This window comes from Lolium perenne, chromosome 3, assembly GCF_019359855.2.
Source record: "Lolium perenne isolate Kyuss_39 chromosome 3, Kyuss_2.0, whole genome shotgun sequence".
NCBI classification, from domain to species: Eukaryota; Viridiplantae; Streptophyta; class Magnoliopsida; order Poales; family Poaceae; genus Lolium; species Lolium perenne.
This window is the reverse complement of record NC_067246.2, coordinates 152,021,572-152,093,660: the sequence shown is the minus strand read 5'-3', so window position 1 is coordinate 152,093,660 and position 72,089 is coordinate 152,021,572. Positions and strand designations below refer to the sequence as shown.

Genomic DNA, 72,089 nt, shown 5'->3' with positions numbered 1-72,089 from the left:
CTTCGGCTCGAAGGGGATTAAAAGGGGAGGGGTGGTGGTGCGGTGGTGGGAAGGGGAGGACCACGGGGAGGATCACGTTCGGTGCGTGACCATGAGGAGGAAGACGACAGCCTACCTTTTCGATGGGGAGGATGGGACAAAGAGAGGGAGAGAGGGTGGGCCAACAGGGAAGGGAAGTTGGGCCAGAGAGAGAAGGAAGGATAGGATTAGAGGTTACAATTTTCTTAAATGAAAAAGAAAGAGGATGGTTTTATTGAACTATATGAGAATGAAAGAAAATATCTAGGGTTTATAAAATGATTTTATTTGTAAAAACATGGATGATATGATGCATATGCCATGATGATGCATTAAAGAAATATGACAAACAAAACTAATAGGGGTATTTCTCTGGGTCGCTACAATCGACACAACTAACAAGGAACCTCGCTCCGAGGTTCCACCTCAAGGTACGGGGGATAGAGAGGTGAACTATCGGATCTTCTAGCAATGTGTCGATCTCCTCGACACCACTAACAAGAATTATTGCTCCAGGTTGATCGGGTCGACACCACTAACAAGAAGTCGTTGTTCCGATGTCGATGATGCGCTTTCGTCGATACGTCCGAAGATCGGACCTAATAGGTGAGGGCAAAGATCGTCCAACCCACGTCGAAACCTAAGACTCAGAGAACTCGGATAAGAGAGAAGACTCAAAACTCGCATAGATAAGAGGAGAAATAATATAGATAAGAAGAAAAATGCATAGCTAATTAGATCTATCCAACGAATTTTAGGAAAATAGTTTGGACGCTCTAAACCTAACGACCATTGGCAAGGTTATCCTACAGGCAACTGGACCATGGGGTATCGACAACCTGAGGCTCTGATACCAACTTGTGACGCCCCAAAACCGGTACTATGCGGATTTAAGCGTTCTCGCAAAATTCGCACAATATCGATTTTAGGAGACCGCACCACCAAGCGCCTCGTACACGCCAAAGCATGCACGCGGTGCTAGTGGAATCAATCACAAGTAGTAATCATTACAACAAGTCACAAAAGAGCCCACAAGATGACTTATATTACAACAAGGACTCCAACGAGCCTACAATACAAAGATCCAAATCGTACAGAAGTTCAAATATGTCCAGGTACGGACAAGATACAAATTGGACTAAGAGTCCTGAAGATAACCAGTGGTGTCCATAACCCTGCCCAGGCCAAGACGGAAGGGTAACCTTGCTAGCGTCGTTCTTCTTCGTACCGATCTTCATACCTGCCCGATTATGTCCCAAAGCAGCAATAAGTACGGGTTCGTACTTAACAAGAGTTCAAGAAATATAAGCATTCGTCAACCAGTCATCCTTTTTACTTGAGGCACGCAGAGGACTTAGAGGACGCAAGAGGACATCATAGGCAATATTTTGGGTTAAGCGGCAGAGCGCAAGCACCAAAAACCTATAGAGACACTCACAACTTACAGGTGCTAGAATAGATAAGAGAGCGGATAATCTAACAGTTCTATACTCTGCAAACATAATCCATCCGAAGCGTTCCCCCTTCGCAAAGGAAGTACTTGCAAGGGCACTCACACGATTCACAAATTTTAACCATTTATTATTGAGGTTGTCCTAACTTACTACGCAAGTTATTATTAATGAAACAACATATGCAAGTTGTCTATGGTCGAGTCATACAGCTCCAAGTCATCCATAACACCGGACATGGCTTATCGATAAGATGTAACCCTGCAGGGGTGCCCAAATGTTTCCACATGCACAATCAATCCAACCTGGCAAGGGAAAGATATCACGACTCACACTCTCCTTCATGACAACAATGTCCAGGAAGCCACCTAACTAAGTTAAACCCGTATCGAAGTCTGGCCGTATCTCCGAAGAGGACCTAGCTGTTTGCGACAGCTACTAGGTTGTTTAACACACACTGGGGCGATAAACCACTTTGTAGCGGCTCCACGACCTATATGTGCATACCTGAAACAAGGGATACAAGGCACCAAGAAGCTTCCCAAAGATAAATAAGTAACATGCTAGCATGCACGCAATAACAAATGGTAAAACATTACGAAACTAGTTTTGGCCACTGGACAAAGATGTAGATTCCGGCAGTGGTCGAGGGGAGACCCAATAAAGCTCAGTCTCGGAACAGATAACAAGAACTCGGGGTCCTAAGTTTCATGGAAACACAAGTGAGCCGTCATAAAATGACCAACTGACCCACCGAGGCCTCCGCTTAAAAACTATTAACAATTAAAGTAACCATGATACTTCCAACAGATATAACCATGTAGCATGTGTCATGATCTCCCAACAGATAACCCGATAACGATAGCGATAACGGTAACAAGATATAAACGATACTAAGCATGCCTACGACTTGCAAGGCAGACCCGTTAACCAAACAACAACTGTAGGAGGGTGGTGGAGGCAATATTGGTTGCTGGAGGTAACAAGTGGATAGGACATGTGACAAGAACGCAACTCAAGGATAGCATAAGGGAGAAGGCAAAAATAAAATAGGTGAGCAACTACTGCGGAGACAGGAGTTTAGGAAATGCTTGCCTGTTAAATCTTGTCGAGGAACATCCGGAGAACTCGTCGTATCTCATCGCACCACTTCGCGATCCTATCCGGGAAGAAGAAAATGCTACAACAAACATCGGATGCAAATCTTACAACTATGGAAGAAGAATCGGCATGCTCAAGATATGGTATGATTGGCATGGCAAACATGATGCGATGCAACTTATCTGTATTAATCGGAGTCAGAACCCCGGACAAACAAATTAAGCTTGGAGTTGCATTTTCTACCGGAATATTTAAGTGTTGATTAGCATGGCATTACATATTAAATTATATCCCAAATATTCCTTATGTTATCTATTAGGTGAAATGCAAACTAGCACAACACGACATGATAGAAAAATGCAGATATGCATATGTATGACGTATTTAGATTCTACACATTTTTCTGATAGATTTTCATATAAAATACTTCGCTTTTGAAAACAGGGTTCAAAAGATATGGATCTATACATTATATGCAAAAGAGATTAAAGAGAAGGCTCCGCACCAAAGAGCTGGTCGGACCTGGCCTGCGTGCTGGCCGGCAGGAGGCAAGGTGGCGCGCATGGGCCTGCCCTGTTCTCGCCTCTGATGGGCGAAAAAAAAGATCCGGGCCGCGCGGGCGGCGAGACGCCGGATCGATCTGGGCCGAAAACCCATCGCTGGATCTAGGAAACAAAAAGACTGGGGTTATTCGCTACCCGCAGATGTTGATTTTGATATGACGCTGAGTAAACTCAAGCGCCTGTGTTCGCGGGATCTAAAGCAAAAAAGAAGGAAAAGTTTGGATTTATATGGCAGCTGTGGGGATTTGAAACTAGGATCTCATGGATTAAGAAACATGCTGCTTACCACTGGGCTGCTTGTTCGGATTGTGTCAAGAGATGGGCGCCCGGTAGCCTGAAACAGACACACGCGGAGCTCGAGGATGAAGACCATGGCGGAAAGGAGCTCTGGTCGTTCATGGATCCGGCAACTCGGGGCGAATCGGGACGAGATGGTTGGTGTCAGAGATGCGCCTGGACGCGGGGAAGATGATGGTGGTGACGAGAAGGCCGGAGAGGAACCATGGGCGACGGAATTGACGAAACCTGTAGGCGGCCAGAGTTGGGTATCGGCGATCTTGAGCTTGATTTATGGGGTTTTGGATCGACTCCTTGCATGACCTTGGAGAGGACGACAAGGCGCATCTTTTGGTTGCTTCGGCTTGGCGAGGGGCGGCCTACCGCATCGGCGCCATGGCGACATGGTGCGTTGCTGTGGGGGTTTTCTCCTCCACTTGCTCACAGAGAAAAAGAAAAGGGTGAGGAGAAGAGGAAATGCTGGTGGCGCAAGAGGGGAGGAGGGAGCTAGGGTTTGCTTCGGCTCAAAGGGTAAAAGGGGAGGGGTGGTGGTGCAGTGGTGGGAAGGGGAGGACCACGGGGAGGCTCACGTTCGATGCGTGACCAGGAGGAGGAAGACGACATCGTACCTTTTCGATGGGGAGGATGGGCCAAAGAGAGGGAGAGAGGGTGGGCCAACAGGGAAGGGAAGTTGGGCAAAAGAGAGAAGAGGCATATGATTAGAGGTTAGGGTTTTATTAAATGAAAAAGAAAGAGTATGGTTTTATTGAATTATAAGAGAAGAAAATAAAATATCTAGGGTTTATAAAATAATTTATTTGTAAAAACATGGATGATATGATGCATATGCCATGATGATGCATTAAAGAAAAATAACAAACAAAACTAATAGGGGTATTTTCCTATGTTTGCTACAGTGGCGTGCTTGGCGAAGTCCCTGTTTGTTCTCTCATGAAGGGGTAGTGGGTGGATGTCGAGTGCCGTGGAAGGTTCGGAACCATAGATTATCATGAACATAATCCTTGATGTTGTGCAGTGCTTGGCTCGATTGTAGGCTAACTCCGTGTGGGGGAGGCACTCTTTGTATGACTTCAATTTTTCTTCACAAGCGTGCGTAGGAGTGTTGAGAGGCTTCGATTAACCACTTCTAGTTGTCCATCCGTTTGCGGATGTGAGGATGATGAAAACAAGAGCTTGACTCCAAACTTTGCCATTAGCGACTTCCATAGATAACTCATAAACTTGACGTCTCGATCCGACACAATGCTTATCGGTATTTCATGTAGGTGAACGACTTCTCTGAAAAACAAGGAAGCAATGTGTGAAGCATCATCGGTCTTATGGCATGGTATGAAATGAGCCATTTTAGAGAACCTATCCACTACCACAAAGATTGAGTCATGACCATGTTTTATTCTTGGCAAGCCTAGTACAAAATCCATGCTTATATCGGACCAAGTAGCATATGGAATGGGTAAAGGTGTGTAAAGACCGTAAGGGTTGGTGGTAGACTTAGCTTGTAAGCATGTGGTGCAACGGTTGCATAGGCGCTCCACATCTCACTTCATCTTCGGCCAATAGTAATGGGTCAATAGCAAGGAGAGCGTCTTGTCGCGTCCAAATTGTCTCATGAGACCACCTCCATGTGACTCTTGCAAAAGCAACTTACGAAGAGAAGACTCGGGTATGCCAATTTTGTTAGTTTTAAACAAGTAGCCATCATGCAAATAGAAATCATAAAATCATCTTTCAACAGAACACTTTGCAAAGATGGGTCCAAAGAAAATGTCGGAAGTGTAAAGTTCTTTGATCTCCTAAGGACCCAAAACATGAAAGTCCAAGAGAGTGAGCAAAAGATTGTTCTTGCGGGAAAGAGCATCCGCGACCACATTTTCCTTTCCATTTTTGTATTTGATAACATAAGGGAAGGACTCGATAAACTCAACCCACTTAGCGTTCCTTTTGTTCAAATTGGTTTGGCTTTTCAAATACTTCAAAGACTCACGATCGGAATGAATGACAAATTCTTTTGGCCAAAGGTAGGGTTGCCAAATTCAAAGAACACGAACCAAAGCATAGAGTTCCTTGTCATATATAGGGTAGTTGAGGTGTGCGCCGTCCAACTTCTCGCTATAGTATGCCACGGGTTTTCCATCTTGCATAAGGACTCCACCAATACCGAGTCCACTCGCATCACACTCAATCTCAAAAGTTTTTGCGAAGTTGGTAAGAACGAGAAGTGGTGCCTCGGTAAGGCGTTTTTTCAATTTATCAAATGCATTTTGTTGGGCCTTGTCCCACACAAATGGAACATTCTTTTTAGTAAGATCATTCAAAGGGCAAGCAATGGTGGTAAAATCTTTCACAAAGCGTCGATAGAAGCCTGTAAGTCCATGGAAACTTTGAACTTGACCAACGGTGGTAGGCGTGGGACAATTATGAATGGCGTCAACCTACGAATAGTCCACTTCAATGCCATTGGTGGAAACAACAAACCCAAGAAAAACCAACTTGTTTTGTGCAAAGGTGCATTTAGGAAGATATGCAAAGAGCTTCTCGCGGCGTAAGATGCATAAGACTTCTCTCACATGTTGCACATGGTCCTCGAGATTTTTGCTATAAATGAGAATATCATCAAAGTATACCACCACACTCTTGCCAATGAGAGGTCTAAAGATATGGTTCATAAGATGCATAAAAGTGGAAGGCGCGCTGGAAAGACCAAATGGCATGACAAGCCATTCATAGAGACCAAGTTTGGTCTTGAAGGTGGTCTTCCATTCATCACCAATCGCCATGCGGATTTGGTGGTAGCCACTACGCAAATCTACCTTAGAAAAAATCGTGGAACCACTCAACTCATCAAGCATGTCATATAAACGTGGAATGGGATGGCGGTATCGAACGGTAATGGCATTGATGGGATGACAATCCATAGAAATTCTTTGCGACTCATCCGGTTTAGGAACTAGAATGACCGGTACCTCACAAGGGCTAAGGCTTTCATGGACGTACCCTTTAGCGAGGAGATCTTGTATTTGGCGTTGTATCTCCTTTGTGTCTTCGGGGTTGGTGCGGTAGACGGTGCGGTTTGGAAGGGGAGCGCCGGGTATGAGGTCGATGTGGTGTTCGATGCCTCGAAGCGGTGGTAGCTCATGAGGTAGCTTGTCGGGGAAGACATATTGAAACTCCTTCAAAAGAGACAACAAAGACGAAAGAATGTTGGTTAATTTGTTAGTCTCCAACGATGGCCCCTTGCAAATGAGCACATAGTGCAAAGTGGTGGATGGGTTTTCTTGCACTTCTCTCCACTCGCTTTTGGTGGCTATGAGGACACTCTTTATTTCACTCATGTATGGATTGTGGCGCTCACTCTCTTTTAGGTGGGTTGCTTCCTCTCCTCTCAAGTCACATGGTGGTTGTGTTGTTGTGCCCTCGCTAAAGCCTTCGCATTGTCCGCGATGATTTGGCTTGGTGTCATTGGGCAAAGCTCGAACTTCTTGTCCTTGACCTTGAAGGTGTAGACATTTGAGTGACCATCATGTATCACCTTATTGTCATATTTCCATGGGCGGCCAAGCAACATGTGGCACACCGTCATGGGCACCACGTCAAACTCAATGGTGTCTTCATAAGGGCCGATCTTGAAGTTGATGGTGACAGTGTGTTGTATCTTGACCTTGCCCTTGTCACTCCACCATTGGACATGGTATGGGTGTGGATGCTTGCGGAGTGTGAGGTTGAGCTTTTCACACAACTCGACGCTTGCTAGGTTGTGGAAACTTCCTCCATCGATGATGAACTTGATTGACTTGCCACCAATACCAGCACGAGTTTGGAAGATATTGCACCGTTGGTCTTTGATACGTCTCCAACGTATCGATAATTTCTTATGTTCCATGCTTGTTTTATGACAATACCTACATGTTTTATACATACTTTATGTCATATTTATGCATTTTCCGACACTAACCTATTAACAAGATGCCGAAGAGCCAGTTGCTGTTTTCTGCTGTTTTTGGTTTCAGAAATCCTAGTAAGGAAATATTCTTGGAATTGGACGAAATCAACGCCCAGGATCTTATTTTTTCACGAAGCTTCCAGAACACCGGGGGAGATACGAAGTGGGGCGACGCGGCGACGACACACTAGAGCGGCGCGGCCCAGGTCCTGGCCGTGCGGCCCTAGCGTGTGGGCCCCTCGCGTCGCCCCCTGACCTACCCTTCCGCCTACTTAAGCCTTCATCGATAATAGTTCCAGTACCGAGAGCCACGATACAGAAAACCTTCCAGAGACGCCGCCGCCGCCAATCCCATCTCGCGGGATTCAGGAGATCGCCGCCGGCACCCTGCCGGAGAGGGGAATCATCTCCCGGAGGACTCTTCACCGCCATGGTCACCTCCGGAGTGATGTGTGAGTAGTTCACCCCTGGACTATGGGTCCATAGTAGTAGCTAGATGGTCGTCTTCTCCTAATTGTGCTATCATTGTTGGATCTTGTGAGCTGCCTAACATGATCAAGATCATCTATCTGTAATGCTATATGTTGCGTTTGTTGGGATCCGATGAATAATGAATGCCATGTTATGTTGATTATCAATCTATCATCTATGTGTTGTTTATGATCTTGCATGCTCTCTGTTGCAAGTAGAGGCTCTGGCCAAGTTTTTACTTGTAACTCCAAGAGGGAGTATTTATGCTCGATAGTGGGTTCATGCCTCCATTAAATGCAGGACGATGTGAGAAAGTTCTAAGGTTGTGGATGTGCTGTTGCCACTAGGGATAAAACATCAATGCTATGTCTAAGGATGTATTTATTGATTACATTACGCACCATACTTAATGCAATTGTCTGTTGTATGCAACTTAATACTGGAGGGGGTTCGGATGATAACCTGAAGGTGGACTTTTTAGGCATAGATGCATGCTGGATAGCGGTCTATGTACTTTGTCGTAATGCCCAATTAAATCTCACACTACTCATCATAACATGTATGTGCATTGTCATGCCATCTTTATTTGTCAATTGCCCAACTGTAATTTGTTCGCCCAACATGCTTATTCTTATCGGAGAGACACCACTAGTGAACTGTGGACCCCGGTCCATTCTTTTACATCGAATACAATCTACTGCAATACTCGTTCTACTGTTCTCTGCAAACATCATCATCCATACTATACATCTAATCCTTTGTTACAACAAGCCGGTGAGATTGACAACCTCACTGTCACGTTGGGGCAAAGTAATTTGGTTGTGTTGTGCAGGTTCCACGTTGGCGCCGGAATCCCTGGTGTTGCGCCGCACTAACACTTCGTCGCCATCAACCTTCAACGTGCTTCTTGGCTCCTACTGGTTCGATAAACCTTGGTTTCATACTGAGGGAAAACTTGCCGCTGTACGCATCACACCTTCCTCTTGGGGTTCCCAACGGACGCGTGCTGTACGCGTACAAAGCAATCAAGATTTTCTGGCACCGTTGCCGGGGAGATCAAGACACGCTGCAAGGGGAGTCTCCACTTCCAATCTCTTTACTTTGTTTTTGTCTTGCTTTATTTTATTTACTACTTTGTTTGCTGCACTAAAACAAAACACAAAAAATTAGTTGCTAGCTTTACTTTATTTACTATCTTGTTTGCAATCTCCATATTAAAAACACAAAAAAATTAGTTACTTGCATTTACTTTATCTAGTTTGCTTTATTTACTGTTGCTAAGATGGGTACTCCTGAAAATACTAAGTTGTGTGACTTCACAACCACAAATAATAATGATTTCTTATGCACACCTATTGCTCCACCTGCTACTACATCAGAATTCTTTGAAATTAAACCTGCCTTACTAAATCTTGTTATGAGAGAGCAATTTTTTGGTGTTAGTTCTGATGATGCTGCTGCCCATCTTAATAATTTTGTTGAACTATGTGAAATGCAAAAGTATAAGGATGTAGATGGTGACATTATAAAATTAAAATTGTTTCCTTTCTCATTAAGAGGAAGAGCTAAAGATTGGTTGCTATCTTTGCCTAAGAATAGTATTGATTCATGGACTAAATGTAAGGATGCTTTCATTGGTAGATATTATCCTCCTGCTAAAATTATATCTTTGAGAAGTAGCATAATGAATTTTAAACAATTGGATAATGAGCATGTTGCCCAAGCATGGGAAAGAATGAAATCTTTGGTTAAAAATTGCCCAACCCATGGACTGACTACTTGGATGATCATCCAAACCTTTTATGCAGGACTGAATTTTTCTTCACGGAACCTATTAGATTCAGCTGCTGGAGGTACCTTTATGTCTATCACTCTAGGCGACGCAACAAAGCTTCTTAATAATATGATGATTAATTACTCTGAATGGCACACGGAAAGAGCTCCACAAGGTAAGAAGGTAAATTCTGTCGAAGAAACCTCCTCCTTGAGTGATAAGATTAATGCTATTATGTCTATGCTTGTGAATGGTAGGACAAATGTTGATCCTAATAATGTTCCGTTAGCTTCATTGGTTGCCCAAGAAGAACATGTTGATGTGAACTTCATTAAAAATAACAATTTCAACAACAATGCTTATCGGAACAATACTAGTAACAACTATAGGCCATATCCTTATAATAATGGTAATGGTTATGGTAATTCTTATGGGAATTTTTACAACAATAATAGGAATACACCCCCTGGACTTGAAGCCATTCTTAAAGAATTTATTAGTACACAAACTGCTTTTAACAAATCTGTTGAAGAAAAGCTTGGGAAAATTGATATACTTGCTTCTAAAGTCGATAGTCTTGCTGCTGATGTTGATCTTTTGAAATTGAAAGTTATGCCTAATGAAAATAAAGATATTAATTCATTTTCTACAGCAAACGCCATCCAAGTTAGAATTAATGAGAATATAAGATTGATGGCCGAATTGCGTGCTAGGTGGGAAAAAGAAGAAAATGCTAAAGATAACAATGTAGCTAAAGTTTGGACTATTACCACCACTAGTAATGCTAATGCTTCACATGTTGATGCACCTCCTACTATCAATGGTAAAATAATTGGTGTTGGCAATGTCTCTACTTCTAATGAAAAGCGTGAAAAACTGCCTGAAACTGCTGAAACTGCCTGTGATAAAACCGCTGAATTTTTTTCTAATGTTGGGTTTAATGATCCCATTGCTTTAGATCATAATGGTTTAGATTTTGATGATTGTCACATCTCTGAAGTTATAAAGTTCTTACAAAAACTTGCTAAAAGTCCTAATGCTAGTGCTATAAATTTGACCTTTACGAAACATATTACGAATGCTCTCATAAAAGCTAGAGAAGAGAAACTAAAACTTGAAACTTCTATTCCTAGGAAGTTAGAGGATGGTTGGGAGCCCATCATTAAGATGAAGGTCAATGACTTTGATTGTAATGCTTTATGTGATCTTGGTGCAAGTATTTCCGTTATGCCTAGGAAAATCTATAATATGCTTGACTTGCCACCATTGAAAAATTGTTATTTGGATGTTAATCTTGCTGATAACTCTACAAAGAAACCTTTGGGGAGGGTTGATAATGTTCGCATTACGGTTAACAATAACCTTGTCCCCGTTGATTTTGTTGTCTTGGATATTGAATGCAATGCATCTTGTCCCATTATATTGGGAAGACCTTTTCTTCGAACTATTGGTGCTATTATTGATATGAAGGAAGGTAATATTAAATATCAATTTCCTCTCAAGAAAGGTATGGAACACTTCCCTAGAAAGAGAATGAAGTTACCTTTTTTTCTATCATTAGAACAAAGATAATACTTGATACACACTTTCTGCGCCTAGCTGAAAGGCGTTAAAGAAAAGCACTTATGGGAGACAACCCATGATTTTACTACATCACTTTTGTTTTATATTTGAGTCTTGGAAGTTGTTACTACTGTAGCAACCTCTCCTTATATTAATTTTGTTGCATTGTTGTGCCAAGTTAAGTCTTTGATAGTAAGGTTCATACTAGATTTGGATTACTGCGCAGAAACAGATTTCTTGCTGTCACGAATATGGGTTGAATTCTCTGTAGGTAACTCAGAAAATTCTACCAATTTAAATGAGTGATCCACAGATATGTACGCAACTTTCATTCAATTTGAGCATTTTCATTTGAGCAAGTCTGGTGCCTCTTAGAAATTCGTCTTTACGGACTGTTCTGTTTTGACAGATTCTGCCTTTTATTTCATATTGCCTGTTTTGCTATGCTTGATGGATTTCTTTGTTCCATTAACTTTCAGTAGCTTTGTCCAATGTCCAGAAGTGTTAAGAATGATTATGTCACCTCTGAACATGTGAATTTTGATTATGCACTAACCCTCTAATGAGTTGTTTTGAGTTTGGTGTGGAGGAAGTTTTCAAGGATCAAGAGAGGAGGATGATACAATATGATCAAGGAGAGTGAAAGCTCTAAGCTTGGGGATGCCCCGGTGGTTCATCCCTGCATATTTCAAGAAGACTCAAGCATCTAAGCATGGGGATGCCCAAGGCATCCCCTTCTTCATCGACAACATTATCAGGTTCCTCTAGTGAAACAATATTTTTATTCCGTCACATCTTATGTGCTTTACTTGGAGCGTCTGTGTGCTTTTATTTTCTTTTTTGTTATTGTCATTCTCTGAATAAATGCTTGTGTGGGAGAGAGACACGCTCCGCTGGTTCTTATGAACACATGTGTTCTTAGCTTTTAATGTTCATGGCGAAGGTTGAAACTGCTTCGTTAATTGTTATATGGTTGGAAACAGAAAATGCTACATGTGGTAATTGGTATAATGTCTTGAATAATTTGATACTTGGCAATTGTTGTGCTCATATAGATTTAAGCTCTTTCATCATATACTTTGCACCTATTAGTGAAGAAATACATAGAGCTTGCTAAAATTTGGTTTGCATGATTGGTCTCTCTAAAGTCTAGATATTTTCTGGTAAGGGTTTGAGCAACAAGGAAGACGGTGTAGAGTCTTATAATGCTTGCAATATGTTCTTATGTGAGTTTTTCTGTACCGGTTCATACTTGTGTTTGCTTTAAATAACCTTGCTAGCCTAAGCCTTGTATTGAGAGGGATTACTTCTCGTGCATCCAAATCCTTGAGCCAAAAACTATGCCACTTGTGTCCACCATACCTACCTACTACATGGTATTTCTCTGCCATTCCAAAGTAAATTGCTTGAGTGCTACCTTTAAATTTCTATCCTTTATCTTTGCAATATATAGCTCATGGGATAAATAGCCTAAAAACTATTGTGGTATTGAATATGTACTTATGTATCTTATTTCTTATTAAATTGCTTGTTGTGCGATAACCATGTTCCTGGGGACGCCATCAACTACCCTTTGTTGAATATCATGTGAGTTGCTATGCATGTTCGTCTTGTCTGAAGTAAGGGCGATTTACCATGAGTTGAATGATTTGAGCATGCATATTGTTAGAGAAGAACATTGGGCCGCTAACTAAAGCCATGATCCATGGTGGAAGTTTCAGTTTTGGACAACAATCCTCAATCTCTTATGAGAATATTATTTGTTGTTGAATGCTTAAGCATTAAAGAGGAGTCCATTATCTGTTGTCTATGTTGTCCCGGTATGGATGTCTAAGTTGAGAATAATCAAAAGCGAGAAATCCAATGCAAGCTTTCTCCTTAGACCTTTGTACAGGCGGCATAGAGGTACCCCTTTGTGATACTTGGTTAAAACATATGTATTGCGGTGATAATCCAGGTAATCCGAGCTAATTAGGACAAGGTGCGGGCACTATTGGTATACTATGCATGAGGCTTGCAACTTGTAGGATATAATTTACATAACACATATGCTTTATTACTACCATTGACAAAATTGTTTCTTGTTTTCAAAATAAAAGCTCTAGCACAAATATAGCAATCGATGCTTCCCTCTTCGAAGGGCCATTCTTCTACTTTTATGTTGAGACAGTTTACCTATTTCCTCCCATCTCAAGAAGCAAACACTTGTGTTAATTGTGCATTGATTCTTACATACTTGCATATTTGCATTCATCATATTGCTTTGCATTGACAATTATCCATGAGATATATATGTTACAAGTTGAAAGCAACCGCTAAAACTTAATCTTCCTTTGTGTTGCTTCAATGCCTTTACTTTGAATTTATTTCTTTATGAGTTAACTCTTATGCAAGACTTATTGATGCTTGTCTTGAAATTACTATTCATGAAAAGTCTTTGCTATATGATTCAGTTGTTTACTCATTGTCTTTACCATTGCTTTGGATCGCTGCATTCATTACATGTGCTTACAATAGTATTGATCAAGATTATGATGGCATGTCACTTCAGAAATTATCTTTGTTATCGTTTACCTACTCGGGACGAGTAGGAACTAAGCTTGGGGATGCTGATACGTCTCCAACGTATCGATAATTACTTATGTTCCATGCTTGTTTTATGACAATGCCTACATGTTTTATACATACTTTATGTCATATTTATGCATTTTCCGGCACTAACCTATTAACAAGATGCCGAAGAGCCAGTTCCTGTTTTCTGCTATTTTTGGTTTCAGAAATCCTATTAAGGAAATATTCTCGGAATTGGACGAAATCAACGCCCAGGATCTTATTTTTCCACGAAGCTTCCAGAACACTGGGGGAGATACGAAGTGGGGCGACGAGGCAACGCCACACTAGGGCGGCGCGGCCCAGGTCCTGGCCGCGTGGCCCTAGCGTGTGGGCCCCTCGCGTCGCCCCCTGACCTACCCTTCCGCCTACTTAAGCCTTCGTTGATAATAGTTCCAGTACCGAGAGCCACGATACGGAAAACCTTCCAGAGATGCCGCCGCCGCCAATCCCATCTCGGGGGATTCAGGAGATCGCCTCCGGCACCCTGCCGGAGAGGGGAGTCATCTCCTGGAGGACTCTTCACCACCATGGTCGCCTCCGGAGTGATGTGTGAGTAGTTCACCCCTGGACTATGGGTCCATAGCAGTAGCTAGATGGTCGTCTTCTCCTAAATGTGCTATCATTGTTGGATCTTGTGAGCTGCCTAACATGATCAAGATCATCTATCTGTAATGTTATATGTTGCGTTTGTTGGGATCCGATGAATAATGAATGCTATGTTATGTTGATTATCAATCTATCATCTATGTGTTGTTTATGATCTTGCATGCTCTCCGTTGCTAGTAGAGGCTCTGGCCAAGTTTTTACTTGTAACTCCAAGAGGGAGTATTTATGCTCGATAGTGGGTTCATGCCTCCATTAAATGCAGGACGGTGTGAGAAAGTTCTAAGGTTGTGGATGTGATGTTGCCACTAGGGATAAAACATCAATGCTATGTCTAAGGATGTATTTATTGATTACATTACGCACCATACTTAATGCAATTGTCTGTTGTTTGCAACTTAATACTGGAGGGGGTTCGGATGATAACCTGAAGGTGGACTTTTTAGGCATAGATGCATGCTGGATAGCGGTCTATGTACTTTGTCGTAATGCCCAATTAAATCTCACACTACTCATCATAACATGTATGTGCATTGTCATGCCATCTTTATTTGTCAATTGCCCAACTGTAATATGTTCACCCAACATGCTTATTCTTATCGGAGAGACACCACTAGTGAACTGTGGACCCCGGTCCATTCTTTTACATCGAATACAATCTACTGCAATACTCGTTCTACTGTTCTCTGCAAACATCATCATCCACACTATACATCTAATCCTTTGTTACAGCAAGCCGGTGAGATTGACAACCTCACTGTCACGTTGGGGCAAAGTAATTTGGTTGTGTTGTGCAGGTTCCACGTTGGCGCCAGAATCCCTGGTGTTGCGCCGCACTAACACTTCGCCACCATCAACCTTCAACGTGCTTCTTGGCTCCTACTGGTTTGATAAACCTTGGTTTCTTACTGAGGGAAAACTTGCCGCTGTACGCATCACACCTTCCTCTTGGGGTTCCCAACGGACGCGTGTTGTACGCATACAAAGCAATCAGTCTTCTATAGCTTGTGGTTGATTTGTTAGCACCCTTGTGACCACAAGTGAGGGGCTTGGGTCATGTACACATAAGAGGGGGTCTTCTCCACTTTCTTCGTCGTAATCTTCTTCATTGGTGACGGTGCCTGGGACAAGTTCTTCATATTCACCTTCACTTAGCATCTCTATGTCACCATTCTCCATGGTGATCATGACCTTGGTATTTTTGCACTCAAAGGACTTGTGGCCTTGTGTTCCACACTTGAAGAAAGTGACATTGGAAGGTCCCGTAGAGGCCTTTGAGGGGGCGGTTGAAGTCACCGGTTGCTTCATGCTACTTTGGATAGTAGGTTGCTTCGATGGTGTAGAGGAAATGGAGGGCTTGGCACTTGCTGTAGGAGTAGTTGTAGCAAGCTTGGAGGCGAAGTATGACTTGGACTTGGAGTACTTGATGTCCTCATTCACTTGACGATCGGCCTTGGAAGCTTGGTGAACCAACTCAACCATGTTGGAATATTGTTGGAACTCCACAATTCTCTTGATGGGGTAATTTAGGCCATTGAAGAGCCGGGCAATAGTGTTGTTCTCAGACGCTTGGATGTTGGCTCGCATCATAGTTAACTCCATCTCCTTATAGAACTCCTCAACGGTCTTGGTGCCTTGCTTCAATTTTTGGACTTTGTTGAAGAGGTCGGTCATATAGTGTGCGGGCACAAAGCGAGCTTGCATATCCTCCTTCATCTCTTACCAAATGTCAATAGGAGGCTCAACCTTCTATTCCCTTAGAGTGACCGCTCCCACCGTGTGCTAGCATAATCTTCAAACTCAAGAGATGCCATGCCACTTTCTTGGAACTGGAGTAGTTGTGTATGCGGAGGATCTTGTCAACCTTGAGTGCCCATGAGAGGTAGGCCTCGGCATCATCTTAACCTTTGAACTTCGGCATGTTGAACTTGAGCTTTCCATACATGTTCTCTTGATCTTCCAAGTTCCTTCGGCGAGGTCGGATGCCTTCGTCTCTTGCGGCTTGTGGAGGGAGAGGACGTCTTCCGCAGCCAACCATAGCATTGGGTTGGTGTTGTAGTTGAACACTAGCTTCACTTGGTTCGCGATGGTGGTGTTGTCGAAGATCTTGACGAGATTGTTGACGACGTCCATTGTTGGTATATCATCATGAGCATTTGCCGGGTTTCCTCTACCATGTTGGTTATGGCGTGGATGATTCTGGAGATCTCGCTGAGGTTGATCTTGATGACCTTGGTCTTGAGCATTGATGTGTGGCTCGCGATGAGGTGCCAGGTCCATGTTGAGTATGATGTTGTCATGGTGTTGGTCGTCACGCCCATGGTGGGCATGGCGATCATGTGGATGGCGGTCATGTTGTGGTGCTTTGTCTTGTTGAGGACGCTCATGTGGACAAGCTTGTCGATGAAACTCTCCTTGCCTTGAGTTGGAGCCTGAGTCTTCATGGCGATCATGTCGATGAGGTCGAGGAAGGTCTCCTCGCCTTGATTTGGAGCTTGATGACGTATGACGATCATGGGAGTAGTAATCTTGTGACGAGCTTGAGGATGATGAGGTCGAGCGGTGTCGGTGGCGGCGACCCAAGTTGGTGATGGCGCGCTCGAGGCTATCCATGCGCCGCTCCATGTTCGCATCATTGGCTTCCATTTGGCCATTCAAGTTGTCTGTGGCTTCTCGAAGGAGGGTCATATATTGGTCGACTATGGTGAATTTATGAGCCACTTCTTCATATTGTTCATCGATGCGAGTCTCGAACAAAACGAGTTGCTCCTTGAACTCTTGGAGTTGTGTCCAAAGATTGTGTTGGGTAACCAACCTCTCGTTGTTGCGTAGGACTCCATCCTCCATTGCTTCTTCTCTGTTCCTATCCATGATGTGAAGACATGGGTAGGTTGTTTGTTAGTGGAAAAACACTACCTCGCAACCTTACCTTGGTGTGATAGTATCGGGGCGATCAACCAAACCGAGAGCAAAACCAATTGTATCGGGTACACACACAAAGGCACACACAGAAGCTAGCAAATAGTGTGGTAGGCAAGTATTGTGGAAAGCCAAGAGACAGAATCCAAAATCAAGTGTATTGTTAAAAGTGGGTAAGCTACAAAAATCAAATGTCCAAATGGTGACCACTGAAACACGAATGATGTGGAACACATAAACGGGATAAGCATGGTTAGTGCAACCAAGGAATGAGCGGAAAAACAAAATGGTCTACAAAGACTGGCTCGGTGTCACACTAACACAAGAAGAGCTCAAATCTTGGGTTGCAAATTGAGAGACAACAACAAGATTCACACGCGGCCTCTCTTCTCTTCTCTCTCTGTTGCTTAAAATATTTTTACTATTTTGTATATGGTGGCACTTGCACTCGTTTGCTCTTTTTTGTGTTTTTCCGTCTTTTTCTCACACTGATGGTGTTAGCCTTGCTTTTGCTATGTTTACGCACGAGTGTCTTGCTTATAAGCTTTACTACACACTACACACACAACCTCACAATCAGGGCCACGTGCAATGTCTCGCAACACTTGATAAGCAATGCTCGATAGGATAGGTCGCAAAAGGAAGAGGGGCTACAAGGCAATGCAAGTTATACCTAGATGGTTTGTAGGCGGTGATGAAGACTCAACTTGCGATGGTGGTGGTGGTGGGTGTCAAAGTACGTTTGGAGGTCCAAGGGGCCGAGGTTGTCTTCGCTTTTGTGTCTTCTTTGCGGTGTTAATGGATACTTCTAAGGCACTCAAAAGCAGAAACCAAACACAAAGGTGAAATCGTTCTCGAATTTGAGCTGGAGGAGCAGTTCTTGGCACCTGGCGGCAGTGCCATCCTTGGGGTGGTGGCAGTGCCGGCCTTGGGATGGCTGCAATACCAGCCTCAGTGGCAGTGCCGGCCTAGCAGGGGTGGCAGTGCCGGTCCCTGATGAACAACACGATTTTGATCTTCGCGAAATGGACCCAAATCTGACCAAAACGACGAAATCGATGGAATTGAAGGCTAAAAATGCAAGGGAAAGGTAGATCAACCCTAGGGACACGAAATCAATGGACCAAAACCACTCAAAACTCAGCAAAATCGCAGATCCGACTGATGACCCACAAGTATAGGGGATCGCAACAGTCTTCGTGGGAAGTAAAACCCGATTTATTGATTCGACACAAGGGGAGACAAAGAATACTTGAAAGCCTTAACAGCGGAGTTGTCAATTCAGCTGCACCTGGAAACAGACTTGCTCGCAAGAGTTTATCACTAGTAACATTTTATAGCAGTAACATTAGTGAAATAACAGCAGCAGTGGAACAAAGACAGCAGTAGTGATTATAGAAAACAACATGATTAAAATACTGTAGGCACAGGGATGGATGACGGGCGTTGCATGGATGAGAGAAACTCATGTAACAATCAAAGCAGGGCATTTGCAGATAATAATAAAACGGTGTCGAAGTACTAAGCAATCCATAGGCATGTGTTCCGTATATAGTCGTACGTGCTCGCAATGAGAAACTTGCACAACATCTTTTGTCCTACCAGCCGGTGGGAGCCGGGCCTCTAGGGAATCTACTGGATATTAAGGTACTCCTTTTAATAAAGTACCGGAGCAAAGCATTAACACTCCGTGAACACATGTGATCCTCACATCACTGCCTTCCCCTCCGGTTGTCCTAATTTCTGTCACTTTGGGGCCTCGGGTTCTGGACAGCGACATGTGTATACAACTTGTGTGGGGACCCCGGACTAGCTGTCCGAAATTCCCTGTTATGTATACAGTTCACGATCCCATGATCAGTGTGCCGTGAACACATAACCGAACTGATATCAAATTACACCATCCATTACAAAGCGGAATAAGAAAATTACAACATGGTCACATGACCGATACTTACATAATAGCCTCGAAGGGCCTAACTAAACATCAGAGTAGCATCATCACTTCAGCAGCGCAGTACCCAAGTCATCTGCCATAACCCTACAGGCAACTGACTGGGAAGACGTTCCTAGCTCGCATAGACGTCGCCAACTCCTTCTTCATCCGTCGTGTTCCTCCAAGTCTGGCCAAGTAAATAGCCAGGGACAAAGCCGTGAGTACATTTGGAATTGTACTCGCAAACCATCAAGAAGGTACTTTGCAAGAGTGCAAGATAACAAATGCTAATCTATGGAGACAAGAAGGAAGGGATATTTTCTCTAGTGGAAATAGCATGAGGAAGAGAATCAGCTTCTCTTGTGGATAAGCATGCACAAGAGCGTCAGTTTCTAGGACAACTAATCAACCTTCTGAGGGGGAAAAGGTAGCATGCCGCCATCTCAGTTGATGGGGACACTTATAGAAGATGAGGTAGCATAAGTCCATCTCAATTGATGGGAATGCTAGAGAATTCCTATGACATACCCCTATCTTTATTGAAGAAGATACTTCAAAAGATACTTATGACACCTCTATATCTTAGTTAAAGAAGAGTTCCTCTTCAAGAAACATTTAGGAAAGAGTTCCCCACTTAGCCCTCATTTTTCCTCGACCATCTCCATATGGTCAACACACGCCCTTTTCCCGTACCCTTCCGGTACACACAAACACAACACTTCCTTTGCAAAACATTTGTTCAAAAACAAAACTCAAGCCCCGGTTAAGTATGGCCATTTCAACTTGTCCATGACCGCGGACGCGGCTATTCGAATAGATTTGACTCTGCAGAGTTTGCGCACTTTCCCCACAAGAACTGATAAATCCGCCGGGATCATCCCCGGATCGTCATACAAAAGTATGCGAGACTCGGATAACCAGTCATAGTCTTTCGCCCGTCTCCATTGGCACAAGTCCTTCCCTGCGGGCTTACCCCTTCCCGGCACCCCGGCAGCATACCTCCTTTTGAGCGTATCTCCGGCGCCACGTCGGAAGACCCTCAGTACTCGTCCGGCTATCAGTTAAGACAGTGTATTGCCTCCTCCAGAGCGCAACCCGGCGTCGGAGGTCATCTTGACCCTCCCTAGAGAGTTGTGAAGGGTGCTTATGCCAATCTCAACGAACTACGGACTAAGCCCATGCCCACTTTGGATAATGTGGTTGCGCGATTAAAAGTTGGGACGGCGAACACTTATACGCAGTGCTCCTTTTTGCAAACCCTTTTTCGATTTCCCACAACACCATGGTTGCTCAACCAACCTACTTACACATCTTTCCCAAACATCTTTATCAAGATCCTTTGCTTTTATAAACCATACACTTGGGTTAACTCACCCAAGGTTTTCATAAACATTTACAACAAGGTAAACCTTGAGGGGTTCCCAACCTAAAGTTTCATGAGTTGAACTACTATTGCACTACGGCCGAGATGAGAGTCATCACGCCATAGATGGTGTGAAAAGGAGTAATGGAGTGGATCATACTTGCTTAAGGTAAGCATGTACTATGACCACACAAGGAGGATTATACTTTCAGATTTTGTGGTGCTAAATATACAACTTAGATAGTGGAGTATCACTATCCAACATATTCTCCAATGGGTACACGGCATACTCCTCTCAAGTTGAGAATACACCAAGATCATGACATTGATACCTCTATACTACAAAAGTGGTGGGTGTGGTGTAAGTTACTATCTCGAGATGGAACATGCTCAAGGTGAGCATACAAGATAACCAAGTGGAATAGCACGGCCATGATACCATGCATCTCATAATCACAAAGACAATAGTGGAGTATCACCACTAGGGAGTACTCCACTAGCAACCAAACATAGATGACAATAATAAAGAGAACAACACTCATAGAATCAAGGTGCTTTGGATATCAACAAATGACATCCAACTAGACACCGAATCGGAGATCAAAAGATGGCTTGCCTTGGCTTATTTGTCCATGTACTTCTTCAACTCCATCAATATAAGAATCCCAACAACATATATAAATAAAATCCTCGTCTGATTCCACTTCTTCTTCTTCTCCGGAATTGTTCGCATCTATCGCCGGAAAATATAAAAGGAACACAATCAATCACATTGCATCAACTAGACAACATTCAACAATCAACAACTAATCATGCAGCCAAGGTATAGCCTACTAAGGACTTATAGATACCACAAAACAAATTTAAGAGTTTTAATTTAGAAAACCCCATTTATTTACCTAGTAGAGGTATGAGTGCATCACAACTTAGCAATTGCCTCTCTCGGTTATCACCATGGTATAAACCAATTATCCCCTGGTAGATAACATCATGAAGAGGACAAGAGCATTAGTTTGGCATCACAAACATTCACAACATAATTTCAAACATTTTTGGAAAAGTAGAAATCAGTTTTCCTAATTTAATCTGCTCACTTAACACTATACAAAAATAGGAAGCAAACCATATGCCACATCATTTGAAAACTTAAGCAAAACAAAAGAGCTAAAGTTAGGTTGCAGAGGTGTTGTTTTGCAAGCATAAAACAAAGGTTGCCCATCTTTACTAAAAAGAGTTGGTCAAGGGTTTTAAATAAACCGAAAAGTTTTGCTTCAACAATGCATGTCACACAAAAACATTACTAACAGCAACAAATATGTATGAACAGAGACTAATACTATTTTTCCTATATAGCCAGTACTAATACAAGACTAACCCAATTGGAATCACCTAAAAACATTAAACATACAATTTTAGGAATTTCCTTGAATCTGACTGTACAGAAAACAAGATCTGTAAGCCATAAATCGTAGAAAAATCCTAAAAATATGAGGCTACTTGCATTTGAAAGGTAATTAAACAGAGATGCAAACACAATTGGATTTGGGTTCAAATTATTTCTGAAACTCTCACAAATGGATTGACAAGTTTACTGCATGTTTTCACCATTTGCTTTAACTATGGAGTTGCGGAATAGATAAAGGTTTGAAACTTGTCGGAGATGATTAAGAAAACATTCCGTAATCCTACAGAATTGGAATCACTCAATTAGGTTCAAAAATGGATTTTTGATGCATTAAAAGCTAACAGCCATGTCTGCAGAACATACAGAACAAGTTTAATTCATCAAAAATAATACACAAATCATACAAATATGAGGTCTTCTGCATCTGAAAGGTATTGAATAGGTGGTTCTTACCCAGTTGGTTTCATTCAAAAATTCGTCTCCAAGCTCCTGGTTTAATTCGACAAAGTCAGATCTGACCAGATCTTGATCTGTGAGCCATTTCAGTTTCAGGAGGTCAATCGAAGTGAAACCACCGCCAAAATGAAGGTATTGGAGAGGGCTTTCACCCACCGTTTAGTTTGCTCAAAAAGGTTTGGTAAAACGGGAGAAATCTAACAAACAGTGATTCTGCATGTTTGCAGAACTTTATTTACCATGCAAAATCCGTAACGAATTTGAGGATGAGACAAACGCCAAGTTGTAGATCTTTTCAATACCTATCTGTGGAACTTTGATTCACTCGATTTGGATCTGCACACGAGATTTGGTGGATTTTACAAGTTCGTACCAGAATCTGAAACAGCAAGATTACAGAAATTACTGCAGGGATTTGGACGAACTTTGCTCAAAAACTTCAGATCTGAGGATTGCTCAACCTTCTCCATGCTTGGACCAACATGCACCTGCATCAAGATCCAATCTTAGCAATGGAGGAAGAAGAAATAGAGAGGGATTCAGCTAGGGTTAGGGGAGAAGAGAGTGAGAGGGAAGCTCTCATGGTGAGGGGAAGCTTGGGGGAGGGGGAGAGCTTCATCTTGGTGGATTTCCATGGCCATGGCCGGCCATGGGAGCAAGGGGCAGCAGCAGCTCGTGGGAGAGAGGAGGAGGAGAGTGTGAGGGAGTGCAGAGAAGAGAAATGAGGGCCAAAGGTGGAGGGGTGGCCGGCTAGGGGGCTTTTATAGAGGGAGAGGGGTGGCTGCCTCCCTTTTTCATTGGCCAAGGAAGGTGGCTGCCCATTTAATTGTTGGGGTAGTTGGGAGGCCTGGCTTGTATAAGAAGAAAAAGAGGAGGTAGTGCTGGCCAAAATTTGAATGCATACAAAAATTGGCCGGCTCCATCCTTGCCAAACAAAAATGAACAATGAGGGAGAGCGAGATGGAGAAGCATGATGCTTGTGTGCCATGCATGGCATGGCCGACCAAGATTGAGGATTGGGATGGTTAGCTAAAAATGGTTTGATGGTGTCTTTAAATTAGGAAGAGAAATGATAATAAACATTGGTGCCAATGTTGAAGAATAAAGTACTTTGATCAAATTATCAATTTGGCCAATAGATGATGGTGGTGATGATGGTTGAGACAATGGTAGAGCAAGACTAAGAGAGATGGTGAGTGACGTAACCATATACTCACAAGGATGAGTATGATGACATAAATCATCAATTCATGAGGTCAAGGTGATGATGGAAAAGAATAGAGGATTGAGATGGGTAGGATGAAATATAACTTGTTCTCCAATGAGAGGTCAATTTGGAGTGGTTTGAATTTCTCCCTGAGTCCAGAGTTTAGTTGAAAGGATAAGGGAGTCCATTTGGAAGTATCAAATTATCATCCATTGGATCAAGAATTGGAGGATGAGGGGGTACAATGTGGTAGGTCAGAGAGGTGCATAAGATGTGCAAGAATTGCCATTTGAAAAAGAATTCATTTGAAAAGTATTTGAATCACCTCAATTGTCTAGGGACAATTGGTAATGAACTCAAGTGGAATGGAATTTGAAAATGTTGAGAGAAAACTAGTGGAACATAGGAGTTCAAAATATTCTACTTACTTTCCCAAGTAAAGTAGAGTTTTTCTCAAATGTTAAATAAACAAGAGGAAAACAAGAAATGGTATAGGTACCATAAACAAGCTTTTTGTTGAAACAAGGCAAAATAGAGAGAATGTTTTAGAAATCAGTAATTGGTAGAAATGGGATGAAAAACAAAACCCATTTCAGCTCTTAGTTTTGTTTGAAGAAATTTCTTGAAAATATTTAATAAAACTAGAAGTAGTGTTGTGATCAAAACTAGAGAAGGAAAACAATAGAGTTTTTGAGGAGGAGAACTAATTTAAGGAGGAGTGTTCTCAAGGGTAAATGATGGCTACAAAATGTACCCATCATTCCCACTCTTGGTTTTGTGAAGATTAAACTTGGATTAAAATAAAAACAAGAGGTTAAAGAGGAAGAAGTGATCTAGTGCTGAAACACTGGATAGGGTATAAGATCAAGTTGGATATCAGAGTGGCAGGGGTAGAATGAGACATGCAGGACGTGGAAATTGTAGAGGGAGATGCACAGATGAGATCCATGCATTTAGGTCAACAAAAACAGTTGTGGGTGCTTAGAGATCAATTGCCAAAGTCTGGACATTTTAAGCCTGTCAACACAGATGGTCGACATGGCCTCAAAACCAACAAGGATGAGTGGGTATAAGAGAGGGAGGTAGCTAGGGGTAGATGATCCCTAGTTTTGAATTAAGGATGATTGAGCTATCTTGTACCACCAAGAGGAAAATCAAGATGGCACACTCATGTTGTCATCAGGAGAGAGGTTTGATGTAGTAAAAAGGAAAACAATTCTTCCTAAGCCACACATGTGTTTTATTTGGTGAGTTGCTTATTTAACCACCAGGGGTGTTGTTCTATGAGGTAGCTCAAGACAAAACTCACAAGCAAATCAAGATAATTCATCTACCAACAGATCAAGGCAATTCATCATAACAAACAGATCAAGGCAATTCATCTAAATTAATCTAAAGAAAAAGTTTTTGTTCCCCCTAATTTTTGCATTAAGGACAATTAATCAAGGTTGCAAAAGTTGGGGTGTTACAGATCTTCCACCCTTAAAATAATCTCGTCCAGAGATTACTGAGCGCGGAACTAGAGGGGTTGTAAACCTTAACGAAAGTTAGACTCCATTCTTCTGTCGGCGTGCCGTTGTTGAGAGGGTCGCAACTTCAGCTTCTGGGAGACATGATGGATTCCTGCCGATGGCGAACTTCATGAAGAGGTTGACTACTCCATGCAGGTGTTGGATCTCTAGCTTCTTCATTATCCTAGCGGAGGTTCAAGACTATGGGAGGGTTAGTGCACCCAGTGGTGCTTGAGCAGGGTTGAATACTTTTTAGAGTTAGCCTAAATTTAGTGGAAGACAAAGTCTTCCACCCTTAAAATTGTTCATCGGGGAGGGGGCGTTAAAAACGGTAAGCTTCGGCCACGGGTCTTGTCGGGCGCTTTTTGGAGAAGCCATTGATCTCCTGTCTTGAGTTGAAAACATCTTCAGAGGCGTTGTGCAGTCCACGGCTTCAAGAGGGGTTAGTGCATCCCACGTTTCCAACGGTGTGTTAGAAGGGTTTAAAATTTTAGGGTTAGTTCCAACTTTTAGTGGAAGACGGAGTCTTCCACCCTTAAGATTTTTCATCGATCCTTTTGAAAAAAACTCAGAGCGTCTGCCTTGCGGTCCTGTCAGGGGCTTCTGAAGAAGTCGTCGATCTTCCTTGTTTAGTCGAAGAATCTTCAGGGGCGACGTGCAGACCACAACTTCAAGAGGCACTCACGTGTTAACTAAACCATATGGGACGCGCGGTGAGTTAGTAAGTTGATGAAACACCTAGTTGGTAACCATATGAAGCAGCAGCAGAGGTCGTCGAAGACAATCTTCAGCTTGCGGGTCGGTGCTTGATACGTCCAATTTGCATCACTATTTTATATCATAATTTGCTGTTATTCATTGATATAATTCATATTGGGACACAATACTTATGTTATTTCATCTATTTTGCATGTTTCATCATTATTGGAGGACCAAGCACCGGAGCCAGGATTCTGCTGGAAAAAGCACCGTCAGAACGCAATATTTCGGAAGATCAACTGTGGAAGGAAATTATACCAAAAATCCTATTTTTCAAGATGACGAAGGAAGCCAGAAGGAGGGGCCAGGAGGACCCAGGGTGGGCCCACACCCTAGGGCGGCCCGGCCCCGGCCCTCGCCGCGCCGCCATGAGGATGGGGGGGCCCACGACCCCTTTCGCCGCCTTTTCTTCGCGAAATCCTTCGTCCCGAAAACCTAAGCCACAGAGGGTACCTCGCGAAGAGTTACAGCCGCCTCTGCGGGGCGGAGAACACCAGAGAGAAAAGAGCTCTCCGGCGGGCAGGAATCCGCCGGGGAAATTCTCTCCGGGAGGGGGAAATCGACGCCATCGTCACCGTCATCGAGCTGGACATCATCGCCATCACCATCATCATCATCTCCACCATCATCACCGCCGTCATCGCCGCTGGACACCGTCACCGCCGTAGCAATTTGGGTTTGATCTTGATTGTTTGATAGGGGAAACTCTCCCGGTATCGATCTCTACTTGTTGTTGATGCTATTGAGTGAAACCGTTGAACCAAGTTTATGTTCAGATTGTTATTCATCATCATATCACCTCTGATCATGTTCCATATGATGTCTCGTGAGTAGTTCGTTTAGTTCTTGAGGACATGGGTGAAGTCTAAATGTTAGTAGTGAACTATGGTTGAGTAATATTCAATGGTATGATATTTAAGTTGTGGTGTTATTCTTCTAGTGGTGTCATGTGAACGTCGACTACATGACACTTCACCATTTATGGGCCTAGGGGAATGCATCTTGTATTCGTTTGCTAATTGCGGGGTTGCCGGAGTGACAGAAACCTAAACCCCCGCTGGTATATCGATGCAGGAGGGATCGCAGGATCTCAGAGTTTAAGGCTGTGGTTAGATTTATTCTTAATTACTTTCTTGTAGTTGCGGATGCTTGCAAGGGGTATAATCACAAGTATGTATTAGTCCTAGGAAGGGCGGTACATTAGCATAGGTTCACCCACACAACACTTATCATAACAATGAAGATTATTTAGCCGTATGTAGCGAAAGCACTAGACTAAAATCCCGTGTGTCCTCGAGAACGTTTGGTCATTATAAGTAAACAAACCGGCTTGTCCTTTGTGCTAAAAAGGATTGGGCCACTCGCTGCAATTGTTACTCTCGCACTTTACATACTCGTACTTTATTCAACTGTTACATCAAAACCCCCTGAATACTTGTCTGTGAGCATTTACAGTGAATCCTTCATCGAAACTGCTTGTCAACACCTTCTGCTCCTCGTTGGGATCGACATTCTTACTTATCGAAGATACTACGATACACCCCCTATACTTGTGGGTCATCAAGACTATTTTCTGGCGCCGTTGCCGGGAGTGAAGCGCTATTGGTAAGTGGAATTGGTAAGGAAAACCTTTCTTTGTTGTGCTGATTTTATTTCTGCCTGCTGCTATAAGTCATTATGGAGAGATCTTCTCTTCAATTTTTATTTGGGAAATCTACTACTACTGCAACGGTAGTGGATGAGGCGCCAGGTGAGGAAGTAATACCATATAAAATACCTATGAAAATTATTGAACGTGTTATGGATAACCGCTATGAAGGGGATGGAACTGTCCATCCCGGTGATCATTCTTGTTTTTGCATGAATTATGCGGGTTATTCAAATGTGCAGGTATTGCTATGGATGAAGTGAGGAAGAAACTATTCTCTTTATCGCTGTCTGGTAAAGCGGCGCATTGGTATAAATTATTGGATAATGGGGATTCTCTTGAATGGAATGATATTGTGCCCCGGTTTTATTCTAAGTTCTATCCTCCAAGTGAAATTCATAAGGATCGGAATCGCATATATAATTTTTGGCCTCATGATGGAGAGAGTATTGCCCAAGCTTGGGGGAGATTGAAGTCTTTAATGCTCAAATGCCCCATTCATGAGCTTCCTGGTAATGTTATTATTGATAATTTCTATGCAAGACTTTCTTTTCAAGACAAGACCTTGTTGGATACTTCTTGTTCTGGATCATTTACACGCAACAAAGAAGAGTTTAAAAGGGACCTTCTTGATCGGATCCAAGAAAATACTGAAGGTTGGGAGAACGACAAGGATAGAGAATCGGGTATAATTTATGATTATAAATGCATTGAAGCTTTTATGGATACTGATAAATTTCGTAATATGAGTGCTACATATGGTCTTGATTCTCAAGTTGCTGCAAATCTTTATAAAGCTTTTGCCTCTCATTATGAATTGCCAAAGAAGAATTTTGATAAGTATCATGAACCGTATAAAGATAAAATTGATTCATCTATTAATAAATGCGTTGTAGTTGAAACTGCTGATCATGTTATTCCTGAAGCTTATATTGAAAAAACTCCTTTCCCTGCTAAAATGAAGGAGTACTCTGTTATAAATAGTGCAGTTCATAAAAGTGAAAAGAAACATGTAGAACCTGAAGAACAAATAAAAGTTGAACCTCTTTGTTGCAATAATTAAAGATCTTGTGACTGAAAATGTGGAGGATGGTCATATTATTTTCTGTGAAGATGCTTCTAATATTGTTTCACATCCTAATAAACCCAAACAAGCTAGTGTTCCTATGCTATCTCTGTTAGAATTGGTGATCATTGCTATTATGGATTATGTGATATTGGTGCAAGTGTTAGTGCTATTCCGTATGAGCTTTACACGGAGATTATGCACGAAATTGATTCTTGTGAACTTGAAGATATTGATGTGGTTATTCAGCTGGCTAATAGAGAAACTATTTCTCCAATTGGTATTGTTCGAGATGTGGAAGTTTTATGCGGTAAGATTAAATATCCTGCTGACTTTTTGGTACTTGGTTCTGCTGCTAGTGATTATTGTCCTATTATTTTTGGTAGACCTTTTCTAAATACTTGTGGAGCTATTATAGATTGCAAGAAAGAGAAAATTTTGACTAAATTTGCTGGTGAATCTTATGAGTTTAACTTCTCTAAATTTACTAAAACTCCTTATAAAGCTGATTTGCCTAGTAATGATTTTAAAATGGAGCAATGTGCATCTATCATTCTTGTTCCTAACAATCCTTTGCAGCAACATTTGGAGGATAGCGAGAGTGAAGTTTTTAGGAAAGAAAGAGATGAGCTTGAGGAAATTTTTCTTCGCCAACCTATTCTCAAGCATGATTTACCGGTGGAAGATTTGGGTACAACACCTCCACCAAAGGAAGATCCTGTTTTTGATTTAAAGCCTTTGCCTGATAATCTTAAATATGCTCATATTGATGATAAGAAAATATATCCTGTTATTATTAGTTCTAAGCTTTCAGGGATTGAGGAAGAAAGGTTATTGGAAATATTGAAGAAGCACCGAGGAGCTATTGGCTACACTCTTGATGATTTGAAAGGGATTTATCCTTCTATTTGCCAACATGCTATTAATATGGAAGATGATGCAAAGCCTGTTGTTGAACATCAGCGTCGTCTAATTCCGAAGATGAAGGAAGTGGTAAGGAATGAGGTATTACGACTTCTTGAAGCTGGTATTATATATCCTATTGCTGATAGTAGATGGGTTAGTCCTGTGCATTGCGTTCCCAAAAAAGGAGGAATGACTGTTGTGCCTAATGATAATGATGAGCTCATCCCTCAAAGAGTAGTTGTAGGGTATAGAATGTGCATTGATTTTCGAAAAGTTAATAAAGTTACTAAGAAAGATCATTACCCTTTACCATTTATTGATCAAATGCTAGAAAGATTGTCTAAAAATACTCATTTTTGTTTTCTTGATGGTTATTCTGGGTTTTCACAAATTGCTGTTAAAGCTAAAGATCAAGAGAAAACCACTTTCACTTGTCCCTATGGAACTTATGCTTATAGACGTATGCCTTTTGGTTTATGTAATGCTCCTGCTACTTTTCAAAGATGCATGTCTGCTATTTTTCATGGTTTTTGTGAAAGTATTGTAGAGGTATTCATGGATGATTTTTCCGTCTATGGGAATTCTTTTGATAGTTGCTTGCGAAACCTTGATAAAGTTTTGCAGAGATGTGAAGAAACTAACCTTGTTCTTAATTGGGAGAAATGCCACTTTATGGTTAATGAAGGAATTGTATTGGGACATAAAATTTCTGAGAGAGGTATTGAAGTTGATAGAGCTAAAGTTGAAGCAATTGAGAAGATGCCCTATCCAAGGGACGTTAAAGGTATTCGTAGTGTTCTTGGTCATGCTGGGTTTTATAGGAGATTTATTAAAGATTTCTCCAAGATTTCAAAGCCTCTTACTAATCTTCTTCAAAAAGATGTACCATTTGTTTTTGATGATGATTGTAAGGAAGCTTTTGAAACTCTTAAGAAAGCCTTAACAACTGCTCCTATAGTTGAACCTCCTGATTGGAACTTACCCTTTGAGATTATGTGTGATGCTAGTGATTTTGCTGTAGGCGCTGTTCTTGGACAGCGAGTAGATAAAAAGCTGAATGTTATTCATTATGCTAGTAAAACTCTTGATGCTGCTCAAAGAAATTATGCTACAACCGAAAAAGAATTATTAGCTGTAGTCTTTGCTTGCGATAAATTTAGATCTTATATTGTTGATTCAAAAGTTACTATTCATACTGATCATGCTGCAATTAGATACCTAATGACAAAGAAAGATGCTAAGCCGAGGCTTATTAGATGGGTACTTCTTTTGCAAGAATTTGATTTACATATTGTAGATAGGAAGGGTGCTGATAATCCTGTTGCTGATAATTTGTCTAGATTGGAAAACATTGCTTATGATCCTGTTCCTGTTAATGATAGTTTTCCAAATGAACAATTGGCTGTAATAAAGGTGAGCTCGCGAGACAGTCCTTGGTATGCTGATTATGCTAACTTTATTGTTTCCAAGTACTTGCCTCCGACCTTTTCAGCTCAGCAAAGGAGGAAATTCTTTTATGATTTGAGGCATTATTTCTGGGATGACTCACACTTATATAAAGAAGGAGTGGATGGTATTATGCGAAGATGTGTTCCCGAATATGAACAACAGGAGATATTGAGTAAATGTCATGGTAGTGCTTATGGAGGACATCACGCCGGAGAAAGAACCGCGCAAAAGGTTCTACAATCAGGTTTTTATTGGCCAACTCTCTTCAAAGATGCGAGAAAGTTTATTTTATCTTGTGATGAATGCCAAAGGGTTGGTAATATCTCCAGACGTAATGAAATGCCTATGAATTATACTCTTGTTATTGAACCGTTTGATTGTTGGGGATTTGACTTCATGGGACCTTTTCCGTCTTTGGAAGGTAACACTCACATACTTGTTGCTGTTGATTATGTTACTAAATGGGTGGAAGCTATACCTACAAAAAGTGCTGATGGTGAGACCTCTTTAAGAATGCTTTTAGATATTATTTTTCCTAGATTTGGAGTACCTAGATATATTATGACTGATGGAGGTTCTCATTTTATTCATGGAGGTTTTAGAAAAACTCTTGCTAAGTATGGTATTAATCATAGAATTGCTTCCGCTTATCATCCTCAAACTAGTGGTCAAGTAGAATTATCAAATAGAGAGATTAAATCTATTTTGGGAAAGACCTTTAATAAAACTAGAAAGAATTGGGCTAGTAAATTGAAGGATGCACTTTGGGCTTATAGAACTGCTTATAAAAATCCCATGGGAATGTCACCTTATAAAATGGTTTATGGGAAAGCTTGTCATTTACCTTTAGAACTAGAGCACAAAGCTTATTGGGCTGTTAGAGAATTAAATAAAGATCCTAAACTTGCCGGTGATAAGAGGTTGTTGCAATTAAGTTCTCTAGATGAATGGAGAAGTGAAGCTTATGAAAATGCTAAACTCTTTAAAGAGAAAGTTAAAAAATGGCATGATAGGAGGATTATCAAAAGAGAATTTAATATTGGGGATAAAGTCCTATTGTATCGGTCTCGTCTCAGATTCTTTGCAGGGAAATTACTCTCGAAATGGGAAGGACCATATGTTGTCGAGGAGGTGTATCGTTCAGGAGCAATTAAAATTAGCTCTCTCCAAGGCAATGCTACGCAAGTGGTGAATGGACAAAGACTCAAGCATTATATCTCAGGTGATTCCTATAATGTTGATGTTGATATTATTCAAGTGGAAACACCGGAAGCTTTCATCAAAGGGTAAATTGACAGTCCGCCAGAACTCGACTTTGAATAGGTAACGATCGGTAATGAAAAGTACGCAATTTACTTTCCGAACAATATTTTTGCTGTTTTTGAAAAATATGAAAAATTACGAGTTCGAAACGGAGTGGAAAGGACGCACGAGTGGGCGCCTCCATAGTCCGGCGCGGCCAAGCACAGGCCGCGCCGACCTATGGTTTGGCCGCCCCGTCGCCCCTTTCCGACTCTGGTTCGATCTGGTACTTTCCGTTTGTCGTGAAAAATTTTGCTATATAATCCCCCGGACCCCTGGAGGTCCGTATATCGTTTTCTCGACGTGTTTTGTTTCGAGTTGTTTCTGCCAGGATTTGCTTCGGATCTAGAGCCATCATGTCTTCGTCGGAAACTCCGAAGGACAGCTCCAGCAAGGATGTTGGCAACTTGTACATGGAGGAGCTGAGGATGCACCCCAAGGAGTTGCTGCTCGTTGAAGGAGAACTGCAGGTCAAGGATGTCCAGGGTCCTAAAGGAGAAGGAAGCTTGGAAGACAGGATGGAGAAGCTAGAACAAGAGGTTTTCAAATACAAGAAGATGGCTGAGCGTGAGGTGGATATCTTCCACAGGATTGTGTCTGAACTCATTGCTGAACATGAGAAGGAAACTGCAAAGCTTTGGAGCGACATCCTCTCACTTCACGACACCACCAACAAGCTCCAAGCACAACTCTATGATTTTCAGAATCAGAACTGTGAGTATGAAAACAGGTTTAAATACATAAGTGTCTTTGCTAGTTTCAGGATCCCCGAGACCAAGATGTCGTTTCTTGATGGAGAGCCTCTTCCTTGGAAGTTTGATGACGGGAATTCATCACCACCATCTCCGCAGGAGTAATTCATCATCGGTATTGGCATCCCCTTGGTTTGTTCCAAGCTTGGGGGAGTGCCGCGGTATCACATTATCACTACCTTTTACTTTTATTTGTCAAGTAGTATCATATCATGAGTAGGGAAGTTATCATATAAGATGGGTTGCAGTTGGAAGTATCTCTCTTTAGTTGGTTATCTATGTATCCCTTGGTGTGAGTTATCGTTATGGAATATTAATGAGAAGTCCTATCATTTACATATTGCACATCTTATTCTAGTTTGCAATCTCTACTATATGATTTACCTTGTTGTTAGTATTGGTATCACTTTGGGAGCATTGAATAAATCTATTTGGTTTTGGCAAACTTAGCATTGGTCAATAGCAACAACACTTTGAGGTTTAGTTAGAAAAGAGAAATACATATAGATGTTTCATTGTCTTTCTTTCTTGTTAGCTCATAGCTTATTATTCTGAAGTTAAGATTTTTTGTGCTTACAAGGAAGATGCATGATTGTTTCTATCATATGTATATTTGTTTGTTTCCCTCGACTCTTATGCTTGCTAATTAACCTTGCTAGCCAAAGACCTGTACTGAGAGGGAATACTTCTCGTGCATCCAAACCTTAACCCAAACCTATGTCATTTGTGTCCACCATACCTACCTACTACATGGTATTTTCTGCCATTCCAAGTAAATACTTCATGTGCTACCTTTAAACAATTCAAAACTTAGTATCTCTTATTTGTGTCAATGTTTCATAGCTCATGAGGAAGTATGTGGTGTTTTATCTTTCAATCTTGTTGGGCAACTTCCACCAATGGACTAGTGGCTTCATCCGCTTATCCAATAATTTTGCAAAAAGAGCTGGCAATGGGATTCCCAGTCCCAAATTAATTAAACTAAATAGACACTCCTCCATGGTATGTGATTGATGGACGGCACCCGAAGGATTCGGTTAGCCATGGCTTGTGTAAGCAAAGGTTGGGGGGAGTGTCATCATCATAATAAAGCTAAAATAAAAAGGCACTCCTTCATGGTATGAGATTGTTGGCAGGCACCCGAGGATTCGGTTAGCCATGGTTTGTGAAAGAAAGGTTGGAAGGAGTGCCACACAAAATGAAAATAATATGGGAGCCGCTCTTAGGAGGTTGTCTGGCAAGGGGGTTAGAGTACCCGCTACCAATCGTTGACAACAACAAACACCTCTCAAAATGTTACTTTTATTCTCTTTATATGATTGCAAAACTGAAAAAGCTCTAGCACATGATTTAATCCCTGCTTCCCTCTGCGAAGGGCCTGTCTTTTACTTTATGTTGAGTCAGTAAACCTATTTCCCTCCATCTCAAGCAAGCATTTGAGTAGTTGTGATCAAACCATTATATTGTGATTTGCTTCATCATGTCTTTTATTCTTCCTTGTTTAGTACAAGTTTTATCTGAATGAATATAGCTTTGCACGTTATCAATGATTATGAAGAGACCATTATGATTGAGTATGCAAGTTGTGCCTTATAAACTTTAACATGAGAGCGCTGCTCAATGAGATAAGTATAATCTGTTAATTGTTCTCTGACCAAGAACGAAGTTTGCCATCACCAATTATGATTTCTTATGCACCTTTACTTGTGATTACCCTATACTTGTTTCAAGTTGAGTTATAAGAGGTTGTTTACTATAATGTCTTGTGTGAATGAATATGATGCTTCTTGTCCGTATTTTATTTATCGACTCTTCACTCCATAAACATGTGGTCCTGTCTATCGAGCTCAGTTTCGCTTGGGGACAAGCGAAGTCTAAGCTTGGGGGGAGTTGATACGTCCAATTTGCATCACTATTTTATATCATAATTTGCTGTTATTCATTGATATATTTCATATTGGGACACAATACTTATGTTATTTCATCTATTTTGCATGTTTCATCATTATTGGAGGACCAAGCACGGAGCCGAGATTCTGCTGGAAAAAGCACCGTCGAGAATGCAATATTTCGGAAGATCAAGCGTGGAAGGAAATTATACCAAAAATCCTATTTTTCAAGATGACGAAGGAAGCCGAAGGAGGGGCCAGGAGGACCCGAGGTGGGCCCACACCCTAGGGCGGCGCGGCCCATGCCCTGGCCGCGCCGCCATGTGGTTTGGGGGGCCCACGACCCCTTTCGCCTCCTTTTCTTCGCGAAATCCTTCGTCCGAAAACCTAAGCCACAGAGGGTACCTCGCGAAGAGTTACAGCCGCCTCTGCGGGGCGGAGAACACCAGAGAGAAAAGAGCTCTCCGGCGGGCAGGAATCCGCGGGGAAATTCCCTCCGGGAGGGGGAAATCGACGCCATCGTCACCGTCATCGAGCTGGACATCATCGCCATCACCATCATCATCATCTCCACCATCATCACCGCCGTCATCACCGCTGGACACCGTCACCGCCGTAGCAATTTGGGTTTGATCTTGATTGTTTGATAGGGGAAACTCTCCCGGTATCGATCTCTACTTGTTGTTGATGCTATTGAGTGAAACCGTTGAACCAAGTTTATGTTCAGATTGTTATTCATCATCATATCACCTCTGATCATGTTCCATATGATGTCTCGTGAGTAGTTCGTTTAGTTCTTGAGGACATGGGTGAAGTCTAAATGTTAGTAGTGAACTATGGTTGAGTAATATTCAATGGTATGATATTTAAGTTGTGGTGTTATTCTTCTAGTGGTGTCATGTGAACGTCGACTACATGACACTTCACCATTTATGGGCCTAGGGGAATGCATCTTGTATTCGTTTGCTAATTGCGGGGTTGCCGGAGTGACAGAAACCTAAACCCCCGCTGGTATATCGATGCAGGAGGGATCGCAGGATCTCAGAGTTTAAGGCTGTGGTTAGATTTATTCTTAATTACTTTCTTGTAGTTGCGGATGCTTGCAAGGGGTATAATCACAAGTATGTATTAGTCCTAGGAAGGGCGGTACATTAGCATAGGTTCACCCACACAACACTTATCATAACAATGAAGATTATTTAGCCGTATGTAGCGAAAGCACTAGACTAAAATCCCGTGTGTCCTCGAGAACGTTTGGTCATTATAAGTAAACAAACCGGCTTGTCCTTTGTGCTAAAAAGGATTGGGCCACTCGCTGCAATTGTTACTCTCGCACTTTACATACTCGTACTTTATTCAACTGTTACATCAAAACCCCCTGAATACTTGTCTGTGAGCATTTACAGTGAATCCTTCATCGAAACTGCTTGTCAACACCTTCTGCTCCTCGTTGGGATCGACATTCTTACTTATCGAAGATACTACGATACACCCCCTATACTTGTGGGTCATCAGTGCTGTCTTATATCAGCTAAGAAGGGAGCGGGCAATTTATCATTTAATCTCCAGTCTTCCGGCATCTTCCTGAGCTTCACTTGATGAGGACCAGATGAACCATGTGATGTAGCTTGGCTTTGACGCTATTGTCCTCTCAGCTTGTTAGATGGCATGTTAGAGGGGGGGGGTGGTTTTCAAAAAGATATCCTCGAGGTTAGCGCGATTATATACCAAGGTTAGACCAAGTTAGTAAGTCTTCTCGCCGAGGTGCAGTCACTCTTGAAGGTAGGGGCTTCTGCTTCGTTGGCATAGTAGAGATGCTTCAGATGACCTTGAAAGTAGTCAGCGTAGATAGGGGTCTGAGTTAGTTTCCCTGACGTTTGAAAAACAACTGCTAACGGGTTTAGAGTTAGAGTCTTTCGTTAATCTACCCAACTAACTAGCAGTTAGCAATACATCGGCGAGGCAAACTTTAATCCTATCATGGCATGTGACACCCATACAACCATAACCAGAGTCAGAATACTACTAACAGAGGCTACTGGTATTTTTCCTAGATGCACAGTAACAAAACAAGATCAACACAATTGGAATCATTCAAAAATATTTATTTCTCAATTTTTGAGACTCAAAATACTAACCAGAAACAGTGATCAAGTTTTATTTATTAAAAATCGCACAAAAATCCTAAAAATACAAGGTCAGTGGCATCGGAAAGATAATTTCATACTGGTTCTAGAGCAATTGGAATCACATCAATCGGAGCTACCAAACTATTTTTATTAGCAAAACAGTACACTGGCAGATTTCCGTTTTTAATTTCTGTTTTACAAATTTCAAACAATTAAAAAGGGCGGGAACATCTAAATAGCAAGACATACATGCACACAACAAACAGATACAAACACTCAAGGTAGCACACTAGGGAACGACAAGCAATCATCAAACTAAACATGGTACTCTAAGTACCCAGAAATTCCTAATGCGCGGGGGTAGCTCAATCAAAGCGATTGAGTTTGTCCTATCCATCCTATATGTGTGGGAGCTGGTCACCTATCCGGACGTCTTCATTTTGTTGATATTGACTTCAACCAGGACTCTCGAAGCAGTTGGTGGTGAAGTAGGCCTGGTGTTGAGTCATCGATGTTGAGGCGGAGGCGAAACCCGTGTAGAACTTCTAGTCTCAACATCCCAAGAACGTGAGGTCTTCGAAGGGGTAGCTGTTGAGATACTCCCGAAGTTGAGATCTTCTCGTGGCTGGCCTAAAAATTACTAGTCAAGAAACTGAGGACTTGATCCCTGACGACTGCAAAAAGTGCAAGTCCACGGAGGAAGAAGGTCAGCTCCTTGACAGGCTTTGGTGACAACCAAAGGCATGATCTTATTATCCCTTTATGTGCAGGACTAAGTCGGCGTCCGATCTTCAATAGTTGTCGTTGGAGATACGTGAGACTTCATAAAAGGTTGATCCATCTTCGAGTTCGAGTCTCCGGTCTGAGTTGGGGACATCGTCCATCATGTAGGTTTGAAATGGATGAGACAATAGAGTATGAATTTTCAAACCTTTTTATAAAGCGGAGAGATAAGAATTTAGAAACTTTGAATAAATAAGAGGAGTAGGAGCTATACTTCCGACTAAAGAAACAATTTGTTTCATAAATAGTTTTCCCCAAGTAATTGTTTCCTAACTAACGTCCATGCTAACTAAGGTCTCCTACAGTCAGGATAGCTCTGATACCAGCTCTGTGGGGACCCCGGACTAGCTGTCCGAAATTCCCTGTTATGTATACAGTTCACGATCCCATGATCAGTGCGCCGTGAACACATAACCGAACTGATATCAAATTACACCATCCATTACAAAGCAGAATAAGAAAATTACAACATGGTCACATGACCGATACTTACATAATAGCCTCGAAGGGCCTAACTAAACATCAGAGTAGCATCATCACTTCAGCATCGCAGTACCCAAGTCATCTGCCATAACCCTACAGGCAACTGACTGGGAAGACGTTCCTAGCTCGCATAGACGTCGCCAACTCCTTCTTCATCCGTCGTGTTCCTCCAAGTCTGGCCAAGTAAATAGCCAGGGACAAAGCCGTGAGTACATTTGGAATTGTACTCGCAAACCATCAAGAAGGTACTTTGCAAGAGTGCAAGATAACAAATGCTAATCTACGGAGACAAGAAGGAAGGGATATTTTCTCTAGTGGAAATAGCATGAGGAAGAGAATCAGCTTCTCTTGTGGATAAGCATGCACAAGAGCGTCAGTTTCTAGGACAACTAATCAACCTTCTGAGGGGGAAAAGGTAGCATGCCGCCATCTCAGTTGATGGGGACACTTATAGAAGATGAGGTAGCATAAGTCCATCTCAATTGATGGGAATGCTAGAGAATTCCTATGACATACCCCTATCTTTATTGAAGAAGATACTTCAAAAGATACTTATGACACCTCTATATCTTTGTTAAAGAAGAGTTCCTCTTCAAGAAACATTTAGGAAAGAGTTCCCCACTTAGCCCTCATTTTTCCTCGACCATCTCCATATGGTCAACACACGCCCTTTTCCCGTACCCTTCCGGTACACACAAACACAACACTTCCTTTGCAAAACATTTGTTCAAAAACAAAACTCAAGCCCCGGTTAAGTATGGCCATTTCAACTTGTCCATGACCGCGGACGCGGCTATTCGAATAGATTTGACTCTGCAGAGTTTGCGCACTTTCCCCACAAGAACTGATAAATCCGCCGGGATCATCCCCGGATCATCATACAAAAGTATGCGAGACTCGGATAACCAGTCATAGTCTTTCGCCCGTCTCCATTGGCACAAGTCCTTCCCTGCGGGCTTACCCCTTCCCGGCACCCCGGCAGCATACCTCCTTTTGAGCGTATCTCCGGCGCCACGTCGGAAGACCCTCAGTACTCGTCCGGCTATCAGTTAAGACAGTGTATTGCCTCCTCCAGAGCGCAACCCGGCGTCGGAGGTCATCTTGACCCTCCCTAGAGAGTTGTGAAGGGTGCTTATGCCAATCTCAACGAACTACGGACTAAGCCCATGCCCACTTTGGATAATGTGGTTGCGCGATTAAAAGTTGGGACGGCGAACACTTATACGCAGTGCTCCTTTTTGCAAACCCTTTTTCGATTTCCCACAACACCATGGTTGCTCAACCAACCTACTTACACATCTTTCCCAAACATCTTTATCAAGATCCTTTGCTTTTATAAACCATACACTTGGGTTAACTCACCCAAGGTTTTCATAAACATTTACAACAAGGTAAACCTTGAGGGGTTCCCAACCTAAAGTTTCATGAGTTGAACTACTATTGCACTACGGCCGAGATGAGAGTCATCACGCCATAGATGGTGTGAAAAGGAGTAATGGAGTGGATCGTACTTGCTTAAGGTAAGCATGTACTATGACCACACAAGGAAGATTATACTTTCAGATTTTGTGGTGCTAAATATACAACTTAGATAGTGGAGTATCACTATCCAACATATTCTCCAATGGGTACACGGCATACTCCTCTCAAGTTGAGAATACACCAAGATCATGACATTGATACCTCTATACTACAAAAGTGGTGGGTGTGGTGTAAGTTACTATCTCGAGATGGAACATGCTCAAGGTGAGCATACAAGATAACCAAGTGGAATAGCACGGCCATGATACCATGCATCTCATAATCACAAAGACAATAGTGGAGTATCACCACTAGGGAGTACTCCACTAGCAACCAAACATAGATGACAATAATAAAGAGAACAACACTCATAGAATCAAGGTGCTTTGGATATCAACAAATGACATCCAACTAGACACCGAATCGGAGATCAAAAGATGGCTTGCCTTGGCTTATTTGTCCATGTACTTCTTCAACTCCATCAATATAAGAATCCCAACAACATATATAAATAAAATCCTCGTCTGATTCCACTTCTTCTTCTTCTCCGGAATTGTTCGCATCTATCGCCGGAAAATATAAAAGGAACACAATCAATCACATTGCATCAACTAGACAACATTCAACAATCAACAACTAATCATGCAGCCAAGGTATAGCCTACTAAGGACTTATAGATACCACAAAACAAATTTAAGAGTTTTAATTTAGAAAACCCCATTTATTTACCTAGTAGAGGTATGAGTGCATCACAACTTAGCAATTGCCTCTCTCGGTTATCACCATGGTATAAACCAATTATCCCCTGGTAGATAACATCATGAAGAGGACAAGAGCATTAGTTTGGCATCACAAACATTCACAACATAATTTCAAACATTTTTGGAAAAGTAGAAATCAGTTTTCCTAATTTAATCTGCTCACTTAACACTATACAAAAATAGGAAGCAAACCATATGCCACATCATTTGAAAACTTAAGCAAAACAAAAGAGCTAAAGTTAGGTTGCAGAGGTGTTGTTTTGCAAGCATAAAACAAAGGTTGCCCATCTTTACTAAAAAGAGTTGGTCAAGGGTTTTAAATAAACCGAAAAGTTTTGCTTCAACAATGCATGTCACACAAAAACATTACTAACAGCAACAAATATGTATGAACAGAGACTAATACTATTTTTCCTATATAGCCAGTACTAATACAAGACTAACCCAATTGGAATCACCTAAAAACATTAAACATACAATTTTAGGAATTTCCTTGAATCTGACTGTACAGAAAACAAGATCTGTAAGCCATAAATCGTAGAAAAATCCTAAAAATATGAGGCTACTTGCATTTGAAAGGTAATTAAACAGAGATGCAAACACAATTGGATTTGGGTTCAAATTATTTCTGAAACTCTCACAAATGGATTGACAAGTTTACTGCATGTTTTCACCATTTGCTTTAACTTTGGAGTTGCAGAACAGATAAAGGTTTGAAACTTGTCGGAGATGATTAAGAAAACATTCAGTAATCCTACAGAATTGGAATCACTCAATTAGGTTCAAAAATGGATTTTTGATGCATTAAAAGCTAACAGCCATGTCTGCAGAACATACAGAACAAGTTTAATTCATCAAAAATCATACACAAATCATAAAAATATGAGGTCTGCTGCATCTGAAAGGTATTGAATAGGTGGTTCTTACCCAGTTGGTTTCATTCAAAAATTCGTCTCCAAGCTCCTGGTTTAATTCGACAAAGTCAGATCTGACCAGATCTTGATCTGTGAGCCATTTCAGTTTCAGGAGGTCAATCGAAGTGAAACCACCGCCAAAATGAAGGTATTGGAGAGGGCTTTCACCCACCGTTTAGTTTGCTCAAAAAGGTTTGGTAAAACGGGAGTAATCTAACAAACAGTGATTCTGCATGTTTGCAGAACTTTATTTACCATGCAAAATCCGTAACGAATTTGAGGATGAGACCAACGCCAAGTTGTAGATCTTTTCAATACCTATCTGTGGAACTTTGATTCACTCGATTTGGATCTGCACACGAGATTTGGTGGATTTTACAAGTTCGTACCAGAATCTGAAACAGCAAGATTACAGAAACTAGCTGAATGTCCGTGCCTTGCTACGGGTGACTTAAGATTTTCTTGTCGTATATGTAACCTGATATACATGGAAATTCATGTAGACGATATGCACTTAACCCCCCCCCCCCCCCCCCCCGCGCTCTCTCTTTTAGTTGACTCTAAGTTAGTACACCTTTAGAGAGTACATTTTATTTTTGCTTAATAGGTAATTCGATGGATTGCTAGAATTTGGTATCACATACATACAAAGCAACAACCCAACAATTATCTCTTGTGACTAAGATTTGCTTTCGATCATATCCTGTACATGGTGGCTTTAAGTAATAGCTTACGGTAAAATCTCTTTTTGTGGGAAAGTTCTAGTACATACATCAGCTAATGCAAATAATATTTGTATTGAAAGGGTCTTAAGACATCACGACTTCTAAGCCAAAAGAGATGATAGTTCATTCGTTACAGTATTACCATTTTGCTGCCGTTTATGTCCATATTTTTGTGTAATGGTCTGTTTTCTGTGTATGTACAACTATTTCCCCTTGATCCGGTTACTTAACACGGTTTATGAGTTTCAAAAAAGTATGCAAAAAACCTGAATGTGGCCAATATATGTTGTATCCCACAAACATACAAAATATCAATTTACAATACTTTATATTTTAAGCAACAGAAAAAAATAACAAAAGGGTGGATCTTTTTGTATGCATATTTTTAAATCTCCAAATTTTATTAGATTTTGTTATTTTGGGTAACCTACAATATAAAGAATTTTTTGGCATTGTGGTTTTCTTTGTTTGCAGGTTACAACATTGACTATGTCCAGATTTTTTTTTCATAATTTTTTTAAACATATAAATACGATTTTTGATTTATTTTTTAAATAAATCACACTCATCCTAGTGGCTTCTACAAATTTTGAGAGTCAATGAAACTTGCTAGCACATGCTGCAGCATCAGTCAATCCATTAGAAGAGCATAGAGAGTGTTTCTGATGTCAATTTAGCCTAATGAAGCTCCTCTCGTGCCTTTTTGTTGTAGGTTTGGTAAAATATTTGGTCGGACATATCCTGCGACTTTAGGCTAAATCAATTTTTGGTTCACTTTTTTCGATGTTAATCTAACCTTCTTTCCGAAGCATTTCTTAGAACTTTCGAGTATGCCACGTCGCATTCCAGATTATCTAGATGTTTACGCTGGATGGAATGCTCTGAGCAGTTGTGATTCTTATATCATTATCCTATGATACTATATGCCATGATACCTTATTTTGACATGTAAGAGTAGATCCATGTAAAAGTACTGTCGGGGTGAAATTAGGATTCGTTGTTTGTTTGGCTCACCTTCAGCTAGCTGCAATCTCTCGAGAGCGAATGGAGTTGAATTCCGTTTGGATACAGCTACAGCTAATCCGTGAACAATGTAGACTTATTACGAATGAGTTTTATGTAGAAGATCATGAGTATTATCTGTTTAGCTTTCTGAGCAGTGCAAGGTACTTCCCCTCTTTGTGTAGCCGCTACTGAACTTGCATGCATCAAAGTGACTCTTCAGCGTGGAACGGAAGAAGAAATAAAGATTGGATACATGCCTTTTCTCCTCTACGCACTCCATGAAGAAAATAATAAACGTGTTGATGGCTAAAAGGAATTGCTTGCTTTAACGTCCGTGCACCGACGCCTGAAGCTGGACATAGAATGGCAAACTTCTCCACGCGTCGTAACAGACCTGGAATTAATACAGATCAACCAGCGAGTTCCCAGAAGCAGCCACATCCAAATAACCCGAGCTGGTCTTGAGCACATATAAGCATGGTTTTCGTAAGTGCCGGAGGGGCACAATTCTTTGACGAAACTACGGCCGCGACACCAGCGATAGGCAATGAGCAGGCTGCCGCGGCGGCGCTTCAACCGTTGTGCGCCGCGGGTTGTGACGGCATCCTAAGAAAGCACATTGGTATGGAAGTTCCTTTTGTCAGTGTTGATCATCAGGTTGATTGGAAATTACATCGGATCGTAGGGATATAGCAAACCGAGGCACATGGACGTCTAGGTTTTGTGTAGGGATAGAATTAGGAAACCTTTGACTGGAAATCATATCCGATCGTCGGTATGATAGAATTAGGAAACCTTTGACTGAAAAAACGAAACGTTTTTCTACTTAAGGATAGCAACGGTGGGTAATTTCTCTCTAAGTTCAGGGGTAAATTGGTCAAACAGCGACGACTTACCACGGTTGCATTGCAATTTAATAGTAAAGATTACTGCAGGGATTTGGACGAACTTTGCTCAAGAACTTCAGATCTGAGGATTGCTCAACCTTCTCCATGCTTGGACCAACATGCACCTGCATCAAGATCCAATCTTAGCAATGGAGGAAGAAGAAATAGAGAGGGATTCAGCTAGGGTTAGGGGAGAAGAGAGTGAGAGGGAAGCTCTCATGGTGAGGGGAAGCTTGGGGGAGGGGGAGAGCTTCATCTTGGTGGATTTCCATGGCCATGGCCGGCCATGGGAGCAAGGGGCAGCAGCAGCTCGTGGGAGAGAGGAGGAGGAGAGTGTGAGGGAGTGGAGAGAAGAGAAATGAGGGCCAAAGGTGGAGGGGTGGCCGGCTAGGGGGCTTTTATAGAGGGAGAGGGGTGGCTGCCTCCCTTTTTCATTGGCCAAGGAAGGTGGCTGCCCATTTAATTGTTGGGGTAGTTGGGAGGCCTGGCATGTATAAGAAGAAAAAGAGGAGGTAGTGCTGGCCAAAATTTGAATGCATACAAAAATTGGCCGGCTCCATCCTTGCCAAACAAAAATGAACAATGAGGGAGAGCGAGATGGAGAAGCATGATGCTTGTGTGCCATGCATGGCATGGCCGACCAAGATTGAGGATTGGGATAGTTAGCTAAAAATGGTTTGATGGTGTCTTTAAATTAGGAAGAGAAATGATAATAAACATTGGTGCCAATGTTGAAGAATAAAGTACTTTGATCAAATTATCAATTTGGCCAATAGATGATGGTGGTGATGATGGTTGAGACAATGGTAGAGCAAGACTAAGAGAGATGGTGAGTGACGTAACCATATACTCACAAGGATGAGTATGATGACATAAATCATCAATTCATGAGGTCAAGGTGATGATGGAAAAGAATAGAGGATTGAGATGGGTAGGATGAAATATAACTTGTTCTCCAATAAGAGGTCAATTTGGAGGGGTTTGAATTTCTCCCTGAGTCCAGAGTTTAGTTGAAAGGATAAGGGAGTCCATTTGGAAGTATCAAATTATCATCCATTGGATCAAGAATTGGAGGATGAGGGGGTACAATGTGGTAGGTCAGAGAGGTGCATAAGATGTGCAAGAATTGCCATTTGAAAAAGAATTCATTTGAAAAGTATTTGAATCACCTCAATTGTCTAGGGACAATTGGTAATGAACTCAAGTGGAATGGAATTTGAAAATGTTGAGAGAAAACTAGTGGAACATAGGAGTTCAAAATATTCTACTTACTTTCCCAAGTAAAGTAGAGTTTTTCTCAAATGTTAAATAAACAAGAGGAAAACAAGAAATGGTATAGGTACCATAAACAAGCTTTTTGTTGAAACAAGGCAAAATAGAGAGAATGTTTTAGAAATCAGTAATTGGTAGAAATGGGATGAAAAACAAAACCCATTTCAGCTCTTAGTTTTGTTTGAAGAAATTTCTTGAAAATATTTAATAAAACTAGAAGTAGTGTTGTGATCAAAACTAGAGAAGGAAAACAATAGAGTTTTTGAGGAGGAGAACTAATTTAAGGAGGAGTGTTCTCAAGGGTAAATGATGGCTACAAAATGTACCCATCATTCCCACTCTTGGTTTTGTGAAGATTAAACTTGGATTAAAATAAAAACAAGAGGTTAAAGAGGAAGAAGTGATCTAGTGCTGAAACACTGGATAGGGTATAAGATCAAGTTGGATATCAGAGTGGCAGGGGTAGAATGAGACATGCAGGACGTGGAAATTGTAGAGGGAGATGCACAGATGAGATCCATGCATTTAGGTCAACAAAAACAGTTGTGGGTGCTTAGAGATCAATTGCCAAAGTCTGGACATTTTAAGCCTGTCAACACAGATGGTCGACATGGCCTCAAAACCAACAAGGATGAGTGGGTATAAGAGAGGGAGGTAGCTAGGGGTAGATGATCCCTAGTTTTGAATTAAGGATGATTGAGCTATCTTGTACCACCAAGAGGAAAATCAAGATGGCACACTCATGTTGTCATCAGGAGAGAGGTTTGATGTAGTAAAAAGGAAAACAATTCTTCCTAAGCCACACATGTGTTTTATTTGGTGAGTTGCTTATTTAACCACCAGGGGTGTTGTTCTATGAGGTAGCTCAAGACAAAACTCACAAGCAAATCAAGATAATTCATCTACCAACAGATCAAGGCAATTCATCATAACAAACAGATCAAGGCAATTCATCTTAATTAATCTAAAGAAAAAGTTTTTGTTCCCCCTAATTTTTGCATTAAGGACAATTAATCAAGGTTGCAAAAGTTGGGGTGTTACAACTTGCAGGTAAGATCATAAAACAATGCATATCATCATGAAACAATAACATGTTCAGATCTGAGATCATGGCACTCGGGCCCTAGTGACAAGCATTAAGCATAACAAGTTGCAACAATATCATCAAAGTACCAATTACGGACACTAGGCACTATGCCCTAACAATCTTATGCTATTACATGACCAATCTCATCCAATCCCTACCATCCCCTTCAGCCTACAGCGGGGGAATTACTCACACATGGATGGGGGAAACATTGCTGGTCGATGGAGAGGCGTCGGTGGTGATGATGGCGATGATCTCCTCCAATTCCCCGCCCCGGCGGAGTGCCAGAACGGAGTTTCTGGTCCCGAGACGGAGTTTCGCGATGGTGGCGGCGTTCTGGAGGGTTTCTGGCGACTTCCACTTCTCGTCTCGCGTTTTTAGGTCGAAACCCCTTAAGTAGTCCAAAGGGAGGCGTCAGAGGCCAGCCGAGGTGGCCACACAGTAGGGCGGCGCGCCCCCCTCCTGGGCCGCGCCGGCCTAGTGTGTGGGGGCCTCGGGCCTCCACCTGGCTTGCCCTTCTGGCTCCGTAATTCTTCTGGAAAAATAAGACATTCGACATAAATTCCGGGGATTTTCCTGAAAGTTAGCACAAAAACGAGACACCAGAGCAATTCTGCTGAAAACAGTGTTTGTCCGTGTTAGTCGTATCCAAAATACACAAATTAGAGGCAAAACAATAGCAAAAGTGTTCGGGAAAGTAGATACGTTTTGGACGTATCAAATCCCCCCAAGCTTAGCTTATTGCTTGTCCTCAAGCAATTCAGTTAACAACTGAGTGCGATAAAAGAACTTTCACGAACACATTTGTTCATATGATGTAAATATTCTCATGATATGGGCTAGTACTTAGGCAGTTCATAATAAGATACATGCAAATAAGATCATCTAATAGCTATGTCAATCATGGAAAGGTACCAACAAATTAATAATAAGCATCATGAATCATGTCTATAAGCAGGATTGCAATGTTCATAAAAGGATATGATAAAGTGGTATCTCGCTTGCCCGTATTTGAACAGCAAAACATAAATGCTCAGGCACCTCTGAAGTTCATAGAAAGACTAGAAATAGAGATTGTCAAAGATAAAAGCATCAAAGTTATACCACAGTCAATCATATTTTGGGACAAGCATGTTATACTAAGAATGACAGTTGTGCTCTCAAGAAAGTGCTCAAAGAAAGGATGGTGACACAACATAAAAGTAAAAGATTGACCCTTCGCAGAGGGAGGCAGGGATTAACATGCGCTAGAGCTTTTCATTTTTAAAACAGGAGTAAAATTATTTTGAGAGGTGTTTGTTGTTGTCAACGAATGGTAATGGGTACACCAACTACCTCGCCAACCAGACTTTCAAGAGCGGCTCCCATGAAGGACGTTATTTCTACCAGCAAGGTAGATCATCCCTCTTCTCTTTTGTTTACACATGTACTTTAGTTTTATTATGGGTGACACTCCCCCCAACCTTTGCTTACACAAGCCATGGCTAACCGAATCCTCGGGTGCCTTCCATCAATCTCATACCATGGAGGAGTGTCTATTTGCAAAATTAAGTTGCTTACTGATGAATCAGAGCAAAACGTGTGAAGAGAATTATTAATGAAGTTATTAATTGGGGCTGGGCACCCCGTTGCCAGCTCTTATTATGCAAGTCTGTCAAAAGTAAATGACAAGGTCGAAGGATAAACACCACATACTTCCTCATGAGCTATAAAACATTAACACAAATTGAGAAGCATTTTGAAGGTTTAAAGGTAGCGCATGAGAATTTACTTGGAATGGTTTGAAATGCCATGCATAGGTATTTATGGTGGACACTTTGGAACAACTTGGTTTTCAGGGGTTTGGAAGCACGAGCAGCATTCCCGCTCAGTACAAGTGAAGGCTAGCAATAGACTGGGGAGCGACAATCAAGAGAGCAGTCACTGTCATAATCATGCTTGCGGCAAAATAAATTAACGGAGGCATAAAAGTGATACAAGAACTCTGAGGCAAAGTAAATCATAAAGGCTTAATTGACTTTTGTTCAGTCATATGCATGCGTGAGCATGTGCCAAGTCGATTCAAATGAATTATTCAGAGGAGGATACCACAATGTCATACCTATTTATGAATAAAACAATGCAAGCAAACATCCATGACATGCTACTCATATTAATAAATTGGAGCTAAACATGAGAGATCATGAACTACTAGACTTTCTTAAATGACATATACCTCACATGAAGCAACTAAGCATGCTCACATGGATGAGTATATGTACAAAAATGAAAACAAATAGAGTTCATACCAGCCTCTCACCAAAGTCGAATTGTCGTAGATCGTCATTATTGCCTTTCACTTGTGTAGCTTGAATAATATGAAATGAAAACCACGCTCCAGCCACCGAAGACCATTGAACTCATAATGAACTTTACAAAACCAAAGAAGAACAGCAAATATTTTTGGTGTTTTCGAATTGGAAGCAAGAACAAAAGGAAACAAGCAAACAAAGCAAAATCTTTTTGGATTTTCTTATAGCAAACCAACGATAGCAAATAAAGCAAAATTAATGCATGAAACCAAAATAAACAAATGGTGAAGAGAAACAACAGAAATATTTTTGGTCTTTTTGTGTTTTAGGAAGGAAACAAAACAAAAACAAGAAAATGAAAACTAGAAAAGTCACATAAACACAAAGCAGCAGGAATTCGTCAAACTTGACAGCAGTACAGTAATCGATTTTTAAGAAATTCTTCCGCTGCTCAGCTCGAAAAGTGTTCAACTAATGAAAGTTAGATAACAACCTGGGAAACATGCACAAAAATTGTCTTCGCAAAATAACGTACTGGCTGTTTTTGAGAATTGTTTTGGTATCAGTCCAGAATCTGTTTTCAGGCAGTACCTCCCCAAATATCATCTCCCTCTTATTAGAAAACCACTCAAAGAAGCTAAACAAGTATATACAAGTATCCAGCAACCATAATATGCAAAGAATGAGTGATGCCGGTATACCTCCCCCCAAGCTTAGGCTTTTGGCCTAAGTGGAGATCAACCCCAGCGAGGGTCGCTGTTCCACTCCGGTGGATCATACATGGCGTAGTCATAATAAGGTCCCGGTGCAGAAGAAAAGGGTGAAGGCTCCACATGCCCAAAATGTTGATGCGAAGAGCTTGCTGCATCGGATGACGAGTCGAGGTGTTCCTCGGCCTCCTTCGTGTTGTCTATTGCATGATGGCCTCCTCCCTCTATGTATGCATTCAGTGCACCTTCCGTGACTGACCAATCCTCCCTGGAATCAAGGTTAAATAGAACAGGTGCAGGCAATCCTACTAGTTTTTCAGTTTTCTTAGTTGTTCTCCAAGTTTTCTTGTAAAATGTTATCTTGTAAGACAGGTTACCCAAATTAAATGAATCGGGAACAAATTCATGTTTAATCATGGAGACTATGTCAAGTTTCTCTATGGGAAGCTGAATATCAAGATGGTGAGGTTCTACACCATGCATAGCTAATAAACGAGAGGCGATGAGACCTCCACAAATTCCGCCCTTCTCAGGTTAGTAGCAAGTCTATAGGCTATCAAAGCACCCAAATTGTAGGTCTTATTACCTTGCAATGCAGCAGCTAGAAAAGCTAAATCCTAGATAGATAATTTACTTGCATTCTTTCTAGCAAGAACGCACATAGTAATGATATAAGCAAAGTAGCGAATAGCTGGGAGTTAAATGCTACTAATTTTACCACCATCCTCTAAGAAGCTTCTTCCATGACAAATCATCTTGAAGAGGTTCAAGAGCTCTTGCGGCGATCCCCTTATCTTCTTGCATGATCCCCATTGCGGCACTCTAATTACTGCACAAAAATCATCGAATGGCAAGTTGACAGTTTTATTATAAATTTTGTACCGAACCATGGGGTTAGATTGCGACCAATTGAATTCAAAATCCTGCACTACAAACATAGTCAATTTTGCATATTGGCATGGTTCACCAACAACAAAATCATCCAACCCTGCACGAGAAATTAGATTCTGAACATCTCGCAAGATTCCTGCACTTCTCATGAAATCTGTGCACGTGTAGTAAGAGGGGTTTACAAATATAGCCACCAACATATTTTAACCAGAAAACAACAAATCTCATACCAAAAATATATTTACAATAAATCAATAATATATTTACAACAATAATTAATAACAGAAACAACAAAAAAAGGTATCTGCGCCCCATATCACCTTGCCCATATCCTCTCCTCCAGTACCTCCCACACCGGCGAGAACTCCGGCGTCGACAGCACAACAGTGGTACCGAGGGTCGCAGTAGCCGGCCAGTAGGAGGTGCAGAGCACGCTCGTCAGGGAAGGGGAGGGCGCTCGCTGGGAGGAGCAGGGGCTGCTCGCCGGGGGAGAAGCAGGGCGGCATGCTCGTTGGGCGGCGCGCTCGCTGGGGAGGAGTAGGGCGGCACACTCGCCGGTGGAGGAGCATGGGACCGCCGGGGGAGGAGCAGGGCGGCTCGCTCGCGGTGAAGGATCTTGGACAGAGAGCTCGCCGGGGATGGAGCTGGGGCGGCGCTCGCCGGTAGAGGAGCGGGGGCTCGCCGAGGGAGGCGCAGGGTGGTGCGCTCGTCGGTGCAGAAGCTTAAACAGCGCCCTCGCGGGGTTGAAGCTGTGGCGGCGCGCTCGCCGGTGGAGTATCTGGGGCTCCCCGGGAGCATAAGGATCTGTGGGGCCCATCCACGTGCGGGGTTGCGTCTCCACGATGATGCAACGACCGATTTTTTGGGCGTTATCGGTGGGCTGATGGGAAGCGTTTTCCATCTTGTAAATAATATGCTCGGCCTGCCCTGGTTAGCCTCTGTTGCATCGACTCAGGAGACATGATGGATGAAGCAGATCTCCAGCCCCAGACAGCTCTCGGGGCACACGCCGGAGAAACAGCTGGGGGCGTAGAGGCGAGGATGGCTGCCTCCCGCGTCCGCCTCGAGCTCTTCGTGTCCAACTGCCAGAAATTGTTGGAGGGCTGCATGGCCACGGTGCAACGATTATGTGTCTTGGCATGCAATCTGACGTTCTCTGTGGCTTTGGTTTGGCGTGCGTGTGTTCATGTGGTGTCCCAAGTGATCGTCATAGGAGTGGTGAGGTGAGTTGTAGTGCCTCTGCCTGACATGGGCATACCCTTCGGGTACCCATTATTAGTATACCTAGCTCGGCCCAATATGGAGGAGACCCAATATGGAGAAGGCCCAACAAGGCAACCCGAAGAAGTAGTCGACTAGGACTCTTGTAAAACCCTAGGCTGGTTGCATATATAAAGCTAGCCAGGGCACCCGAAATAAAGAGACCAACAGATAGATAGAATATAGACAACATAGCTCCGCCTATGGCGGCACCCTGTAAACACATCTATGATCATATACTGGATTGCTAGCAGCATGTAGGGATCCTCCACCGAGGGGACCCGAAGATGGGTACGTCGTGTGCCTAATCTCGCTCCCGGAATCTCTATCGTCGCTCTCTCCCGAAACCCAAGTCTACAATACATAGGCATTGCCGAGGAACCGCCTCGTCAATTGGCGCCGTCTGTGGGGATCGCGACGACTGGATTTCGTTATCCGGTCAGATTTTCTTCGGCTAGATCTGGACATCGACTAAGATCACATCTGCATGAGCTCTCGGACTGCAGGCGAAAAAGATTCGACCGAAGCACTAGATCGGTTTTCCAGGTTCACTCATAGCATGGCCGGTCAGATTTTTTTTTTCTCTCTACTGATTACTTTGCCTGCATGGATCGTGGTCTCTAACCGGAACATCCGTGATGATATGCTGAGCTGAGGATACGCAGCGAGAAAAAAGACAAACAACATCAGTCTCCAATTGATTTTCCACCAGTCAAATCAAGTCCCAAGAGTTTGAGGACTGGTACACTACAATCGTATTGTTTTCTTGGAGTCCAAACATGACGCTGGCAATCCCGCCGAATTATGCCCCTGTAAAACCAGCGCACTCAATGCTGGTTAAGTTTTTTTTCCCGTAACTCTCGGAGCCCCTGTGGCGATTAGGGTTTTGTGGATCTTGGCGGCGCCCTCCGATCTTCATCGGCGGGAAGGAGTTGGTTTCGACGGCTCGACATGTCCTCGTCGGAGCGCGTCGGGGAGAAAGCGAAGGAGGCTGTGTCGCCGAGGGCGGCGCGGGCTAGGCTGGAGGAGCAGTTGGGAAAACTGGATATTACAGATGAGGAGGCTACTCCATTGATCCTTGATGATCGCGAAGAAGAGGCGAATCAGAAGTGGATGCTGGCTGGGAAGGTACTGCACCGCACTGTCTTCCATATCCAGACAATCGCAGGTGCCTTGCGCCCAGCGTGGGGAAATCCTAAGGGATTTCTTTTCCGATCAGTGGGTTCCAACATGTTTGTTGCAGAGTTTGCTACTATGCGTGATCGGGAAAGAGTTTGGGAGGGATCGCCGTGGCATGTGAGCAATAATGCGGTGATTCTGTCCGAATTTGAAGATTGTATGAAGCCATCGGAGTTGAAGTTTGATCGGCTGTCCCTGTGGGCGCGAGTTCTGAATCTGCCGTTCAACCTGCGTGACAAGAAGTGGTGGAAACCGATAGCGCAACAAATTGATAAGCAGGCTGAGGAGGTTCAGTTTGATCACGTGGGTGGATACCTAAGGGCCAGGGTAACAATTAATGTTGCTAATCCCTTGAGGAGATGGGTCCTGATAGAATCGGCTAGGAGAAAAGGCATGGACCTGTATGAGGTTCAGTATGAACGTGTGCCACACTTCTGCTTCTCCTGTGGTCGTTTTGGGCACTCTGATCTTGTGTGTCTGACTCCTGGCACGAGGGATGCTGATGGAAACCTTCCATTTGAGAAGGGTCTAAGGGCGTCAGATGATTGGAAACGTAAGTCATACAGTGAGGGCTCTTCGGGACAGGGATGGTCCAAGAATTCTAAAGTGGAAACGCGCAACTCAAGTAACGCAACAGAGAAGGGCCCTGTGGTGACTTCACCTCTGAAGAACAGTAATGTGAATAAACGAAAAGGTGCAAATACGAAAGTCTATAGGCCAGTAGTGGACAACACAGCTATGGTGCTATATGAAACTCCAACAGAGGTTGGAGCGGTCGGTGATGATGAAGGTGAGGAGGGGGAGCGTGATGCAAAGAAGAAGAAACCTACTCCCAAGAGTTCTGAAGATTCGGCAGTGGCAGCTCTGCAGCTCTGCCCAGAGCAATGAGTTGTCTAAGTTGGAACGGCAGGGGGCTTGGGAACCCCGTGACCGTTCGAGAGCTTTGGAATGTTCTGAAGCAAGAAGCGCCCAGTCTCCTGTTTATTATGGAGACGAAAATCTCAGCAAAAAGAATGGAGGATCTGCAACATACCTTGGGGTTTGCAGGTTGTTTCGCAGTCAACAGTGATGGCCTCAGTGGAGGTTTAGCTTTATTCTGGACAAAAGAACTGGTTGTGGAGGTAAAGAATTATAGTTCCGGCCATATTGATGCTATGGTGGGGAAAATGAGTAGTAATGATCTTTGGAGATTTACTGGTTTTTATGGAGCGCCAAAGGCGGTTGAGAGACATCATAGCTGGAGAGCTATGAGGAATCTGAATTCGATTGCTCACCCGGCCTGGCTTTGTGTTGGAGATTTTAATGAGACGTTGTATTCTTCGGAGCACTTCTCTCGTGCTGTAAGGCCGGAATGGCAGATGAGGGCATTTAGGGAGGTGGTGGAGGAATGTTTTTTCCATGACCTAGGATGGTCGGGTGTTGAATACACCTGGGACAACGGTCAGTTGGGTGATGCAAATGTTAAGGCTAGATTGGATAGAGCCTTCGGTGATGAGGCTTTTGTGAATAAATTTGCACACTATAGAGTTCGCCATATTGTCTCTACGGAATCAGATCACTGCTTTGTGCTAGTGCAGTTTGGAGACAGTATGGTTGAAGAACGAGTAAGAGGAGAAAAACAATTCAGATATGAAGATGTATGGCAGACGCATGCAGACTATGATCGAATAATCCTTGATACATGGAGAAAGGGATCAGGCATGCAGGGTCTAAGGGGAGTAATACAAGCACTCAAGACTGTTCAAGAGAAGCTTAGTATCTGGGGCTCAAAAGAATTTGGCTGCTTAGCGCGCAAAGTAAGGAAGCTTCGTGGAAGACTGAATAATCTGCGTTGTCGCTCTGTGGGCCGGGGACCAAATGACGAGGAAAGAGCAGTTGTACAGCAGCTCCGTGAGACTCTTCGTCAGGAGGAAATATGGATGCGTCAGCTATCCAGGGTACAGTGGTTACGAGATGGTGATCGTAATACTGCATATTTTCATTCACAAGCTGCCCAAAGAAAGCGCACAAATAAGATTAATAACCTTGAGCGTGAGGATGGTTCCAAATGCGTTTCCTGGGAGGAAAATTGCGAAGAAGTTCAGGGGTTTTATCAAGCCCTGTACACATCTCATGGATACCGTCAGATGGAGGAATTGATTGATCTGGTCCCTGTAAGGGTGACTGATGATATGAATGGGGTTTTGGACCAGGAGTATAATGCTGAGGATGTGAGGGCGGCGTTATTTCAAATGGCACCATCAAAAGCACCTGGCATTGATGGCTTTACGGCTGGGTTTTTCCAGAGACATTGGTCGGTTCTCAAGGATGATATTGTACCGGCGATTCTCGGTTTTCTTAATGGTGGGGAGCTACCTTCAGGTATGAATGATACGTCTATCACGTTAATTCCTAAGGTGCATCATCCACAACGAATTTCCCAGTATAGGCCTATTTCTCTGTGCTCTGTTCTGTACAAAGTTGCTGCAAAGTGTATTGCTAACCGTGCACGAGGTTTTCTGGGTGATATAATTGGGGAGGAGCAGAGTGCCTTTGTTCCGGGTCGTTTGATTAGTGATAATGTGTTGATTGCATATGAGAGTGTGCATGCTATGAAGAAACGGAAGAAAGGAAAGAACAATGTGTGTGCTGTCAAATTAGACATGATGAAATCTTATGATCGAGTAGAATGGCACTATCTATAGGCTATTATGCTCAAGCTCGGTTTTAGTTCAAATTTTGTGAGGTTGGTGATGAAATGTGTAACTTTGGTTCGGTTTACAGTACGGGTAAATGGGGAATTATTACCTTTCTTTGCACCTACCAGAGGACTTCGCCAAGGTGACCCCATGTCTCCGTATCTGTTTCTTTTGTGTGGTGAGGGTTTCACATCTCTCCTGAATTTCTTTAATGGTGCTACTGCCGATAGAGGAATAAGAGTGAGCGTTCGATCACCATGGGTGAACCACTTGTTGTTTGCAGATGATAGTCTTCTTTTCATGAAAGCAACAGTGGAGAGTGCTAACAGAATGAATGTGATATTGAGGATTTATGAAGACTGCTCGGGACAGAGGGTGAATAAAGAGAAGAGCTCAATTTATTTCAGTCCTAATACCCCTCTGGCAGCGCGGCAGTCTCTGAAACTGTTAATGGGCATTGCGGTGGAAGCTTTCTCTGAAAGATATCTGGGTCTTCCTACTGCTATTGGTCGTATATCGAGTGGTAAATTTGATCACCTTGGGGAACGCATTCGAAGCAAACTTAATGGTGGATCTGAGCGTATGATGTCCTGTGCGGGGCGGGAAGTCTTCCTGAAGGCAGTCATTCAGGCGATTCCTACATTCAGCATGGGTTGTTTCAAGTTGACCAAGGCTGTACTCAAGAAATTTATTTCTTATATGGGGCGCTACTGGTGGAGTAGCTCTATTGACAGGAGATCTATGCACTGGCTGTCATGGGATCAACTAGTTAAACCAAAATGTCAAGGAGGAATGGGCTTTCGAGATTTGGAATTTTTTAACCTGGCTCTTCTTGGCAAGCATGGATGGAGGTTCATTACTCAGCCTGAGTCTCTTTGTTGCAGAATTCTAAAAACTAAATATTTCCCAGACTCGGAGTTTATGCAAGCTACTGTTCCACGCTGCGCATTTGCTACCTGGCGAGCGATTGTGGCTGGACGGGAGGCGTTGTCGCTTGGTTTGATCAAGCGGATTGGGGATGGCTCGTCAGTCTCTATTTGGACTGATAAGTGGATCCCAGGTATTCGGCTGATGACACCGTCAGTTCAGATTGGTACCATGCCCCTCAGTAAAGTATCAGAGCTGATTGATGTGGGAAGCTGGATATGGAAGGAGGAGGTGATAAGAAATAACTTCATAGCCCCTGATGCGGATGCTATTCTAAACATTCCTTTGAGGCGAGAAGGGGGGGATGATTTTTGGGCTTGGAACTTAGAAAATTCTGGTATCTACACTGTTAAAACAGCGTATCGTGCTCTGGTGACGCGCAACGAGCATTTAGCTCTAGCGGAAGGGACGACTACGGGATCCTCGTTTTCTGAAAAACAGATGTGGGAACAGCTGTGGAAGTTGAAGGTGGTGCCAAAAGTGAGGGTCTTCTGGTGGCGAGTTCTTCGTGGTATTCTACCGGTGGAACAAACGCTGCAGTACCGTCATATAGCCACGCTTGCAAGATGCAAAATCTGCCTTAGCGCAGATGAAGATATGAGACATGCACTACTGTTGTGCACACATGCGATGAGGTTCTGGGCGTAGGCGCGAGTTGCACTCGATGTTAAAGTCCCCAACCTGCATCCTAGCACCTGGGCAAGGGATGTGTTGTGTGATCCGATTATTCCTACATGTGATAGGGGAAAGATCATTACAGTCATGTGGGCTATTTGGAACTCAAGAAATAACATCACTCATGATCGGGAAGGATGGGATCCTATTCAGTCCATGGTGAGGATGAAAAATGACCTAGCTTTGCTAGATATCCCAAGGCAACAAGCTCTCATGTTGCCAGGATTTGGTTGGCGACCACCAGATGAAAGATGCATCAAGATTAATACTGATGCTGGTCTAGCTTTCGAAGAAAGGAAGGGTGGAGCGGGAGGTGTTGTTAGGGACCTCACTGGCTTCATTGCGGCTTGGAGTAAACCGCTCCCAGGAATTACTGATCCAATGATTGCTGAGGCAATGGCGCTGAGGGAGGGTGTGATTTTTGCCAAGCTGCGTGGTTACTCGCGAGTGGTTGTTGAAGTGGATTGCTTAGAGATTGTCAATCTCTGGGACTCGCGCGCTGTTTCTCGTGCAGTCATTGCACCGATCTTACAAGATATCGCAGGGCTTTCTAGTTCGTTTTCTAGTTTTGTTGTTCAACATGTAATAAGATCATCCAACACAGTCGCTCACATATGTGCTAAATATGCTTGCACGTTGGAGTTGACGAGTGTTTGGATGGAACATCCTCCGAGCTTCCTTGTTGCTAGTTGAAAGGACACGGATGTCGCCTAGAGGGGGGGTGAATAGGCGGTTTAAAACTTTTACGAGATGGGCTTAACAAATGCGGAATAAAACTAGCGTTTACTTTGTCAAGCCCAAAGCCTATACACTATGGTTCACCTATGTGCACCAACAACTTATGCTAAGCAATACAAGCAACTTATGTGATAGCAAGATATATAACTTCAAGCACGATGGCTATCACAAAGTAAAGTGCATAAGTAAGGAGCTCGGGTATAGAGATAACCGAGGCACGCGGGAGACGACGATGTAGCCCGAAGTTCACACTCTTGCGAGTGCTACTCTCCGTTGGAGCGGTGTGGAGGACAAGTCACTCCAAAAGCACGAGGGTCACCGTATTCTCCTCGAGAATTCCCACCAAGAGGGATGTCCTCGAACCACTATGTAACCTTAGGGAGGTTACCGAACCCGCACAAAGCTTGGGGCTATCTCCACAACTTAATTGGAGGCTCCCAACAAATTGCCACAAAGGCCTTGCCCTTGAAGAATATCCACAATTTAATTGGAGTCCCCAAGAACACCACTAAGATGCCACAAAGGCCTTGCCCTTGAAGATTCTCCACAACTTAATTGGAGTCCCCAAGAACACCACAAAGATGCCACAAAGGCCTAGAATCCGTCTAGGGTTCCAAGAACCCAAGAGTAACAACTTTCTTGCTTTCACCTCCACGAATCACCGTGGAGAACTCAAACCGATGCACCAAATGCAATGGCAAGAACACCACAAAGATGCTCAAGTCCTTCTCTCTCAAATTCCAACAAAGCTACAAAAGCTGTTGGGGGAATAAGAGAGGAAGAACAAAGGAATTCACAAAGAACACCAAGATCAAGATCTAGAGAGTTCCACTCACAAAGAGATGGATTTGATTGGTAGAAATGTAGATCTAGATCTCCTCTCTCTTTTCCCTCAAGAATATGCAAGAATCATGGGAGGAATCAAGAACTAGGGCAAGCTTTGAAGTACAACAATGGAGGGGAGAGAGAGAAAGTGAACCAACCAGCCCAAGGAGGAAGAAGGGGGTCTTATATACCCCCTCCCAACGAAATATGACCGTTTGGGGGCTCCCAGGCCGGAAAATCCGCCCCCGGGCCAGATTATCCGGCCCCCGAAAATCGCCCCTGGACTGGGCCGGATATTTGGCCGGATATTTTCCCAGTTTTGGTCATTCGGGCCGGATTATCCGCCCCCCCAGAAAACTGCAGAAACAGCAAAACTAAAACGGGCATAACTTTAGCATCCGGACTCCGATTTTGATGATCTTGGGCTTGTTTTGAAGCTAGGAACAAGCTCTACAAGATCATGTAGGAAACCATCATAGTCCAACAAGGGAGGATAGAAACAAATGATGAAAGTTTTGACCTATCTAAAAAAGACATACCTGTAAAACCTCCAATCTCGAAAATGCAACAAGTTGCCCATGCAAAAACCATTCTCAATGAACTAGAGCTTGTCATGAGAATAAGCACAAGATCTAAAACATCACATGGATAAGATCCAAATAAAACCAAGAAAGATGATGAACCAAACTCAAAAACGCAACAAGTGATCTATGCGAAATTCGTTTTCGATGAACTAGAGTTTGTCATGAGAATAAGCACAAGCTCTAAGACATCACATGGATAAGGTCCAAATAACAACCAAGAAAGATGATGCAAGGATGCAAAGGTTTGAGCTCTCTCCGAACGATACGATCGAGTTACTCACTCGAGAGCCCTCTTGATAGTACGGCAACTAAACTAAAAACCGGTCTCCAACTACACTATGAGACCGGTGAGAAAGAAACCCTATCAAGAGCAAACCTTATACTTGCGCATTCCACTTGAGCTCGATGACGATGATCTTGACCTCAACAAGATGGAACGCCTTTCTTGCTTGTGCTTGCTTGACGAAGTCTTGTGGATTGCTCCCCCATAATCCACCATGGGAGAGCTTCTTCTTCGGCGCATCTTCACATAACCATGACCACCATGTGGATTGCTCCCCCATAATCCACCATGGGAGATCTTCTTCTTCGGCACATCTTCACATATCCATGATCACCATATGGATGGCAAGACTCAAGCAAAGGATCTCTTCGAGATGGCTCATCTTGAACTTGCACTTCATTTCTCCATGGCAAGCTTCAAGCTTATGAACTCTTCGAGTTGGCTCATCTTGAACTTGCACTTCATTTCTTCATTCTTCATCATTTTGATGTCTTGAAGTAACTTGAGGGCTCACTTCATCTTCATCTTCAAGACATACTTGACACTTGATATCCTTCATCAATTTCTTCTTATTGCAACCTAATACAAACATGTTGATGTCTTGAAGTAACTTGAGGGCTCACTTCATCTTCATCTTCAAGACATACTTGACACTTGATATCCTTCATCAAATTCTTCTTATTGCAACCTTGAAGCCAACATATGGTTCAAGAATTTCCTATGGACAACTCCTACAAATATAACTCAAATGCAAACATTAGTCCATAGGGATTGTCATTAATTACCAAAACCACACATGGGGGCTCAATGCACTTTCACCAGTCTTCAGGCTGGCAGCGGAGGAGCAGCTGCTTCAGTTTAATAAAGCCCTGAGTTTCCCCGCAAAAAAAAAATCCCGCCGAATTGGGCGTTCCTCACTTCTGCGGCAAAAGGGGGACGAAAGCACCGTGCATCGTTTTTAGTTCACTTTTCGATTGTTTCAAGCTACCGTACAATTTCATCACGAACTTGCGATCTGACACAACGATCATCAGGTGCTATATTTCCAGTTAACTACTTTTTAAAAATTTATTTTGCCAAATATTCTTCGGCTCGTACTATTATTTGCTCGCAGTTTTTTGCACCGTGATATAACTGCAGATTGAAACAAAGTTTTGGCTGCTCTGCTCGGTCGACCGTACCCGCCATGGCGCACTCGTCTTACTCGGGGGTTTGCCGGCCATGGACCCGACATCGCAGACCCGATATATTTGGGTGCTCGCCCGTCCTCTTCATCAACTATTTCCGGCCGCATAACTATTTCGACTACGCCCGCCACATGGACTTTCTTTGGTGGCGCAACTATTTCGACTGCGCCCGCAGCATGGACTATCTTTGGCGGCGAAGATATTTCAACAGCGCCCTCTTCATCAACTACTTCCGGTCAGACGCCGCGCAACTTCATCGACCGCGTCCACCACACGACCTGCTTTCACGTTGGCTCCGTCGCACCCGATAATAAAGCTAAGTGTTCCTCTTTCAAAAGTCAATTATTATTTACTTTCGCCATACCCAAATACTCGGGGGCTTTGCCATTACAATATTACAGCAAATACACTTAACACTGGGGGCTCTTCCATTACTTTGTTACCACAAATACACTCGATTACTTGGTGAAATCCTTTTGTTCGCCTCTGGATATATCTACTTCGGCTAAGTGGATTTATTTTCAGCTCAATGGAATTATTTTCTTCGGATCAATGGATTCATCTTCTTCGGCTTCGGCTTATCGGATTCTTTTTCATCGGATTCATGTTATAAGATTCATCTATATGAATATTACTGGCTTACTCTTATACAACATTACCCGAGGCGTTTCGGGTCACTGGATTTATCATCGAGGATTATTACTGGATTTATTTTCTTCGGCGGATTCATCTTCTATATTATTGGATTCTTCGGTTCAATGGATTAATCTTCTATGATTATTACTGGAACTATTTTCTTCGGATCAATGGATTCATCCTCTCTGATATCAGCGAATTCATCTTCTATGGTTATTACTGGATTCTTTGGGTCAATGGATTCATCCTCTATGATATCTACGGATTTATCTTCAATATATACTCTATATTTAATGGCATAATCTTCAATATGGATTCATCTCAAATACTTCATCTGGATTTCATCTTCATATATTATTGTCTATGGCTTCATCTTAAATGGCGTTACCTTATGTGACGTCGCAACTCCATCAACTTATTTCGACGTCACACCTAACGCTCGGGGCTCGACAACGATTTCGCCTTGGGTCACGACTGCGACACAACAATCATGACATCACCTCAGCAACGCTCGGGGGCTTGGCTATTTTTTCATCAACAATTTCGCGGCATCCACTTTTGCTATTTGGTGGTTTCTACTTTGGCTGGATTTCTTATCTACACTCGAAGACTTCATCATGCATCGACTTCGTCGTGTCCAAAAAGCTAAGTGTTCTTTTATTTTGCACAAAGTTGATTATCGTTTACTTTCGTCGCACCCGACACTTGGGGGCTGCGCGGCATATATTCACTTTACATATCATCGAATTTGAGCATCTGACACCGCATGCGAAAAATAGATGATGTAGCCCCGGTCACCGACGTTGCTACACCAAGACCATCAAGTGCAGCCCCGCCTATCGTCGACGCTACACCATGGCCAAAGAGTCCCCCAAGTGGACCTTCAACCCTAACCCACGCTACACGCGACAAGGTGAACTCCTTCCTCTCGATACTTGACCTCGTAGATACCTTGAATGGAATGCTACCTCATGTCGACATGTTATATGTCATTAGGTACAAGAGTCATCAAGGACCGGAGAGGAGGAACACCCATGGTGCAAGGAAGCAAGGGAAGGGAAGAGGAGCCATTCATCATGGTGCAAGGAAGAAGAAGAAGAAGAAGAAGAAGGAAGAGGAAGAAGAGGCAAGAGGGGAAAAGGGCCAGGCCAGCCCCAGGCCTGGTCTGACCGGCCCTATGACCGGCCAGGCCGGCCCCAGGCCCGGTCTGACCGGCTCCCAGACCGGACGGTCCGGTTTCGACCGGAATCTACGCTCGTGCTATCCGGACGCAATCCCGGGGCTCCCGAAGCCCCGCCCGGTCACCGCCTGGTCCAGGATCCGGTTTGGACCGGATGGGCCGGTCCCAGACCCGGTCCAATCGGCCCTGTGACCGGATTCGTCGGGTTTGACCCACCAACTTGTACCTTTTCGACCCATGCTGCCTTGTATGCCTATATAAGCACCCCGGTCGCCCCCTTACCTCTTTAGACAAGATGATAGCTTAAACATGACTTTGAGCTTTGTCTCCCTAGGGTTTCATCCCTCTGTAATCAAGGCAACCCTTGTTGTTGATCTAGATCTGTGAGTGAGATTCTAGTGCGAGCACTCTCTCTCTCTCTCTCCGATCTCCTTCTCCAACACCGGTCTCTCTCCTCGGAATTCTACCGCGGTCTCTTCCGTAGGAGATTCTATCGGCGTGGTCCATCGAGCCACGGGGGTAAGTCTCAGTTGTATCGGGTTGGTGTGCGTGCGTGAGTCCTCGTGTTCTTTGTGTTCATCGTGTTCTTCGCGCTCTCCCTCTCTCCCTCCTTTGGATTTCGGGTCAACCGCGAGATCGGGCCACACACGGGGTCTTAGACCTCATCATATGGTATCAGCAGCTCTTGGTTACCGCGGATTTGACCTTCTACCCACTCGATTTCGTCCCTAGAAAATTTTCCAAAAAATCCCCAAAAATAGCCCTAAATTGCCTCTTGACCGATCTGTGATTTGGTTGCGTTTTGAGTGGTTTTGGTCCGTGGATCTGGTGTTGTTGTGCTTGATCTACTATTTCCCCAACTTTTAGCCTCCAATTCCATCGTTTCCCTTCGATTTGGTCGATTTGGTTTTGGTTTGGGGAAGAACAAGAGAGAGAAATCGCACGATCCGGTTGAGCACCGGTCAACCGGGCTACAGACCGGCCGGGCCGGTCCAGAATCCGGTCGACCGGCCATACAACCGGCCAGGCCGGTCCAGGAGCCGGTCCAACCGGGCCCCAGACTGGGCGCAGCAACGCCACCCCCTTCGACCTCGACTTCCGGCGATCTCCACCACCACCACCACCACCACCATCGCAGGTATAACTTGCAGCTTCAACCTTGTAACCCCTCTTCCTTTTGCGATCTATCCCATCGAGCATTGCTTGTCTAGTGTTGCGAGACATTGCACGTGGCCCCGCATTGTGAGGTGTGTGTGTCGCGTTGAGTAAGGCACCCAAGCAAACACTCGTGTGGCAAGATAGCAAAAGCGAGGCTAACGCTAACATAGTGCGTGAAAAAGCCCCAAAAACACAAAAAGAGTGCGAGTAGCACCATACATCCATACATCCATACATCCATACGCCCATACATACAAAGTGTCCACGTGCCACCAAAGATACAAACGAGTGCAAGTGCCACCATATACAAAAGAGAAAAAGCTTTTAAGCAAAGAGAGATAAGAGAAGAGAGGCCGCGTGTGAATCTTGTTGTCTCTTCCTTTGCAACCGAAGCTTTGGCTCTCCTTGTGTTAGTGTGACACCGAGCACTTATACATACACTTTTCCGCTCACTTTTGGTTGCACTAACCCCGCTTATCTCGTGTGTGTGTTCCACATCTTTTCCGTGTTTATAGTGATCATCGCTTTGACATTTGAATTTTTGGATTTCACCCACTCTTGACAACATACTTGATTTCAGATTTCGTCTTTTGGCTTTCCACCACACTCACCTAACACCATATTTGCTAGCTTTTGCGTGTGCTTTTGTGTGAGTGCCCGATACAATTGTGTTTTGACCTCGGCTTGTTGGATTGCCCCGATCTTATCATACCACGGTAAGATTGCGAGGTAGTGTTCTTCCACTAACATACACCATATACATACCATCGTGCTAACATGGATAGCGAAGATGAGGATACGGAGGAGTACACGGAGCACTCCGAGGAGGACACCTCCTCAAGCATCGCGGATGTGGAGGAACATGTGGAGCTCGACACCGACTATGGCTCCGCGAGCATCGCCAACATGACCGACATCGAGGAGCTCTACACCGACTTTGGCTCCGCGAGCATCACCGACATGACCGACATCGAGGAGCTCTACGTCGACAATGGCTCCTCAAGCATGGACGACATGGTGGAGCAACGCCACGACTACGACATCGACGACTTGGTGGAGCAACGCCACGCCTACGACACCGACACCATGGCGGAACCTCACCTAGTCTCCACAAGGAGCAACGACGATGCTCCCAAGTACCACCACTTGGCCATTGGAGCTACATATGAAGATGGAGGACCTCCACGAGGGCACCATCACATGGATCGTCAAGAGCGTCCGCATCATGAGCGTCATCGACACACTTCTTCGAGCTCCACAAGGCGCCACCATGAGAGTGCTTATGCACAAGATCGTCGACTTCAAGTACACCATATGGAGCATCAAGAGCGTCCCCATCATGAGCGTCATCGACACTCTTCTCCAAGCTCCACAAGGCGCCACAAGCAACATGCCAAGTCGCATGAGCCATCATCTAGGCATGGCAAGGACCGTCATCGACATACGTCACCACATGAGCTTTGCCGCCACAAGCCACTTCATGATCGCCATCGACCAACATCTTCCACGAGTCTTCGACGACACCACTCAAGCCATGGTGATGATGCACGAAGACGAGAGCCTCGACATGAAGGCGACAAACACCATGATAGGGTGCCTACCACTCCAAGGATAGCAAGTGCACATCGAGCATACCTTCCTCATAAGGCGACTTCCACCTCTTGTGCCACCACCACAATGGCCTCTACCTCGTCACGTGCCTATGGACTCCGATGCTACAAATGCAAGCAACAAGGCCACCCTCCACGGGAATGTCCCAATCTCCTATGTGAGGTGTGCAAGGCCAAGGGTCACGTGGCATGGCAATGCACAACGCCAAGCGCCAAGAAGCTCTACTTCGACGAGCTCAATGCACAAGTCTCCAAGATGCCTATCGCGCCCACACTTCAAGATGAAGATCAACAAGGTCAACTCAAGGTTGATGTGGATCCGAGCCTAGCTCTCTACTACACCACGATGCCACCACTTGAGGACGACTTAGGAGGCGAGGGAGTTGAGCATGGTGAGCATGGGATTCTCCCTTCACCTACGGAGGCGCATGGAGTTGAGCATGGTGAGCATGGGATTCTCCCTTCACCTACGGAGGCGCATGGAGTTGAGATGGTTGAGCATGGGAAGTTCCCTTCAACCACGGAGGCGCATGGAGATGAGAAAGTCGAGCCTACTCCCCTATGCTTCATTGATGAGTTGGTACCAATCCCATGTGAGAATGAGAGCCACTTAGCCCACTTGAGTGAGAGTGATAGTGAGTTGAGTGATTTCCACCCCATATGTGAGTTGGAGTGCTTCCGTTTGGAGGACATGAGTGATACACAAAGTGAGTTGAGAGAGGTAGATGATAGGTCCATGGAGGACATCGCTTTGGCTAACACATTAACCTCTCCCCCTTTGGTGTCTTCTTATGTTGCACTAGGTTCCACGGAGGACGAGTTCCCGCTCATGGAGACGATGTACATGGTGCATGAAGATGATGATATCTCACCATGCTTGCTCCAAGATGGACATGTCGACCACATGGATCCTCCTACTTCCACAACACCTACTTCAAATGAGTCGGCCTATAAAGGTAACAACATAGGTGTTGATGATGCCATGATCCCACTAGTGGACATGATGAATTTTGAGTGCATGCATGATCTTGATGATACATTTGCTACGTCACATGCTACTTTCACTTTCCCATGCGATGCTTTGCTTGTTAACATTGTTGATCATGTGGAAGTGAATGCTTGTGATACCATGACCATGCCATGCTATGAGAGCTTCAATTTTTCCACCATTGCTTGCAATATGTCGACCACTTCCTCTTTACCATGTATTGCTTGCAATGATAATGACAAGGATGACATTAGCTTCCGCATGCTTTGCCCCAAATGTTTACACTCTTCCATGATCCTTGCATCCAAGATTGTGAACAATTGCTCTTTCTTATGCTTGGTATGCAAGAATGCTTATTTCATTGTCCACGAGATGGCCCCCATAGCCTTCTCCATTTTTGATGATCATGAGTACCCACATACCACACATGCACCTTCATGCCATTTGCACTATCGCCATGCATTTCATACTATCTTGCTTGACACTAATGGTGATGTGCAAAAGTCTTGGAACATCATGATGGATGATGTGTTCCTCTACCATGCACATACGCTCTTTGTTTTGCTCATTCCATGTGTAGGTACCCGACCATCGACTTCCACCGCTACGGAGCATGAGCTCACGAAACGCGCAATTGAGAGCTACCCCAACAAGGACGAGATACATGACCCGACCCATGGGATTCACGCCAAAGGGTATGTTCCCAACCGCTTTCACCCTCGTGTGTTTCCGGCTTACCTTGTCGAGCTTCCGGTTTGGACCAATGCCGCGTCACCTCTTTTGCTTCTTTTGCAACATAGCTTGACACATCTTGTTGGCACAATGATTGTTGTATGTCTTGATGCTTTCATCATACACTTAGAGAATCTCAAGGACCATGTCATACATGTGAGAGACACCTTATGCATCTTGTGCCACATGTCACACAAAAAGTTGCTCTTCTTTGGATTTCACATTTCATCTATGGCAATTGCATTGGATTCTTTGACACTTGAGGATACCCATACTCGGCTCACGCCAACCATACCTCCCCAAGCTAGAAGTCTCCATAGCTTTGCCATTGCATATAACAATTTTGCCCCAAATTTTGCCGCCAATACTTGCCTTTTGTTTGTTCCATTTGTTTGGGACAATGCTACACCACACATTTTTGACACCTTACAACTCTTACATGCACAAATTTTTGCCCTTCCAAATTTTGGATACATCGACACACTTTTGTTTCCCATTTTTGCCAAATGCCTCTTGGAGAAACGACTTGATGCTTCGTATTGGATTGAGAGCCTCTTGTTCGCCGATCACGAAATTGGCATCCACGAGCTTTCCATTTGCAACTGGTTTTTCCCCAAGTTCTTCTTCGACCGCGACTTTATCCCTCTACCACAACATGGGAGAGTCGTCATGGACTACACCGTCGGTGAGAAAGAACAAGAGTCGAGGACGACTCTTCCCCAAGGGGGGGGGAGATGATGTAGCCCCGGTCACCGACGTCGCTACACCAAGACCATCAAGTGTAGCCCCGCCTATCGTCGACGCTACACCATGGCCAAAGAGTCCCCCAAGTGGACCTTCAACCCTAACCCACGCTACACGCGACAAGGTGAACTCCTTCCTCTCGATACTTGACCTCGTAGATACCTTGAATGGAATGCTACCTCATGTCGACATGTTATATGTCATTAGGTACAAGAGTCATCAAGGACCGGAGAGGAGGAACACCCATGGTGCAAGGAAGCAAGGGAAGGGAAGAGGAGCCATTCATCATGGTGCAAGGAAGAAGAAGAAGAAGAAGAAGGAAGAGGAAGAAGAGGCAAGAGGGGAAAAGGGCCAGGCCGGCCCCAGGCCCGGTCTGACCGGCCCTATGACCGGCCAGGCCGGCCCCAGGCCCGGTCTGACCGGCTCCCAGACCGGACGGTCCTGTTTCGACCGGAATCTACGCTCGTGCCATCCGGACGCAATCCCGGGGCTCCCGAAGCCCCACCCGGTCACCGCCCGGTCCAGGATCCGGTTTGGACCGGATGGGCCGGTCCCAGACCTGGTCCAACCGGCCCTGTGACCGGATTCGTCGGGTTTGACCCACCAACTTGTACCTTTTCGACCCATGCTGCCTTGTATGCCTATATAAGCACCCCGGTCGCCCCCTTACCTCTTTAGACAAGATGATAGCTTAAACATGACTTTGAGCTTTGTCTCCCTAGGGTTTCATCCCTCTGTAATCAAGGCAACCCTTGTTGTTGATCTAGATCTGTGAGTGAGATTCTAGTGCGAGCACTCTCTCTCTCTCCGATCTCCTTCTCCAACACCGGTCTCTCTCCTCGGAATTCTACCGCGGTCTCTTCCGTAGGAGATTCTATCGGCGTGGTCCATCGAGCCACGGGGGTAAGTCTCGGTTGTATCGGGTTGGTGTGCGTGCGTGAGTCCTCGTGTTCTTCGTGTTCATCGTGTTCTTCGCGCTCTCCCTCTCTCCCTCCTTTGGATTTCGGGTCAACCGCGAGATCGGGCCACACACGGGGTCTTAGACCTCATCTTTAGAGTCAAGGGAAATATAGAAAAAGTTTGTTTATTTGTGCAGGAGAAAGCAAAATTCAAAGTATATAAGAGAGAACCCGACGATATTGTCTTCAAGAAAGTACAGGACCCGAAGAATTATCTTCAAGGAGGTCCCGAAGAATTATCTTCAAGGAGATCCCGAAGAATTGTCCTCAGGGAGGACCCGAAGAATTGTCCTCAAAGAGGACCCGAAGAAATTTTCTTCAAGAAAGAACTCGACGAAATTTTCATCAAGGAGGAACCAAAAAAAAAGGATGGACAAATCTTCGGGTCCATTGACTCGTCATATTGTTCCGAGCAAGAGCATCGGTGATGTACCCGACAATATAGAAGAACCAATATATTCGGCTGTCTCATCAAGCCCGAGAGAAAAATAGAAGAGCCCGCAAAATGGATCATTGCATCAGCCGAACAAGGCACTTGACAAAATATTCGCAGAGCGCCAAAGTTGCGATCAATCTCTGAATGCCGCAAAACTTTGCGAAGGTAAGACCCCAGATCCGTTCTGCGTGGCGTGGCGCCGTCTCTAACGTCGGTTTGCTACTTTTTTCCGTATCAACAGATACGAAGAAAAATCCTAACGGACGCGTTAGGTACCCGATAAACATGACTGGGACTCGACAGAATGGTAAGACCTTAAGCGGCACCTGTCGAGTTAGCACCAGTATCCCGAGATCATGTCCAGGGACGTGATCTTGAAGTAGGTTTTTGCGGATTGCCACTAGAGCAGTTAACTAGTACCTGATCCGTCAGATGAACTAGCCCCAATTACCATTATCCTTTTACAATATAGATATGGATGTCAAATAAAAATAGCAACGGCCTGGAGTCGATAAAAAGAGGGGCTGCGCCAAGTTCTTTATCGAGTAGTACAACTCGAGTTTGTGCCTAGGTGCAAGCACCTGCCCATAGGCTCGGGGGCTACTCTTATTGAGAGTATTGTTCACCCTTCCAATAAGATACAAGAAAGAGGAAAAATTGTGGAGTCGACTACAAGCAAGTTGAGCCTACACCCAAGTGCAAACACTTGGCTGTAGCCTCGGGGGCTACTCCCATCGGGAGCGCTGGTCGCGCACCCGATAGAAAATAACTTCGACAGCATCTACGACAATCAATGTTTGTAGACTCAACTCGATTCTACGACTCGAGTGGAGCCTACTCCCATCGGGAGTGCTGGATTTCATTAAGTTCTCTAACATGAGTCGATAAAAAGAGGGGCTGCGCCCAGAAGTACAGTCAAATTCTTCATCGAGTAGTACAACTTGAGTCTATGCCCAAGTGCAAGCACTTGCCCATAGACTCGGGGGCTACTCCCATCGGGAGCGCTGCCGCGCACCCAATAATTTCAAGAATCGTCGACATCATCTACACTACACATGATCTACGACATGGACCTCGCCTTGTATTTTCTTCGACTCCTGAGATGGTTATGCTTGGAGTTTCTACGCAAGTCTTCGACTTCCCTATAAACTCGGGGGCTACTGACATGGGCATACCCTTCGGGTACCCATTATTAGTATACCTAGCTCGGCCCAATATGGAGGAGACCCAATATGGAGAAGGCCCAACAAGGCAACCCGAAGAAGTAGTCGACTAGGACTCTTGTAAAACCCTAGGCTGGTTGCATATATAAAGCTAGCCAGGGCACCTGAAATAAAGAGACCAACAGATAGATAGAATATAGACAACATAGCTCCGCCTACGGCGGCACCCTGTAAACACATCTATGATCATATACTGGATTGCTAGCAGCACGTAGGGATCCTCCACCGAGGGGACCCGAAGCTGGGTACGTCGTGTGCCTAATCTCGCTCCCGGAATCTCCATCGTCGCTCTCTCCCAAACCCAAGTCTACAATACGTAGGCATTGCCGAGGTGATCCCTCGTCACTGCCATAGCTCTGTAATTCTATTATGCTGGCTGTGTTATACATCGTTTCCCCGAAACACTGCTGAGTTGCGTTGGAGGACGCTGCCGTCGCCCCCAAGGCTATGCCTTGCCTTGGGGGAAGCCGCATCAGCGCTCCAACCCCGGAACAGAAGCCGCAGTCCCCGCGTCGCCCTTGTTCTGGGGCCGGCAGCGGCGAGTGATTCAACCTCGAGGACAGGTCTGACCGTCTGGGTCCTTGGCTTCTTTCCTCTATTGGCGGCGGCAAATGAGCAGGGAGGAGCCATTGTCAGCGTTGTACGTGCGGCGGTACATGAGGAGTGAGAGCGGCGGCCGCAGGTATGAGCCAAGGTCACGTGAAAAGTGTTGAGGCAAGGGACGAGGATGCGGAGAAGACTCCCTGTATTGCTCCTGCCTAACCCCCTATGCCGTGGTCTCAATTTTCAAATCCAGTGAATCTCCTTCTCTCAACTGGGATGGCTAAGAGCATCTCCACTCGTCCCCCCGACGAGGCCCCCGAGCGACGTTTTTCCCATCCGAACGGCGAAATTCGGCCCAGTCGCGCCCCCGGTTCCTCGTTTTCGTCCGGATTTGGCCCTTCATCCATCCGGCGAGCCAACGCCATCCCCGGCCCCCCGGGGACCTATCGGGGACTCCGGACGAGTGAAAAGCGGGGAAGTGCCCGATCTGTCGGTGACTCGACGCACGAACCCCACCGCCACGTCGCTCAAAATCTCCCCCACCCCTCGTATCTCTCTCGCCGCCGGCACCACCCCGCCGGCTTGTTGCCCAGATTCCGCCGCCCCTCCTTCCCCACCTGCCTATATTCCGCCGTCTTTGGACGACGGCCTATCTGGCTGCTCTTCCACCGGCCTGTTTTCCGACTTTGGCCTGCTCCTCGTCGCTCGCGGCTCGGGTTGCCTCGACCACGCCCGTCAGGTGTTCGTCCATTTGCCTCGCCGGCCATGGACTCGGACGAAGAGGAGGAGCAGATGTTCGTCGAGCTTATGCAAGAAGAGATGGCAGCAGCCGCCCAAGACGACGAGCACATGATGATCCTCAGTTGCTTGGCAAGCATGTACGCCGGACTGGCAACTGGTCGACGTGGTGGGTCGGCACCAGGTCGCCGGAAGTGCAAGCCGAGACAGCGAATGGAGGGCTACTGCATGTTGTACGCCGACTACTTCGCCGACAATCCATTGCACGGTGAGAGTGTTTTCCGGCGTCGTTTCAGGATGAGCAGAAAGCTATTTCTGCAAATTGTGTATGCCATCCGAGACTTTGATCCCTACTTCAGATGCAAGGCGGATTGCACTGGTTTGG

General features: G+C 43.8%; 2 long non-coding RNA genes and 1 pseudogene across 2 annotated transcripts; 1 reads left to right on the top strand and 2 right to left on the bottom strand.

Moving 5' to 3' along the window:
- Positions 1-21,508: 21,508 nt before the first annotated feature.
- On the bottom strand, positions 21,509-23,170 carry LOC139837591 (uncharacterized). Its single transcript, XR_011754136.1, has 4 exons — positions 22,899-23,170; positions 22,713-22,809; positions 22,471-22,547; positions 21,509-21,587 (listed from the first exon to the last, which is right to left on the bottom strand). It is a non-coding gene; the product is annotated as an uncharacterized lncRNA (long non-coding RNA).
- A 17,065-nt stretch (positions 23,171-40,235) lies between these two features.
- LOC127327025 (uncharacterized) lies at positions 40,236-41,899 on the bottom strand. The gene is made up of 4 exons (XR_007868329.2): positions 41,809-41,899; positions 41,567-41,643; positions 40,608-40,683; positions 40,236-40,441 (listed from the first exon to the last, which is right to left on the bottom strand). It is a non-coding gene; the product is annotated as an uncharacterized lncRNA (long non-coding RNA).
- Positions 41,900-54,107: 12,208 nt separating this feature from the next.
- On the top strand, positions 54,108-57,833 carry LOC127327131 (uncharacterized; annotated as a pseudogene).
- The last annotated feature ends 14,256 nt before the right edge of the window (positions 57,834-72,089 follow it).